The sequence below is a fragment of the Oncorhynchus clarkii genome, chromosome 14, assembly GCF_045791955.1.
Source record: "Oncorhynchus clarkii lewisi isolate Uvic-CL-2024 chromosome 14, UVic_Ocla_1.0, whole genome shotgun sequence".
NCBI lineage: Eukaryota > Metazoa > Chordata > Actinopteri > Salmoniformes > Salmonidae > Oncorhynchus > Oncorhynchus clarkii.
In genome coordinates, this window is record NC_092160.1 from 12,745,029 (window position 1) to 12,817,117 (window position 72,089).

The 72,089-nt window shown below is 42.2% G+C and overlaps 3 protein-coding genes across 8 annotated transcripts in view; 2 read left to right on the top strand and 1 right to left on the bottom strand.

The window, feature by feature from the left end:
- LOC139366295 (zinc finger protein 892-like) overlaps positions 1-4,776 on the top strand; it is a 6,532-nt gene extending 1,756 nt beyond the window's left edge. Inside the window, exon 2 of the mRNA XM_071103606.1 lies at positions 845-4,776. Within this exon, the coding sequence (XP_070959707.1) occupies positions 845-2,799 (1,955 nt within the window). The 3' untranslated portion in view covers positions 2,800-4,776. The remainder of the gene's footprint in view (positions 1-844) is intronic.
- A 12,166-nt stretch (positions 4,777-16,942) lies between these two features.
- LOC139366296 (equilibrative nucleobase transporter 1-like) lies at positions 16,943-37,837 on the bottom strand. Its single transcript, XM_071103607.1, has 13 exons — positions 37,808-37,837; positions 37,249-37,488; positions 36,844-36,973; positions 34,829-34,875; positions 34,588-34,664; positions 34,265-34,357; positions 33,965-34,104; positions 22,141-22,256; positions 21,838-21,981; positions 20,338-20,445; positions 18,879-19,065; positions 18,547-18,670; positions 16,943-18,361 (listed from the first exon to the last, which is right to left on the bottom strand). The coding sequence occupies exons 2-13, from the start codon at positions 37,433-37,435 to the stop codon at positions 18,233-18,235; spliced, it is 1,482 nt and encodes a 493-aa protein (XP_070959708.1). The 5' UTR covers positions 37,436-37,488; positions 37,808-37,837; the 3' UTR covers positions 16,943-18,232.
- A 12,865-nt stretch (positions 37,838-50,702) lies between these two features.
- On the top strand, positions 50,703-55,373 carry LOC139366297 (smoothelin-like protein 1). Of its 6 annotated transcripts, XM_071103613.1 has the most exons (7): positions 50,703-50,947; positions 51,743-51,859; positions 53,039-53,539; positions 53,816-54,093; positions 54,208-54,322; positions 54,411-54,562; positions 54,697-55,373. In XM_071103613.1, exons 2-7 carry the CDS (start codon positions 51,779-51,781, stop codon positions 55,058-55,060), a joined length of 1,491 nt encoding a protein of 496 aa, XP_070959714.1. In that variant the 5' UTR covers positions 50,703-50,947; positions 51,743-51,778; the 3' UTR covers positions 55,061-55,373. The 6 variants fall into 6 exon arrangements, with proteins under 6 accessions (XP_070959714.1, XP_070959710.1, XP_070959711.1 ...); XM_071103609.1 differs by having other exon boundaries at positions 50,713-50,947; positions 51,740-51,859; positions 53,039-54,093; XM_071103610.1 differs by lacking the exon at positions 50,703-50,947 and having other exon boundaries at positions 51,472-51,859; positions 53,039-53,659; positions 53,720-54,093.
- The last annotated feature ends 16,716 nt before the right edge of the window (positions 55,374-72,089 follow it).

The window sequence follows — 72,089 nt, forward strand, 5'->3', positions numbered from 1 at the left end:
GAATGGTGCTAGTTTGTACTAGCTAGAGTGTGTGCTAGGTAGGTAGTTTGTACTAGCTAGAGTGTCTTCTAGGTAGGTAGTTTGTATTAGCTAGCGTGTCTGCTAGGTAGGTAGTTTGTATTAGCTAGCGTGTCTACTAGGTAGGTAGTGTGTACTAGATAGTGTGTACTAGCTAGGTGCACAAGCAACAGTGGTTAACATAACATCCTGGACCAGAGTTAGTGCGCCGACTGGTATGTTCGTAGCACACTGACGCCCTGAAACAAAGCTACCGACTCACACAATACAAGAAACCAACAAATGTCAACAGGTTGCGAGCACACATACCTTTTCAGATGGAAAAATACCATCTGAGACACATGCGCTTTGAGGTTTGTAGACCACACAGACGACGTGGCGCAATTGGGCATAATCTGCAGCAGGAGGCTTCTGAGAAATAATAATTTTGATTCCCAGCACACACATCTGGGGCATATTCATTCGATTCTATTGAGAAACATTTTTACAATGTTGGACAAATTCAGGTAGGTCCATCCCCGTTTCTTTTGCTTCCGTTTAAGAAAAGTTTTGCAGCAGAATGGGCGCAATGAACACGCATCTCAGTGCAAGAGGTGTCACTGCAGTACCTGGTTCGTATCCAGGCTGCATCACATCCGGCCGTGATTGGGAGTCTCATAGGGTGGCGCGCAATTGGCCCTGCATTGTCCGGGTTTGGCTGTGGTAGGCCGTCATTGTATGTCTTGCCTAGGTGGAAAAAAAACTAATTGGGCCTTATATGGGAATTATTTTTAAAAATTGTGCTCTTTCAAAAATGTATAAAACCCCGCTCCTCTTTTTCCCGCAGAACCGGCTGCCTATCATGAAGAAGAACAGGCACCCACTCAAAGGTCAGAGAGGCAGCTGAGAACTCCCCAGAGAAACTCCAGGTGGCAAAGTCCCAGGACGCATTCTAAACACCTGACAGAAGAAGAGAGGGGCTTTTCTCCTGTGTCTGGGTCTGGGGAGGAGAGCGACAAGGAGGCCTCCCCACCAAAAAGGAGGACCACAATAAGCAGCTCAAAAAAGACAAGAACCAAGTCTCACACAAAGGATTACTGTTCTGGGACAGAATCTGGCAAGCAGCCAGAGAAGAGCACACAAAGAAAGAAAGGGCACAGCAACTCAAAAAATAATAAGACCAATACTCACTGTAAGGAGGAGGATAATGACAACTTGTCAGACAAACCAACTGGGGTGGCTTCCCCCAGAAAAAAGAGAAGGCAATGTAGTGACTTCAATGTATTTGAAGCAGAGGCTAAACCATATAATACTGTGTCTGAGCCTGAGGTGGAGGTAGTTGTGGAGGGGGAGACTGAAGTGGCGTCTGCTTCAAAGAGGTGGAAACAGAACAACCCCCCCAAAATAATTAAGCCTCATGCCGAGGACAAAGCTGAGAGTGAACATTATGAGTTGGTAGAACAGGCTGAAGAGACTCCCATTAGAAAAAAACTTAGCAAGTCTAAAAAGATAAGAACGAGGACTCCCTCTGAAGACGTGACGGAAGATGAAAGGGACCACTTTGAGACGGAAGGACTTGCTGCAGCTGAAGACACTACCCTCAGAAAAAGACAGAGGAGGTCGATGAAATCCAGAAAGAAGAGCTCCAAGAGTCCTTCAAAGAAGGCCAGCGATGCAGAGAGTGAAGGTGAATCAGGCAAACATGTTTCCAAGACTCTGCCTAAGGACTTACATGAAGAAGAGAGTGACCAAGATGCTGAGACGCAGTCTAAGAATCTCTGTGAGGAGAGTGACCAAGACTCCCAGACGGAGCCTAAAGGCTTAGGTGCAGAGAAGTGGCACCGCTCTGACCATCCAGAGGAGGAGACAGAACAGGAGGTGTTACCTGCAAAGAGAGAAAGAGGACCCAAGAGCATGAAGACCGTGAAGTTAGATTCTAACTCTGACTCTGAAAATGTCACTGTTAAAAACAAAGGCAAAAAGCAAGGTGCCACGGGTTTGAAGGCACCAAGAGTAAGATTTAGACCACCTATAGAGAAAAAGAAAAGGGTGAAAATACTTCATATTTGCAGTTTCTGTGAAAAGGTCCTGCCTAACAGGGATGCTCTGGGTAGGCACCTTCAGGGTCACACAGGGGAGAAGCCTTACCACTGTGAAGAGTGTGGCAAAGACTACGGCAGCAAAAACACCCTGAAGATTCACAACATGCAGGTTCACCACAAGGGGACAAAGGACTTCATATGCAATGATTGTGGTCAACAGTTTACCCACTTCACGTACCTCAAACGCCACCTGTACTCCCACACGGACAAGGAAAAGAGGCCACACCTGTGCAATGTGTGTGGGAAGCATTTCATCCAGAAGTCTCACTTGGACCGTCACAAGATGATTCACACCGGAGAGAAACCATTCAACTGCGAACACTGCGCCATGGCCTTCAATCGGCCGGACTCCCTGCGGATGCATCTGAAGCTACACGTGTCGGGTAGTCAGGGGCCAAATCTGGCAGAGCAAGAGAAGACTAAGTGCACAGCGTGTAAGAAGAGCTTTGTCAACCCAAATTACCTCAAAGTCCACATGAGAATACACACTGGGGAGAGGCCATACAAGTGTGAGGACTGTGCCAAGAGCTTCACCCAGATCAGTATTCTCAACGCGCACCGGCGCACGCACACTGGAGAGAAGCCACACGAGTGCAAAGCGTGCGGCAGCTGCTTCACCCGTCGCAAATACCTGGATGATCACATAGGCAGAAAGCATGGGTCTTTAGAGCAAATGAATGAACAGGAGGATGAACAATGATACCTGAGTTTTTAGGTGTTGTGACTTAATGTGTGTAACACATAATATAAATATTGAAGATCAGGCAAGGCTGGACTGTTGCCTAGTAGTTTCTCTTGTGATGTTGCAGGATGTTTTTTCCTGTCATGCCATGATAAAAATACTGTTTTGGCATTATAGTGGCGCCCATTCTGAAAATGGATATGTTGCCTTCACGATCATTCCTTTGAATCTATACTAAACTTTGATGGTCCACACAATTTACTGTAATGCTTTATTGGTTTGCAAAAGTATGTGGACGGCTGCTCGTCGAATATCTCATTCCAAAATCCTTGGCATCAGTATGGAGTTGGTCCCCCCTTTGCTGCTGTAAAAGCCTCTACTCTTTTGGGAAGGCTTTCCATTAGATGTTGGAACATTGCTGCAGGGACTTGCTTCCATTTAGCCACAAGAGCGTTAGTGAGGTCGGGCGCTGGTGTCGGGCAATTAGGCCTGGCTCACAGTCGTCTTTCCAATTCATCCCAAAGGTGTTTGATGGAGTTGAGGTCAGGGCTCTGTGCAGGCCAATCAAGTTCTTCCACGCCGATCTCGACAAACCATTTCTCTATAGACCTCACTTTGTGTACGGGGTATTGTCATGCTGAAGCAGGAAAGGGCCTTCCTCAAACTGTAGCCACAAAGTTGGAAGCACAGAATCATTGGAAGCACAGTTATTGACAGACAACATGCTAGGCGCTTCAGCACTCGGCGGTCCCGTTCTGTAAGTTTGTGTGGCCTACCACTTTGCGGCTGAGCCGTTGTTGCTCCTAGACGTTTCCACTTCACAATAACAGCACTTACAGTTGACCGTGGCAGTTCTAGCAGTGTGGAAATCTGACAAACTGACTTGTTGGAAAGGTGGAATCCTATGAAGGTCACTGAGCTCTTCAGTACTGGCCATTCTACTGCCAATATTTGTCTCTGGAGATTACATGGCTGTGTGCTCGATTTGATACACCTGACAGCAATGGGTGTGGCTACAATGGCCGAATCCACTAATTTGAAGGGGTGTCCACATAATAACATGATAGACACTATCATCAATGTACAGTAAGATCTATTAGGTTACAATTGGGGGGAGAGTAGACTGTCAGTGTGGTTTATTTGCGTCATACATTGACAAATTAACAATCAAACCGGAGAATAAATTCAAACAAAGTAACATGACTTAAATCATATTTCCATTTTCATTGACAAGTAACTGGGCTGATACTCTACCAGATTTTTGTGGTGTTTTTAAACCATTAAGCTTTATGCTTACACGCTATCATTTATTTATTCTCCATGTTGAATCAATCGTTTTTTACACTTATCATAATTTTGAATTGATTTCTTGGTGGTTTTTCTTCTTTTGGACTGAAAATACGTCTTCAGGCTTAAACCAACTGAAGTGTTTGAAACTAAGTGTATCTGATATTTTCTCCTTGCCATTACTGATATTTTATTATTATTTAAAAAAATATATTTCACCTTTATTTAACCATATAGGCTAGTTGAGAACAAGTTCTCATATACAACTGCGACCTGGCCAAGATAAAGCAAAGCAGTGCGACACATACAACAACACAGAGTTACACATGGAATAAACAAACGTACAATCAATAACACAATAGGAAAAAATCTATATACAGTGAGTGCAAATGAGGTAAGATTAGGGAGGTAAGGCAATTAAATAGGCCGCATAAGGCATGTGCTTTAACTCAGTTATACTGTATTTACCAGATACTGTTTATCTAGTGGGGTGCTGATCGTGCTGTGCAATACTGTTTGCTGATAGAATATCAGCCGTGATTACCACATCCTGTTCTACGATACATAAACCCTGTAAAGGTTCTCGCTGTTATGATATTTGTTGGTTCGACCCTTAAAATACTTCACATATAGACAGACCATCTGTCATGTTGACAGGTTTTGTTAATAAGAGGATCCTGTGGAAATGAATAAAGTCATTTGGAAACAGGCTGCATTCTCTGTTAATGCCAGTAGGTGGCAGACGTGTACTGTTTCTACTCTGTCAAGAGGTTGATTTAAGAGCAGCTCAAACTCTTTAAAACATTGCTCTCTTCCTGACAATACTTGGCCTACTGGTCAGCTGCTAGATAAGCAAAAACCACTTGGTCTGGCTAACGTCAGCTACAGTGCCTTCAGAAGGTATTCATGCCCCTTATTCAACATTTTATTGTGTTACAGCCAGAATACAAAATGTATTAAATAGATTTTTTTTCTCAACCATCTACACACAATAACCCTTAATGGCATTTTTGCAAATATATTGAAAATGACCCCTGAGTCAATACATGTTAGATTCACCTCAAAGGCAGAGATGACAGCTGTGAGTCTTTCTGGGTAAGTCTCTAAGAGCTTTGTACACCTGGATTGTAAAATGTTTGTACATAATTCCTCGAGCTCTATTGAGTTGGTTGTTTATCATTGCCAGACAGCCATTTTCAAGTGCTGCCATCGATTTTCAAGCCGATTTAAGTCAAAACTGTAACTACACCACTCAGGAACATTCAATGTCATATTGGTAAGCAAATCCAGTGTATATTTGGCCTTAGGTTATAGTGTTTTAGGTTATTGTCCTGCTGAAAGGTGAATTCATCTCCCAGTGTCTGTCTGTTGGAAAGCAAACTGAACCAGGTTTTCCTCTAGGATTTTGACTGTGCTTAGCTCTATTCTGTTTCTTTTTGTCTTTTTTACTGGTAGACCAGCTGTAATTCTGCAGATAGATTGTGGCTGCTATCAATGTAATTGTCCGTATCATGCCCAATCCCCCATATATTTTTTGGTAAATATATATTTTATTTTCCTTTATTATTTTCCCATAACCCTAACATCCCTCCCTAATTGGAGTAAACTAATGGACAACAATACAGCTTATACATAATAAATACATTTTAAGGACAAGATACCTTTTACATTACCGGAAATTATATTTTATTTTTTGTCCCACTCTTCAGCTCCCCTCAACCCCTCCCATCTAGCTCTGAAGCCGTCCAGTTTTGACTTCTACTTCCATATATTTTTTAACTGTGCTGTGATGTTTCACAGAAGTTCTGAACATTTCTATTCCCATAATTTCTACAATTGGTAGATTAAGAGTATTATTATATTATTGATCAAATTACTTTGGCTTTTCAAGTCACCCAGAAGTGCTATTTACAGAGTTTGCGTTAGGTAAATGTTGTGATTTTCCAGCCATTCCTGAACCTGCGACCAAAAACAAGCTACGTATGGGCAGTACCAAAACAAGTGATCTAATGATTCTGTCTCTTCGCAGCAAAATCTGCAGAGCCAGGATGGTTGTACCCCTCATATACATAACATTCTATTGGTTGCAAGGATTTTGTTTTCTCATTTAAATAGAAAATGTCAAAGTTTTGAATCCGGCGTTGTTTTGTATATCAGTTGTGCAATGGAATCGGCACATCGAAATCTCCCAATTACTTTGTAACCTGTATGGCTCAGGTGTCAATTTGTTGGTCCTAAAATGGAACTGGTATACTTTTTTAAATGTATTTATTTTTTAAATCAAATGTTGGTGTTTAATGCAGACACGTTCCTTTTAGCTTCTCCCACTCTCCTCCTCCAGTTTTTACGGTAATGCTGCAATCAGTTTTAGATAGAGCAGACATTTACATCTGGTGGTGGGAAAAGTACCCAATTGTCATACTTGAGTAAAAGTAAAGATACATAAATAGAAAATTCACCCAGTAAAATACTACTTAAGTAAAAGTCTAAAAGTATTTGGTTTTAAATATGTAATTGCTAAAAACATACTTAAGTATGAAAAGTAAAACTATAAATCATTTCACATTCCTTATATAAAGCAAACCAGATGGCATAATATTCTTGTTTTTTTATTTAGTGATAGTCAGGGGCACACTCCAACACTTGGACATAATTTACAAACAAATTATTTGTGTTTAGTGAGTCCGCCAGATCAAAGGCAGTAGGGATGGAAAGTATTCAGTCCCCTTGATTTATGTGAATAAAGTATTTATGTTTAAAAAATATATATATATACATTTGCAAAAATATCAAAACAACTGTTTTTGCTTTGGAATTATGGGGTAATGTGTGTAGATTGAGGATTTTATTTATTTAATACATTTTAGAATAAGGCTGTCATGTAGCACAATGTGGAAAAGGGGAAGGGGTCTGAATACTTTCCGAATGCACTGTATAAGCAGATTTCAATATAATTCCAATGCAAGAACCTTCCCAAAATGTTGTCTCCTCGCCGATTTCAACTGCCCCCTTAGTCACTTTATCCTGGCACTGGGTCTGTATTGCCCAAGAATGGTTGAAAAATCACAACATTAATTGGAAATTAACCCTACAAATAGCACTATTGGGAGATTTGGAAATACAAAGTCAATCAATCAACAATATAATACTCTTCTCAAAAATATTTTCTGATGCTGTCCTGTCAAAAATAGTATGACATTGTTGCAGCTCATAGCATAGCATTGAATGTAAGGAAAGCCAGTGAGCATTTGGCCTCCCTTGATATTTTTTAAATAATAATAGCTAATCAGCATTGAGCTAAGCTGAGTGAGGTCAGCTGTGAATGGTCCTGGGGCACCAAAAAAAAAAAAACAGTCAATAGAAGCCAGTTTGGATTTGGCTGACCAATGACTTCACATCAGAATCTAAATGTCATTGACAGAAAATTGCTGCATCTCATTTTGTTGTTGTCCTCCGGTGGCTGGCTAGTTATTAAGACTGTCCCTTCCTAAATGAGCCATGGATGGAGAGGGATTTGGACTTGTGGTTTTACCTAATTCTCCTTCCCGACCAATGATTATAACAGCGATTCTGATCCTACCATTAACTCATACATTGTTGTGCCCCTGGCCTGAGAGGATAGAAGTTCAATATGTACCTAGATGTTGTATGTTAATGTTAACTAGCTGGCCTGGCTCATCGTTGCCCATGAAAGGAAGTTTGGCTACCTAGCAAGCATTTTAGCCAGGTAGCCAAGGACAACAAACATGGTCATAGACCATTTAGACAACATGAAAGAGGAGAATGCCATTAACGTTTCTCTACATGCATGGTGAGTCGACATCTTTTTTCTACTTGCACGCACGCACACACACATACACACACACACGCACACAGTAATCTGTACAATGGACAGCCACATATTTAGTTTACATTGATTGGACTAAATAGTTTTTGGTATCTTTTAGTTGTCACTATTAGACTAAGCATAGGTGATTAGATGATGTTGAATTTGAAATGGTGCTGGAATAGTGGAGGCAGTCCCTGCTTTCTTTGCGACTTGCGGTAACTCCGTGGTTCTAAATCAATAGTTGTTAAGTAGTCCGAAATTGTCGGAAACATTAACTTGATTGACCATGCTGCAGGTCATGTAACTGCTTGTGACATGCAATATATTATGTGGACTTCACCGGACAGATGATGCTCTCCGGTTTTGTAATGAAACAAATGTGTTGTTGAATATATTCTGCCATCGAGTCTTCTTATTGTATCGGCCTTAGGCCTATATACAGTGCCTTGCGAAAGTATTCGGCCCCCTTGAACTTTGCAACCTTTTGCCACAGTTCAGGCTTCAAACGTAAAGATATAAAACTGTATTTTTTTGTGAAGAATCAACAACAAGTGGGACACAATCATGAAGTGGAACGACATTTATTGGATATTTCAAACTTTTTTAACAAATCAAAAACTGAAACATTGGGCGTGCAAAATTATTCAGACCCCTTAAGTTAATACTTTGTAGCACCACCTTTTGCTGCGATTAAAGCTGTAAGTCGCTTGGGGTATGTCTCTATCAGTTTTGCACATCAAGAGACTGAAATTTTTTCCCATTCCTCCTTGCAAAACAGCTCGAGCTCAGTGAGGTTGGATGGAGAGCATTTGTGAACAGCAGTTTTCAGTTATTTCCACAGATTCTCGATTGGATTCAGGTCTGGACTTTGACTTGGCCATTCTAACACCTGGATATGTTTATTTTTGAACCATTCCATTGTAGATTTTGCTTTATGATTTGGATCATTGTCTTGTTGGAAGACAAATCTCCGTCCCAGTCTCAGGTCTTTTGCAGACTCCATCAGGTTTTCTTCCAGAATGGTCCTGTATTTGGCTCCATCCATCTTCCCATCAATTTTAACCATCTTCCCTGTCCCCGCTGAAGAAAAGCAGGCCCAAACCATGATGCTGCCACCACCATGTTTGACAGTGGGGATGGTGTGTTCAGGGTGACGAGCTGTGTTGCTTTTACGCCAAACATAACGTTTTGCATTGTTGCCAAAAAGTTCAATTTTGGTTTCATCTGACCAGAGCACCTTCTTCCACATGTTTGGTGTGTCTCCCAGGTGGCTTGTGGCAAATTTTAAACAACACTTTTTATGGATATCTTTAAGAAATGGCTTTCTTCTTGCCACTCTTCCATAAAGGCCAGATTTGTGCAATATACGACTGATTGTTGTCCTATGGACAGAGTCTCCCACCTCAGCTGTAGATCTCTGAAGTTCATCCAGAGTGATCATGGGCCTCTTGGCTGCATCTCTGATCAGTCTTCTCCTTGTATGAGCTGAAAGTTTAGAGGGACGGCCAGGTCTTGGTAGATTTGCAGTGGTCTGATACTCCTTCCATTTCAATATTATCGCTTGCACAGTGCTCCGTGGGATGTTTAAAGGGGAAATCTTTTTGTATCCAAATACGGCTTTAAACTTCTTCACAACAGTATCTCGGACCTGCCTGGTGTGTTCCTTGTTCTTCATGATGCTCTCTGCGCTTTTGACGGACCTCTGAGACTATCACAGTGCATGTGCATTTATACGGATACTTGATTACACACAGGTGGATTGTATTTATCATCATTAGTCATTTAGGTCAACATTGGATCATTCAGAGATCCTCACTGAACTTCTGGAGAGAGTTTGCTGCACTGAAAGTAAAGGGGCTGAATAATTTTGCACACACAATTTTTCAGTTTTTGATTTGTTAAAAAAGTTTGAAATATCCAATAAATGTCGTTCCACTTCATGATTGTGTCCCACTTGTTGTTGATTCTTCACAAAAAAATACAGTTTTATATCTTTATGTTTGAAGCCTGAAATGTGGCAAAAGGTCGCAAAGTTCAAGGGGGCCGAATACTTTCGCAAGGCACTGTATCATGGTGTAAAGGAATATGAACTAACATGTTATAGAGCAAACAACGCAATAATCACAACACAGGTTGTAATATGGTTTTGGGTGGGGGCTTGGCTTCCCTGGTGATTTTACCCACACACCGCTACTGTGGTCTGCAGAGATAGGTGGGATGGACTGAGAGAAACTGAGGGTTGGGATAAAAAAAAACTGGTGATCTACTGTAGTTATGGCTGGGACTACTGTGGAAAAGATGACTATGTATGTATAGAATGGGCTCCGGTTTTGCAGTTTATTAAATGTATGATTGAATTTGCCTGTTAACTAATGCCACACACACACAGAGAGCCCCACAGTGGAGGTGTCATAATACCCATAAAACCTAGCGGTCAAACAGGAAAATGTAGAAACACTTAAAGTAAGGGTCGTGTTTTGTGCAGGCTTACTCTGTAGTAAAGTTTTGAAAACTGTCTAAATTTCTCTAGGACAAGGTGACCTTTATCAATATATTTGGCTCTATTTGCTCTCAGATTCGAAAATGCTAATTAGTATCAAAGTAGACATGCAAGACTACAAATCCCTGCAATCTCCTGCACGTCATCTCTAGCTGACACCTTTGCCAACAGATCTTGTTTCAATTTAAACCTTTCACAAGACCATTCACAGAATTGTCAATGTAATTTTTTCCCTAATGAATCCTTTACTAAATTTAGCTAAGATTAGATAGTTAATCCAGAGATTCTTACCTTTGCCTTGATTCAGCAGTCTCGTCCAGATCATCATGGTATTTGTAGTTCTTTATGATAGCCACATTAGCAGCTAATAGCATTTAATTTTGCAGGTGGGAAATACAGGCGCATATATTGATTAAAGTCACCTTGTCCTAGAGAGATTTACACGGTTATCAAAACATCATGCCAGAGTAAGGCTACACGAACACAGTCCTTATTTTAAGTGTTTCTAAAAATCTCCTAAGGGAAAAATGAATGGTAGAAAAACGATTGGAACCATTTCCCTGTTTGACCACTAGGTTTTATGGGTATTAGGACTCATACTGTGGTACTCTATACGCACACACATACACACACACACACACACATTGTACACACACACGGGCTCGGGGGACAACAGGAGGGTTTTGGGTGTTCGAAGAGTCTTCACTTCAGTGTAGAATGTATGTTTACAAATCTCAGGAAGTTGATCAGAAGTTCTGTACATTTTAGCATCTGAGGATTGCTGTTCTGCTACAGATACATTCCAACACAGATCCAAAAATGCTAACTGCTAGCTTGTTAGCCCCGGCCTACTAATTGCTAGCTTGTTAGCACCGACCTGCTAACTATCTGACTTGTCGTGTCCCCAGCCAGCCCAACCACTCAATGGACCCATATGTTCACTTGGCTACGCATGCCTCTCTCTAATATCAATATGCCTCATCCATTACTGTGCTGGTTAGTGATTACTGTCTTATTTCACTGTAGAGCCTCTAGCCCTGCTCAATATGCCTTAACCAACCAACCATGTTGTTCCACCTCATATGCGATGACATCACCAGGTTTAAACATCTCTAGAGAATATATCTCTCTCATCATTACTCAATGCCTAGGTTTACCTCCGATGTACTCACATCCTACCTTACCTTTGTCTGTACACTATGCCTTGAATCTATGCTATTGTTCCCAGAAACCTGCTCCTTTTACTCTCTGTTCCGAACGTGCTAGACGGCCAGTTCGTATAGCCTTTAGCTGTACCCTTATCCTACTTCTCCTCTGTTCCTCTAGTGTTGTAGAGGTTAATCCAGGTCCTGCAGTGCCTAGCTCCACTCCCCATTTGTTAATTCTGTAACTGTAAAAGCCTTGGTTTCATGCATGTTAACATTAGAAGCCTGTGGCCTCCCGGGTGGCGCAGTGGTTAAGGGCGCTGTACTGCAGCGCCAGCTGTGCCATCAGAGACTCTGGGTTCGCGTCCAGGCTCTGTTGTAACCAGCCGCGACCGGGAGGTCCGTGGGGCGACGCACAATTGCCCAATACTTATTTTCCACCATAATTTGCAAATAAATTCATAAAAAATCCTACAATGTGAATTCCTGGATTTTTTTTCTCATTTTGTCTGTCATAGTTGAAGTGTACGTGTATGATGAAAATTACAGGCCTCTCTCATCTTTTTAAGTGGGAGAACTTGCACAGTAGGTGGCTGACTAAATACTTTTTTGCCCCACTGTATGTAAACTTCTGACCCACTGGAATTGTGATACAGTGAATTATAAGTGAAATAATCTGTCTGTAAACAATTGTTGAAAAAATTACTTGTGTCATGCACAAAGTAGATGTCCTAACCGACTTGCCAATACTATAGTTTGTTAACAAGAAATGTGTGGAGTTGTTGAAAAACAAGTTTTAATGACTCCAACCTAAGTGTATGTAGACTTCCGGCTTCAACTGTAGCCAGAGTTAAAGTGACTATACATAGATTATAAACAGAGAGTAGCTGTTGATTAGCCCTTTGACTAGCTGTCTTATGGTTTGGGGGTAGAAGCTGTTAAGAAGCCTTTTGGACCTCGACTCGGCGTTCATGGTACCCCTTGCCGTGCAGTAGCAGCGAGAACAGTCTATGACTAGGTTGGGTGGTGTCTTTGACAATTTTTAGGGCCTTCCTCTGACACCGCCTGGTATAGAGGTCCTGGTGATATACCGTACCCACTATCCGCTGTCGTGCCTTGCGGTCGGAGACTGAGCAGTTGCCATACCAGGCAGTGATGCAACCAGTCAGAATGCTCTCGATGGTGCAGCTGTAGAACCTACTTTTGATCTACCTGTACTTTTAAAGACATGGTGTTCACACTACACTTTCCACAGTACTCACACTGTGAAAAACAACCATATTACTCTAACAGTCCTGTGGAGGACCAGCGTACCCTTAATCGACCAGAGATGTTACTCAGGCAGCATTTTGGTTTTGAGCTCTGTCGCACACCGGGTGTCTGATTGTATGGGGGCTGTCCCTGACCCATGGGCCTCATTTAACCAGAGCGTAGTTTTACAACAGGGAAGGTGAAGGACGGTAACTTCTCAATAGGAGGGGGTGCAGTGACATTAATAAAAATGCCTCTAAGATACAGTGAGCAACAGTTACAGCACATTCTAAGTGAAATAGTCTTGGATGACTAGAACATATCTTTGTCCTAAGGGTGCTATAGGGAGCTCATGTTCAGCGGACACTGATTTTCATGCTATAAACTCATGACAGTACTTTTCTATATCCTAAGTCATGAATGGACCACTGACTAGTGTCTTTTTATAACCCATTTGACCCCCTGAGGGGTGTCCATGTACATCCTGCAACACCTGAGGGAGAACAACAATCTGCAGGGACAACAATCCTGGACAACAATCTGCAGGGAGAGGCTCACCGGAGCTGTCGTATGTACGCCGGCAGACCAATCGACAGCTAACCATCAGTCATGGTTAAATATATCATGGGTGCACCTAATAAATTGTCTGGTGAGTTTATTTCAACCCTGTGCAGCTTATTACTATTTAGTCCGTTTTCTCCTCTGAGATCTCAAAGACTCTCTTGAATAGCACATAGCCTAAATAATGCTTTTCTGTGTTGACTGATGACTGGCAATTGCATTTTACTGCAGTCATATTAAATGTAAACATATAGTACATCCTTACACCCAGACAAAATTGCCCAATAAAACACATGCAATAAAAACAAGACAACTGTCCCATTGCAACATTCATTTCTGTGGAAAAATGAACCACCCTACATTACTCAAGTATAACGCAAGTGTGTAGCAAACCAAAGGTTGGGCTAATTAGCAAGTAGCTAATTAGCAACTTTTCAACTACTTACTACTTTTTAGCTACTGCAACTACTTAGCATGTTAGCTAACCCTTCCCCAAACCTTAACCTTAGCCCTTTTAGCTAACCCTTCCCCTAACCCTTTAACTTAACTCTTAACCTCAACCCTAACCTTAACCCATAGCCCGAACCCCTAGAGCTAGCTAATGTTAGCCACAACAATTTGCAACTCGTAACATATCATACAAAATGGATGATGGACATCCACACATCCACACATTAATACATACCATACGAAACATAACATAAAAGTCAACTGACATTCACTCCTGAGGTGCTGACCTGTTGCACCCTCGACAACCACTGTGATTATTGTTATTTGACCCTGCTGGTCATCTATGAACATTTGAACATCTTGGCCATGTTCTGTTATAATCTCCACCTGGCACAGCCAGAAGAGGACTGGCCAACCCTCATAGCCTGGTTCCTCTAGGTTTTGGCCTTTCTAGGGAGTTTTTCCTAGCCACCGTGCTTCTACACCTGCATTGCTTGCTGTTTGGGGTTTTAGGCTGGGTTTCTGTACAGCACTTTGAGATATCAGCTGGTTTAAGAAGGACTTTATAAATACATTTGATTTGATATGCTAAATGGAGTACCTTGGATTTACATAACGAATGATATGAAATGCTCTGAGACCATGTTGGGTACGCTGAGAAAGTGTAATGGCATTTTACTACCAGTTCTCACTTTACTTGGGGTAGGGGATAGTGTGCATGTGTGTGTGAGTAAGTGAACGAGAGTGGATGAAGTGATGAGTTTTGCGTGAGTTTCTGTTGCCACTGTGTCATATTTTGAGTGACAAATGGACAGTGGTGGAAATGTACCCAATTGTCATACTTGAGTAAAAGTAAAGATACCTTAATAAAAAATGACTGAAGTGAAAGTCAATCAGTAAAATGCAACTTCATTATAAGTCTAAAAGTATTTGGTTTTAAATATACTTAAGTATCAAAAGTGAATGTATAAATCATTTCACATTCTTTATATTAGACATAACAGATGACACAATTGTTTAAAAAAATTACATGTACGAATGGCCAGGGGCATACTCCAGCACTCAGACATCATTTACAAATGAAGCATTTGTGTTTAGTGAATCCTCCAGATCAGAGGCAGTAGGGATGACCAGGGATGTTCTCTTGATAATTATGTGAATTAGACAATTTTCCTGTCCTGTTATGCATTCAAAATGTAACGAGTACTTTTGGTTGTCAAGGAAAATGTATGGAGTAGAAAGTACATTATTTTCTTTAGGAATTTAGTGGAGTAAAAGTAAAAGTTGCCAAATGTAAATAGTAAAGTGAAGTACAGATGACTTATGTAGTTCTTTAAAGTGTTTTTACTGAAGTACTTTACACCACTGCAAATGAAGAATCAAACTGGAGAATAAATGAATGTAACATCACTTTATTTACATTGACATTTTTCATTGGCATACAGATTTTTGTACAGTTTTTTAAAATCTTCATGCCTTGTTAGGCGTGTATATGGGAGGCGAAGTCAAGTGCAGGAGAGTGGAGTATAATAAATAGGCGCACTTTAATACCGGTCAACAAACGACAGCACATAAACATACTAGTGCCAAAAAACACAGTCTAATACAAAAGTGCAGCGCCTGCCAAAATGTCCACGTAACAATAAATAATTACATACAAAGACATGGAGGGGAACAGAGGACTAAATACATGCAGTGTGACTATGGAATGAAAACCAGGTGTGTGTGAAACAAAGACAAAACAAATGGAATATGAGAAATGGAGCGGCGATGGCTAGAAAGCCGCTGACACCGAACAAGGAGAGGAGCTGACTTCGGCGGAAGTTTGACATGCCCACACTTTTGTATGATTTATTTTATTAATCATACTTACGATGTATGGTGGATTTATTGTTCTCTATGTTGAATCGATACTTTTTAATACAACTCATAATTTTGAATTGTTTGCTTGGTGGCGTTGCTTGTTTTGGCCTTTTCACTGGAAATGTGAAAGAAGGACATTCATACATCTTCAGGCTTGATATAGAGGGTTTGAAACTACTGTATGTGTACCTGATATTTTCACTTTGCCTTTAGCACACGGTCGTTCTTGAATTGCGGTGGCATATGGGCATGGCATTTTGGAAATCATTTATATAATTTTAATAGATTTAAAAAAATGTTTTCCCATTGTCACCTATAGGAGTAGTAACACCGATGACACATTTTAGGTAATTGAGTATTAGCTCATTGCGCTCTAGTGACTCATTGTGGCGGGTCGGACGCCTGCAGGCTGACTTCGATTGTCAGTTGAACTGTGTTTCCTCTGACACATTGGTGCGGCTGGCTTCCGGGTTAAGCGGGCGGGTGTTAAGGAGTTTGGTTTGGCGTGTCATGTTTCGGACATATATATATATATATACATATATATATATATATATATATTATAATAATTTACCGAAGTTATAATAATTTACCGAAGTTATATGGTTAAACATGCTGCTCACAATGTTTACTTTCTAGCATCCAAAATATTAGATATACATCTATAATTCCCCAAAACATCTCACCACAACTCTAATGGGTCACTATGAGGACAAGCCAATTTGCTTAACCTAAGTACTTTAAACAATGCCTAAACATAAAGTTTTTCAGTTTAAAGAACATGCATTGTTTTATCATCGATAAACAGTTCACTATAAACAAAAACAAGTATGATGTGTACTTATTTGTCATTTTAAAGTGTTTTACATAGTTGCTAAGGTAAAAAATGTTTATATATATATATATATATATATATATATATATATACCTACCTAATGCTATAGTCCCTGCATGTCCTGCATTGAAATAATCCCTTCACGATTAATACAGTACATTCTCAATACAAATGTAATAGTCTCTTCAATGTTGTTGACTTCCATGTATAAGGCATAAGTGGTCTATCTCTGCTATCGATACCAGACATTCAGGTTTATTCAGTGGGGGGGATGATCGTGCTGTGCAATACTGTTTGCTGATAGAAAATCAGCCGTGATTACCACATCCTGTTCTACTATAAATAAACCCTATAAAGGTTCTCGCTGTTATGATATTAGTTGATATAATACTTTAACACACTTTACAAAGCCCATCATCATGACACGGTGACACAATGCCAACAGGAAACAAGCTGTTTTCCCCAGTTTAGGTCAGTAGCTGGCAGACCTGCACTGCCTTTCCTGCCAAAATGATCTCTCAAACTCCTGAAGTAATTTAAAATTTGAGACACTGGGGACCCAGCGTGGAACCTGTGGTCAGTTCAGTTGTGTTATGTAAAAAGCCAGACAGTTGTGTATGACAGGATGAGAAAAGATCAACAACATTATCTGATCATCTTCTTGCTCCTGACTTTCTCACGTTGCTGAGCAGTTTCTTAGATCTGTAAATCCCTTACAATTCCTATACCTCAAACTGATTATCACATCAATTAATCCTTATTCTAACAGGAGTAGTAAACACTAGATTTGTTTATATGTGTTGTTGTCCTTTGGGCAGCAGTGTCAAAGTGCACAGTTAATACTGCTTAAAGTGGAATAAAAGGAGGCAGACTAGCTAGCTAGAATGCACCAGATCAAATACATTTTCAACTACAATGCATACAATAGTAGCCTATGGTCTTCAGCTGTAGCCAAGACCAACCAATGGGGCAGTCAATGCAGGGCTGAAAAATAACATTAGCACTTAGTCTGTAAACAGTTTTTGTTCCCACTCTGACAGAATTGGCTAAAATCCTGATATAAGACATGTATAAAAGTTAAAAGTTAAAGCTTGGTCGCAAATGGGTCTCCCAAATGGACGATGACCCCAAGCATACTTCCAAAGTTGTGGCAAAATGGCTTAAGGACAACAAAGTGAAGGTACTGGAGTGGCCATCACAAAGCCCTGACCTCATCCCTTTTGAACATTTTTGGGTAGAACTGAAAAAGCATGTGCGAGCAAGGAGGCCTACAAACCTGACTCAGTTACACCAGCTCTGTCAGGAGGAATGGGCCAGAATTCACCCAACTTATTGTGGGAAGCTTGTGGAAGGCTACCTGAAACGTTTGACCCAAGTTAAACAATTTAAAGGCAATGCTACCAAATACTAATTGAGTATATGTCAACTTCTGACCCACTGGGAATGTGGTGAAAGAAATAAAAGCTGAAATAAATCATTCTCTCTACTATTATTCTAACATTTCACATTCTTAAAATAAAGTTATGATCCTAACTGACCTAAGACAGGGAATCTTTACTAGGATTAAATGTCAGGAATTGTGAAAAACTGAGTTTAAATGTATTTGGCTAAGGTGTATGTAAACTTCTGACTTCAACTGTATATAATATATAAACTGGAGAAGAAACAGAGGAGCGAGGGTTGAAATGGCCTTTTTGAAGTGTGTGTTTGTTTCCCTTTTTAGAGCTGGTCTAGGAGGAGGGGGAGGGGAGAGTGTCCTTGGGTTTACCCCTCTGGGCTGCCAGGCCACAACAGTGCAGATAGACACAGACAGGATGAATGAAAGCCAGCAGGCTAAGTAACGTCAGGGCTATGTTCACCTGTAGAGGAAAAATAAAAAAGAGAGAGAGTGATGAGGGGGAAGGAAGGGGGAAGGGAGATGGGATCACCACTCTGCAATAAGTTGACATCAGAACATAATGGTACAGGTTAAAGCCTGCTGCAAAGCTCTCCCAAAGGTAAAGGTAGTCTATCTGGTCATTCTGATAACAGTAACTCCACTCACGTATAGTGGGTCTCCTCCCAGCACTCCTTTGACCAGGGTAAAGCAGGGGTACTGCAGCAGAGCCACCACTGCAGACAGAGCCATGAGCATACCGTACAGCTTCCCAAAATGACACGGAGGAAAACTACACAGAGGGAGGGAGGCAAGGGAGATAATTTAATTAATTTGTTACTACTGTACAAGAGTATGACACTAAGAATGTGTGAGCGTCTATCTGTACTCCCCTTATCCTGTTGCATAATGTTTGTTATTGCAAACAGTTGGTGTGTGTGTGTGTGTGTGTGTGTGTGTGTGTGTGTGTGTGTGTGTGTGTGTGTGTGTGTGTGACTCACGCAATGCTGATGAAGGCTGCATTGCCTCCATAGAGGAAGGATCGGTTGAGGACCTGCAGGATGAAGGTGAGGTACTGGAGGGGGAGGAAGGGAGTGGAGGCACAAATGGAGAACAGGACACACTGCAGCGCCGTCAGGGTCAGGGAGAGCACTGATGCACGCAGGTCTGCCTCCTTCTCACTCATTCCTGCACACACATACACCAAAACATACAGTATGCCCACACACATATACACACACAAACACACAGATAAGATTAGTGTTGTGTGTACAAACCCATGCATATTTTACACCCTTCCCCGCCCCCTTCACAGTTAGGTATCAGGGTCAGAAAATCAAGCAGTTCTCTGGGATCTGGTGTTGAAGTTAGTTTAGAGTATGATTTCACTGTTTTCACAAAAATACCGTCTTGTACACATATTTCGGTAGTGTGAAGATGTTAATCTCGATTTAGTTCTGTCTTCTCCATTTCTACACCACCTCATTAGGTAGCATACGACAACACCACTTCAGTCACCCCTTTCCAAGCAGTAATGTACTGAAGGTCAGAGGCTCTTCAGCCCAAATGTTCCTCCAGTAAAACTCTTAATAGCAGAGCAATTTATTTGAAAACAGCTGTAATGTATAGACATCCTTATATTTGAGACTTGTTTTATTGAGTTTTAACTGAAATTGCAGTAATAGCCTGTTACATTCTGAAATTGTTGGCATAGCAAAAAAAAATACCTGTGAAAGAACGTTCTTTGTGTGTTTGGTTTGGAGTGTGAGTGATAAAATAATGTATATGTTAAAAGATAATGATAAAATAATTCCACTCTGAAACCTTATAACTGTATGAAATTGTTTAGAATCATAAAATTCTAATCTGATGATGTGTGTAGTTTTAGTCAGAATTAGGTTAAACAATGTATTTGTATAGTGGAAAAACACAGACTGTCTGAGCAAGGCGTAGCTTAGGATTTGAACTTGTATGTGTGTGCCGAAGAAAAGAACCTGAGAACAGTTCAACTTTGTTTGGACCGACCTGGCTAGGCCTCTGAGGAATTTATGATAGCATAGGGAGTACTTCTCAAGGTTTCCCTAATCTCGGGGGAATGGAACTGTCGGCTGGGTAGTGATACACAGTGGTGAGAACTATGGAGAAGGATACAACTCATCTACTGTTCGTGTGTATGTATGTGCGTAGGATACCTACTGTTTGTGTGTGAAGGTATGTGCGTAAGGAGCCTGTATAAAATGCATGTTTCTGTACAACGGACTAGGACGTCCTCGTGAATAAACATTTTGACTATTGTTAGCTGAGAAATCTGTCTGTTTCATTTAAACCAGAATCTTACAAACTCTGGGTTGCAGACTGAGTAGAATAATTGATAACAAAATTCTCATAACAGTGAGTGTGTGAGGTTTCACATGTGTGTTGTAGAGAATTTGTATTAGTGTCTGTAGGTGAAGATTGTACCTGGGACCCTGGGCTTGCCCTTGTGTCGGTCCATGATGAGGCCGTTCCAGGGGGCACACAGCACCCCACAAAGCTGTGTCACAGCAAAAGCATTGGTGTATGTGCTCACTGCAGGGAAAAACAGAGCGGTATAAGTTTGTGCTTAGAAAGAGAGAAGAGTTACACTTTAAACAACTTTTGTTTGTAATTCTACTTTATTAAACATCAGTAAGATATTTATAAACGGTTAAGACAGTAATATACTACATGGCCAAAAGTACATCTCATTCCAAAATCGTGGGCATTAATATAGAGTTGGTCCCCCCTTTGCTGCTATAACAACCTCCACTCTTTTGGGAAGGCTTCCCACTAGATGTTGGAGCGTTGCTGCAGGGAGTTGCTTCCTTTCAGCCACAAGAGCATTAGTGAGGTTGGGCACTGATGTTGGGCGATTAGGCCTGGCTCGCAGTTGGTGATCCAATTCATCCCAAAGGTGTTCGATGGGGTTGTGGTCAGGGCTCTGTGCAGGCCAGTCAAGTTCTTCCACACCGATCTCGACAAACCATTTCTGTATTGACCTCACTTTGTGGGGCAATGTCATACTGAAGCAGGAAAGGGCCTTTCCCAAACTGTTGCCATAAAGTTGGAAGCACAGAATCATCTAGAATGTTATTGTATGCTGTAGCGTTAAGATTTCGCTTCACTAAATCTAAGGGGCCTAGCCCGAACAATGAAAAACAGCCCCGGATCATTATTTCTCCTTCACCAAACTTTACAGTTGGCACTATGCATGGGGGCAGGCAGCGTTCTCCTGGCATCTGCCAAACCCAGATTTGTCCATCGGACTGCCAGATGGTGAAGCGGGATTAATCACTCCAGAGAACGTGTTCCACTGCTCCAGAGTCCAATGACAGCAAGCTTTACACCACTCAAGCCGATGTTTGGCATGCGGCTGGTCGGAAATGGAAACTAATTTCATGGAGTCTCATTTCTTGAAGCACGAGATGAACCGTTCTTGCGCTGACGTTGCTTCAAGAGGCAGCTTGGAACTCGGTAGCGAGTGTTGCAACCTAGAACAGACCACTTATACGCGCTACACGCTTCAGCACTCGGCGGTCCCATTCTGTGCTTTTGTGTGGCCTACCACTTCACAGCTGAGCCGTTGTTACTCCTAGATGTTTCCACTACACAATAACAGCACTTACAGTTGACCGGTTCAGCTCTAGCAGGAATTTGAAGAACCGACTTGTTGGAAAGGGGGCATCATATGACGGTGCCACGTTGAAAGTCACTGAGCTCTTCAGTGTGGTCCATTCTATGACCAATGCTCGTCCATGGATATTCCATGGCTGTGTGCTCGGTTTTATACACCTGTCAGCAACGGGTGTGGCTGAAATAGCCGGAGCCACTAATTTGAAGGGGTGTCCACATAGTTTTGGCATATGTATAATGTCTGATGCATAAGTATAATGTCTGACAATAGGCATTTGTAAGTGTGTGAGTGTGTATGTGTGTGTGTACCCAGAGAGGGTTCTCCCTGGGTCAGTCTCTGCAGCATGGGGTTGAGGGTGCCGATGAACAGGTAGTGTCTCAGCTGCATGACAGATAGCCACACCAGGTGCCAGAGGAAGAACTTGGACAGGAAACACTCCCAGAAAGTAGCCACTGAGAGGGGTTGGGGAGGAGAGGAAGAGGTCAAATCAGTCACAAATACACACAGATTACATAATTGCAGTTAACAAGGTCTGTATGGTCAACCAATCATGAACATATGGGACAAGGGAATGAGAAGGGCTGATATCAACTTAACCTAAATCTCTACACCTTTCTCTGCGCTCTCCTTGTTAAAAGGCGTTTCCTCCGTGACATCTTCACTCTGCACGCTGGCAATTGCTGCTGTCTGCTCCGGGCTAAAAGTCTTGGTCTGGCCACAGTTTATTCTGTCACAGGAAGTAATAGCAACACTGGTTAGAGTCACACAGAGAACAGACAGACGGGACCCACAGGGGGTGTGCTGGGATCTCTAGTTTGTTAGAGCTTCTGCTAAGAGCAACAAACACTCAGCAGACATGTATTCCCTTCTTTCCCTGGGTCAATTTGAGGTGTAGCCCTCAGGGAGTGGGTAGGGGATGTGTTCTTACCCCTAGGTGTGTCCCTCAGGGAGTGGGTAGGGGATGTGTTCTTACCCCTAGGTGTAGCCCTCAGGGAGGGGGTAGGGGATGTGTTCTTACCCATAGGTGTAGCTCTCAGGGAGGGGGTAGGGGATGTGTTCTTACCCTTAGGTGTAGCCCTCAGGGAGGGGGTAGGGGATGTGTTCTTACCCCTAGGTGTGTCCCTCAGGGAGTAGGTAGGGGATGTGTTCTTACCCCTAGGTGTAGCCCTCAGGGAGGGGGTAGGGGATGTGTTCTTACCCCTAGGTGTAGTCCTCGGGGAGGGGGTAGGGGATGTGTTCTTACCCCTAGGTATGTCTCTCAGGGAGTGGGTAGGGGATGTGTTTTTACCCGTAGGTGTAGCCCTCAGGGAGGGGGTAGGGATGTGTTCTTACCCCTAGGTGTAGCCCTCAGGGAGTGGGTAGGGGATGTGTTCTTACCCGTAGGTGTAGCCCTCAGGGAGGGGGTAGGGGATGTGTTCTTACCCGTAGGTGTAGCCCTCAGGGAGTGGGTAGGGGATGTGTTCTTACCCGTAGGTGTAGCCCTCAGGGATGGGGTATGGGATGTGTTCTTACCCATAGGTGTATCCCTCAGGGAGGGGTAGGGGATGTGTTCTTACCCATAAGTGTAGCCCTCAGTGAGGGGCTAGGGGATGTGTTCTTACCCCTAGGTGTATCCCTCAGGGAGGGGTTATTGGATGTGTTCTTACCCATAGGTGTATCCCTCAGGGAGGGGGTAGGGGATGTGTTCTTACCCGTAGGTGTGTCCCTCAGGGAGGGGGTAGGGGATGTGTTCTTACCCATAGGTGTATCCCTCAGGGAGTGGGTAGGGGATGTTGTTGGGATTATTATGAATAAATGAATAAACAATATCCCCATTTTAAATAGAATTGTAACTAAGTAAACTTATTTTATTATATCTGATTAACAATATGAGTTCATAAGAAGGGATTGTGTGACACGGACAAGGAGTAATTAAAGTTAATGAACACCATTCCAACTAGGAAGAAACTAATGGGTTGGGGACTGTGTAAACAAATAAGGTTGTTAACCTAACGTTGAACCTACAGAAACTTAGCTCTGGGGTTTTTAGATAAGGTAATGAGTGCATTTCTAGGTTTTAAGTTAATTAGAACTGTCAGCTCAGTGGTGATCGATAATGTTGAGGGGTCAAAAGTTACCTGGGAGTGTGTTAGTAAGTTAGAATGAACTTTTCACCTCACTTTGTCCCGGTCGAGAGGAGGGGATTCTGTTAAAGCAATGAAATGACGTCATGATCTGTATATAAACTGTTGCTCGTGGTTAAGTGTCAGCGCGCTCTGAGAATAAATTCTGTTACCTATTATTGAAAGACTGGTCTGCGTCTATTTTATGCAAACACGAATCTTAGAAATTCTCCTAAAATAGATTAAGGGTTTTCAATTGATGAAAGCACATTGGCATAATTAAATTACACTAACAATTGGTCCTTCGAGTGGATTCCACAAACTTCTCTGTCATCCGAAGGGAAAAGCCGAAAACCTTGCACGGACGAGTCTGGACTCGTAATTTAAAGATCTGGCCTCAGGCTTGAGGTTTTAAAATAACAGGCCGGTATATATATCTTAGGTCGACAGAGAAGGTGACGGAATCGAACCGGCATTGCTTTTCCCAGTCTACAGGACGAAGGTAAATAGTCTTTATTCTCGAATTTGGGAGGAATTATTTAAGATATTTTTGGTTGAATGTGCTAAAGGAGTTTGGATTTAATCAATGATAGGTGCTTGAATATTCTGAACAAATACAATGGGTTTCTACTTTGTGTTTTAACCAAAATCAATAGGAAGGAAACGAGTCTGAAATGACTCGTGGTAAGGTGCACTACCGAAACTAAACTAGGACTTAATCAATCTTGGTCTTGCAAGCCAAAAGATTTTTTTAAGGGTGAGATATAGTACGTATTGTTAGATGGGACGGTCGTTCTGTACAAATAGGATAGCCATTAATTCAAAAGACATACCTAAATAAAGTTTTAACCTAGTAGTCTATCTGTATATGGGAAGTAGTCTGACTATGAAAAGTAGCAGATAGATATATTAAAACCTCTTACTTCTACCCCTTCCTTTTTCGAAAATTCTGTTAAAAATCGCGCAACTTTTCAGCGTCCTGCTACTCATGCCAGGAATATAGTATATGCATATGATTAGTATGTGTGGATAGAAAACACTCTGAAGTTTATAAAAGTGGTTAAATCACGGCTGTGACTATAACAGATCGTGTGTTTCATTGAAAAACGCAAGAAAAACTGCTCTCTGAAAGCTAAAAATAATTTCCATAAGTCACTTCCACCAGTTATTAAAAGAGAACAGAATTTAATGGCGATCTGCCTGCAATTCATACAAATTCCGCACGATGGCGCCATTGTCCTAATTTTCAATTGAATTAATTGTTGGAAAATCCTTCTGTCTGACCTGCAGTTTCCCAGTCTTCACCCGGATGCAGTTGAGGGAGATATCAGATGCCATTGTTTTTGCAAGTGAAGACCTATTGAAAAGACATCGCCCTGTAATCATTTTGATAGATTATAAACGTTTACTAATACCTAAAGTTGGATTACAAAAGGATTTCGAAGTGTTTTGTGAAAGTTTATCGTCGACTTTTTTAATTTTAAAAAATTACGCAGCGTTTAAAAACGATGATTTTTTCTGAATGACACAGATCCCATACAAAGCTATTTTGGGTATATATGGACCGATTTAAACGAAAAAAAGACCCAATAGTGATGTTTATGGGGCATATAGGAGTGCCAAGAAAGAAGCTCGTCAAAGGTAATGAATGTTTTATATTTTATTTCTGCGTTTTGGGTAGCGCCGGCTACCGCAAAATCTGTTGTTTACGTGTCGTGCTGGCATTTTGGGGGGTGCATGCTATCAGATAATAGCTTCTCATGCTTTCGCCGAAAAGCATTTTAAAAATCTGACTTGCTGGCTAGGTTCACAACGAGTGTAGCTTTAATTCAATACCCTGCTTGTGAATTTTGATCAAAGATTGAGTTGTAACGAGTACATTTAGCATTTAGCGTAGTGCATTTGCATTTCCAGGGGCATACTTGGGACGTCTGCGTGTCAAGTATGCTCAAGAAGTTAAAACAGGTGAGGATAAATTAGGCTTGGTGAGAAGGCAGGGCAATTCTAGGCGAACATAATAACTGAACCCATTCAATACTGAGAGAAATTAATATCTAAGGGCAGGAGAGGGAAGCCAATTCTAGAGTAGTGAGATATGAGATATTAACTTTGAAAGTCCCAAGGAACAATAGTTTATAATGAGCTTATAATTGTATACGGGTGAAATGTCATGTCTGATCAAAAGTAATCTATAGATGAGGTTTCCAGAAAGGAGAAATACATACTGATTATCATTAAAGAGACACACACATAGCCAGACAGAAAAGCAACTAAAGTAACTAAGTAACGGTAAATAGCAGATTCATAGAAATACACGCACATAGAAGGTAAAATTAAATATAGAAAGGCATAGATGAGTGATTAAATAGCATAGCTACTAGTAACGGTAAGGATTAAGGATGGGTAGAAATTCCTCAAAGGAGGTGCCGGAACTAACGGGAGACGAGCGTTATATGGAACAGAGAGACAAGATAAACATTGATTTCGGTCTAAAATGGAGAAAGAAATATGATTTTGATGGCCGTCTAAATGTAGAAAAGCTGGAATCATTTATAAAACAGATACATATTTTAATTGTAACGAAATTGGACATTTCGCCTGGGAGTGTAACACTCCCTGCAAACGTCACCACCAATATTGTAATTTAACTGAGGGGAAGGTCAGAGGCGACAATCGGGTAAAAAAAAAGAAGGGTCAGATACAAAGAGAGCGAGATTAATGAGAATCCTAACTGAGGGAAAACTTTGGGTTGTTAAATTAGGGCTATTTTCTGTTGTCCAGATGCCGGAGTTACAAATACAGACAACTGTAAAATGGGTCTATTTGCGGAGAATCTCAGTCAGTTCCATAGTGTTGGTGGTATAGTGGTGAGCGTAGCAGTCTTACAAACTGCAGTCCAGGGTTCGGTTCCCAGCCGAGGCATTAACTAAAAAACATTAAACAAATCTTTTTTTTTGTGGTTTTAATTCAACTAATTGTTTTGCTGAGAAAGTTATAGTCACTAGTATTGGTATAAGATATAAACTGAACGTTTTAAATAGTTTGTTTTGTTCAAATTGAAAGACTAATTCATTCAACTTAAAATAAGGACGAAGCGAATTTTGATGCAAGACGATGTCAGTTCACAAAATGATCTGTTTGAATAATGTATTGGGAATAGAGTTGTAATTAAAATGATAAATCAAAGACGAGACAGTAACTTAAATCAAATGAATTCTAAATAATAACGGGGAGACAATTACGATAGATTTGTGCCCATCGAAATATTTTTATAAAATTAGCGAATTTAGAGATGTTGGTTGATGTTGTAAATTATAATTCAAGATTGAACAGATGTGATAAATTAGGTTTGGTTTACCGAACCCGTACTACTGTTGCTGCAGACAGCCAACAATTATTTACAATTCATTGGAAGTCGTTGCGGATTGGGTCGAGGTTGAGCGCTTGTTGATGACATCACTCGCAAGGCACTTTTGTCGCCACGGAAATGATGTTGTGACTGGGGGTAACGGAGAAAATTGTTTGTGTCTTTTAGAAGGGAAATGTGTGCATTATTGTTTTGAGTCACTTTTCAGAAGTTGATAAAAATGTCCAAATACATTTTTAAAAGTAGTTTGTGAGTTGTCAGGAAAGATGCTAAAAACTAGCAGCTGATTCGCTAGGTGGGCATCATTGATTTGTGGTGTTTATGTGGGCTGTATTATGCTATGAGAAAGGGAGATTGAATGTCTGAATCGTAAAACATTGTGATAATGGATTCTGATGGTTATTGATTCCTGGTTTGATTGTTTATGTAACACCAGTGAATTTGAGCACTGTTTCCATTATGTGGAACAATGTTAGGGTATTAATGTTGAAAAGCAACCTCTATAGTAAAACATAATTGCATATGTTTCGGGAAATTAGCTAGGTTGAATTTGGTTATTTGAGCTTTTCCCCTGATACGTAGACATCTGTAACAGAGGCAAGTTGTTTTTTCTTGAGAAACATGCAGATGGTGTTTTGTTTTATTGAGATGTAAACGTGAGTCTCTGAGTAATTTTGTCATCTGAAGCATTATAGTAGTGAGTTTTTGTATAGTTTGTTTTTTGCTGATAAAAGTGGTTTGTTTATTTGGTTACTGATGATTGTTTATTCTAGGAGTTGATTTAACTTAATTAAGCATTTGTTCTGGTGTGTTTAAGTAGGATTCTTTATACCGGGACGGATGGAATTGTCTAAAATATGTGAGTTAAAGGGAATGGGAAAATACGTTCACAATTTTATTAAATATCTGGGATTAGATTAAGGATTTCTTACACTGAGAAATGTACGACATTTGCGGCAGAGGGAAAAAGTAATACATTGGATAATAATGTTATCGGGTTAATTGTATCTAAGGGTAGCATGTTCATTTAAGTAAACATATACATTAACGTTGTTTAAAACTTATGATTAATGATTTGAGTTAAAGGGGAATTATCATTAGGTTTAGTTTATGGTTCACTTTTGAGTTTCTGAATCGAAGTAGCATAGTGAATGCTAGTTAGGCGTGTTGTGTTCTTCTGGGAAAATTGATGTTTAGGTGTCTCACTTTTAGATGTTTCCTGGGATTATAATCTTGGGGAGAGTGGGTGAGATCGAGGCCATAAACGACCAAATTGAAAAAGGCCTGGAAGTTTTGATTATTCATTAAGGTTTGCAAATATATACATATAAAACATTTGTTAGGACAATTTGTTTTAGTGCAAAGGTATTTTAAAGAGGCACGCTCACATATGGAACTTTATGAGTTTTTATTTGATGAGTTTTAATTACACAAGTGAATTTTTTTATTTTAAGGATAAAGGGTTCTTTAATATGTCTAATGTAGTATGGAACATGACTATAAAAGGGTGGTATGACCTATTGACCTTATCATGGCTATCTTTTGGGGTCTGATCAGCCTCAGGGGAGAGCCATTTGTATAATGAATTTGTGGTCATTTGGGTTACTAGTTTTAAGGTAAATTAATTATAATGGAGTTTTAGTTTGGGGTTATAATTATTGTTTGAACTGCAAATGAGAAAGTGGTTCAGGATTCTGTTTTACAACATTAGCTGTGAAGTTTTTGAATAGGCTATTATTGATTTGGTATTACAACAGAAAAAAATCCTATTTATCATTGAGAATAAGTAGGGGGAGATAAGATTCATTGAGGTTTGGATAGGAGATATATTAAGCCAATAGGGCAGGGAATTACATAGAAAAATAAGTTTCAGTTCTTAGGGGTGATAAATTACTGTAGATAAGGTATTCCGCACTTTGCAACATATATTAAATTCATGTTATTGTCAGATAGAATACTGAGGGTCCCTGAAGGAAAGAGCTTGTAAGTGTAGGAAAGATTTTGATATGGTTAGCATTTGTTTTGGCTTTGTTTGACTATTAGGAGGTTTTTTAAATAGTATTACATTTAACAGGAATATAGGACATCTGTGGTGATTTAGGATTATTGTTAGGATTAAGATAGATTGATTAAGGAAATGTAAGGACTTTAGAGATTGCCACTCATAGATATGTTTTTTCTAAAATCAATGATTTTAGATAAAGTCAAACAGTGAGAAGCTTAGTGGTATTTGAGAGATAGGAGAAAAAAGGGTTACTGTTTAAATCGGTAAATATATATATTTAAGAAAATATATAAGTAGCACAGATACTTCTTAAAGTAGATAAGAAACTTGACAGAGAATTGGTTCAGGATTGACATGAATGGACGCCCAAGGGAGAATTGGACATGTGGAGAATTAAAGGGGTGATGTCAGACATAAGGATAATTTACTAATCTTACCTAAGTCATTGTTTAGAGTAGGCAAGGTTGTTACCTGGGCAGAGCCAGGTAACAAAGGGGGGATGGGTAAATTGTGTTCTAGGATAGGATGTGACCTACGGGATAATTAACTGATAAAAAAAATAGCTAACAAGTAGGTATAGAAGTTAAAGATATAATCAGATAGAACAAATGAGAAACTGTTTGTTAACCAAACCTGTATGCCAAGATTTTATGCACTACAGGTGAATTACAGGTGAAGTCACCCAATCCAGTCCCTGAGGCCTGGTGGGGGAACCATACCAAGGACTCCTGGTGACAGCTAGCTGAAAGAACTACCCGGATTCATATCACACTGTGGGAGGGTAAGACACATTGACACCGTCGAACAATAACAGTGTTCGAGAGGAGAACTGGAATTAACAGAATTCTGGGGGCCATCTCTCGAATGAAGAATACCTTACCTGTCATTTCCTCCCTGTTCTTGTTCATAGAAGTGAAAATGTGTCTGACTCTTTCTAATGATGTGTTTTCTGGAAGAGGGTGGGGCTTTATAGGTGAGCTGTCCATCCTAAGCTGTATGGTTGGGAGACCTTATTCCTAACCATATTCCTACACCATGAACCCGAGAAGGCCAGAGGGTAATATTGACATAGTTAAACAAAGAGGAATTAGTATTATCCAAGCATAAGAGATCACTTGATCTGGATAAACAGGAAGTGAGAGTAGGATAGGGAAGGATGTTTCAGTGGAGTTCTATGTAGACCAAGTGGTGTCTCTGACTCCTTGGCAATTCAGGACTAAGAGTAGCTATTATGGAAGACATCTATGCAAGTCTCTGTGTAGTTCATGGAAACAAGTTATAGCTCACATCATGTGAGAGGGCTACATAAATCTACATACCCAGCATGGAAGGAGATGGAGTGTAGTGAATGTAAACAAGAATCTTAGACATTCTCATAAAATAGATTAAGGGTTTTCAATTGATGAAAGCACATTGGCATAATTAAATTACACTAACAGATGTGTTCTTACCCATAGGTGTATCCCTCAGGGAGGGGGTAGGGGATGTGTGTTTACCCATAGGTGTATCCCTCAGTGAGGGGGTAGGGGATGTGTTCTTACCCATAAGTATAGCCCTTAGGGAGGGGGTAGGAGATGTGTTCTTACCCATAAGTATAGCCCTCAGGGAGTGGGTAGGGGATGTGTTCTTACCCATAGGTGTAGCCCTCAGGGAGTGGGTAGGGGATGTGTTCTTACCCCTAGGTGTAGCCCTCAGGGAGGGGGTAGGGGATGTGTGTTTACCCATAGGTGTAGCCCTCAGGGAGTGGGTAGGGGATGTGTGTTTACCCATAGGTGTATCCCTCAGTGAGGGGGTAGGGGACGTGTTCTTACCCATAAGTATAGCCCTTAGGGAGGGGGTAGGAGATGTGTTCTTACCCATAAGTATAGCCCTCAGGGAGGGGGTAGGGGATGTGTTCTTACCCATAGGTGTAGCCCTCAGGGAGGGGGTAGGGGATGTGTTCTTACCCATAGGTGTATCCCTCAGGGAGGGGGTAGGGGATGTGTTCTTACCCATAGGTGTATCCCTCAGGGAGGGGGTAGGGGATGTGTTCTTACCCATAGGTGTAGCCCTCATGGAGGGGGTAGGGGATGTGTTCTTACCCGTAGGTGTAGCCCTCAGGGAGGGGGTAGGGGATGTGTTCTTACCCATAGGTGTATCCCTCAGGGAGTGGGTAGGAGATGTGTGTTTACCCATAGGTGTATCCCTCAGTGAGGGGGTAGGGGATGTGTTCTTACCCATAAGTATAGCCCTCAGGGAGGGGGTAGGAGATGTGTTCTTACCCATAAGTATAGCCCTCAGGGAGGGGGTAGGGGATATGTTCTTACCCATAGGTGTAGCCCTCAGGGAGGGGGTAGGGGATGTGTTCTTACCCATAGGTGTATCCCTCAGGGAGGGGGTAGGGGATGTGTTCTTACCCATAGGTGTAGCCCTCAGGGAGGGGGTAGGGGATGTGTTCTTACCCCTAGGTGTGTCCCTCAGGGAGTGGGTAGGGGATGTGTTCTTACCCCTAGGTGTAGCCCTCAGGGAGGGGCTAGGGGATGTGTTCTTACCCCAAGGTGTAGTCCTCAGGGAGGGGGTAGGGGATGTGTTCTTACCCATAGGTGTATCCCTCAGGGAGTGGGTAGGGGATGTGTTCTTACCCATAGGTGTAGCCCTCAGGGAGTGGGTAGGGGATGTGTTCTTACCCCTAGGTGTAGCCCTCAGGGAGGGGGTAGGGGATGTGTGTTTACCCATAGGTGTAGCCCTCAGGGAGTGGGTAGGGGATGTGTGTTTACCCATAGGTGTATCCCTCAGTGAGGGGGTAGGGGACGTGTTCTTACCCATAAGTATAGCCCTTAGGGAGGGGGTAGGAGATGTGTTCTTACCCATAAGTATAGCCCTCAGGGAGGGGGTAGGGGATGTGTTCTTACCCATAGGTGTAGCCCTCAGGGAGGGGGTAGGGGATGTGTTCTTACCCATAGGTGTATCCCTCAGGGAGGGGGTAGGGGATGTGTTCTTACCCATAGGTGTATCCCTCAGGGAGGGGGTAGGGGATGTGTTCTTACCCATAGGTGTATCCCTCAGGGAGTGGGTAGGAGATGTGTGTTTACCCATAGGTGTATCCCTCAGTGAGGGGGTAGGGGATGTGTTCTTACCCATAAGTATAGCCCTCGGGGAGGGGGTAGGAGATGTGTTCTTACCCATAAGTATAGCCCTCAGGGAGGGGGTAGGGGATATGTTCTTACCCATAGGTGTAGCCCTCAGGGAGGGGGTAGGGGATGTGTTCTTACCCATAGATGTATCCCTCAGGGAGGGGGTAGGGGATGTGTTCTTACCCATAGGTGTAGCCCTCAGGGAGGGGGTAGGGGATGTGTTCTTACCCCTAGGTGTGTCCCTCAGGGAGTGGGTAGGGGATGTGTTCTTACCCCTAGGTGTAACCCTCAGGGAGGGGGTAGGGGATGTGTTCTTACCCATAGGTGTAGCCCTCATGGAGGGGGTAGGGGATGTGTTCTTACCCGTAGGTGTAGCCCTCAGGGAGGGGGTAGGGGATGTGTTCTTACCCATAGGTGTATCCCTCAGGGAGTGGGTAGGAGATGTGTGTTTACCCATAGGTGTATCCCTCAGTGAGGGGGTAGGGGATGTGTTCTTACCCATAAGTATAGCCCTCGGGGAGGGGGTAGGAGATGTGTTCTTACCCATAAGTATAGCCCTCAGGGAGGGGGTAGGGGATATGTTCTTACCCATAGGTGTAGCCCTCAGGGAGGGGGTAGGGGATGTGTTCTTACCCATAGATGTATCCCTCAGGGAGGGGGTAGGGGATGTGTTCTTACCCATAGGTGTAGCCCTCAGGGAGGGGGTAGGGGATGTGTTCTTACCCCTAGGTGTGTCCCTCAGTGAGTGGGTAGGGGATGTGTTCTTACCCCTAGGTGTAACCCTCAGGGAGGGGGTAGGAGATGTGTTCTTACCCCTAGGTGTAGTCCTCAGGGAGGGGGTAGGGGATGTGTTCTTACCCATAGGTGTATCCCTCAGGGAGGGGGTAGGGGATGTGTTCTTACCCATAGGTGTAGCCCTCAGGGAGCGGGTAGGGGATGTGTTCTTACCCGTAGGTGTAGCCCTCAGGGAGGGGGTAGGGGATGTGTTCTTACCCATAGGTGTAGCCCTCATGGAGGGGGTAGGGGATGTGTTCTTACCCGTAGGTGTAGCCCTCAGGGAGGGGGTAGGGGATGTGTTCTTACCCATAGGTGTATCCCTCAGGGAGTGGGTAGGAGATGTGTGTTTACCCATAGGTGTATCCCTCAGTGAGGGGGTAGGGGATGTGTTCTTACCCATAAGTATAGCCCTCGGGGAGGGGGTAGGAGATGTGTTCTTACCCATAAGTATAGCCCTCAGGGAGGGGGTAGGGGATATGTTCTTACCCATAGGTGTAGCCCTCAGGGAGGGGGTAGGGGATGTGTTCTTACCCATAGATGTATCCCTCAGGGAGGGGGTAGGGGATGTGTTCTTACCCATAGGTGTAGCCCTCAGGGAGGGGGTAGGGGATGTGTTCTTACCCCTAGGTGTGTCCCTCAGGGAGTGGGTAGGGGATGTGTTCTTACCCCTAGGTGTAACCCTCAGGGAGGGGGTAGGGGATGTGTTCTTACCCCTAGGTGTAGTCCTCAGGGAGGGGGTAGGGGATGTGTTCTTACCCATAGGTGTATCCCTCAGGGAGGGGGTAGGGGATGTGTTCTTACCCATAGGTGTATCCCTCAGGGAGGGTGTAGGGGATGTGTTCTTACCCATAGGTGTAGCCCTCAGGGAGCGGGTAGGGGATGTGTTCTTACCCGTAGGTGTAGCCCTCAGGGAGGGGGTAGGGGATGTGTTTTTACCCATAGGTGTATCCCTCAGGGAGTGGGTAGGGGATGTGTTCTTACCCATAGGTGTAGCCCTCAGGGAGGGGGTAGGGGATGTGTTCTTACCCGTAGGTGTAGCCCTCAGGGAGGGGGTAGGGGATGTTTTCTTACCCGTAGGTGTAGCCCTCAGGGAGGGGGTAGGGGATGTGTGTTCTGGGTAGAAGGAGGATGGTCCTGACCAGGTGGATGATGCCACACGCAGCCAGGAAGAGGAAAGAAGCACGCAGAGAGATCCCAGCCTCAAATAGCAGCTAGAGCAGAAGAGAGGCAGGAGGGATGTCATCATTATCACCATCATCATCACCATCATCTTCATCACCATCACCATCATCATCATCACCACCACCATCATCATAATCATTACCTCATTGACAGCTATCAATTTATAATCTCTGTGTGTGTGTGTTTTACCTTGATGATGAGAAAGAGTGCGGAGGAGGAGTCGAAGGCGCCATTGTAGAGGGTGATGATGGTGGAGCGAGCGGAACCAAACAGGTTGCCTATCTACAGGAGTAATAGAGAGGTGAAGCATATATCACGAGTACATACCACAGACTGACAAAAACCCAAGGCAAACAGAAGCAAAAGCATGGCCCAAGGCAAGGCTTTGCTATATCATGAGTGTGTTCCCAGTCATGGTCCTCTTTAATTACTGAGAGAACTCCTCTGCCCTGAGGACTGCTGGGTACATGACTGATGTTTATTCGGGAGGGAATGAATATGAGAGAACAGACCTGCATGTTGGTGACCAGAAACATGATGCCTCCCACAGAGATGCAGGACAGCGCCGGGAAGAGGAGAACGGACAGAGCTGAGAGAAGAAAAAAAGAACAGACTTAGTTCTCTTGCGAAATCTTGCGAACTGCTGACAAAAGGGTAACAGACGTTCCAACTGTTGATAAAAATGTATCAAACGCTTTGGGGTTTGGGTAAGCTGTGCCATAAAGCATGTTTTTGAAAAGTCAATGATTTTACCTGAACTTGAGAAGGCCACAAACAAGGCACCAAAGGTGTACATTGATCTGGAGAAGACACACACATACACACTTGCTGACAATCAGAAACACAATGTCACAATGAGACCAGTAATGTTAAAAAAGACTCAGTTTAACTTCTCGTATTCTTGCCCTCTGGTTGTTCCTCCCACTATCCTAGCCCTGTTTTAAGAGCTTAGCCCACATCAGCTGTGTTTTCCTGGTCCTTGCGACGAGATCTTGCGTCTAGATCACACCTCGACCTCTTTTATTTTTTTTATTTCACCTTTATTTAACCAGGTAGGCCAGTTGAGAACAAGTTCTCATTTACAACTGCAACCTGGCCAAGAGAAAGCGAAGCAGTGCGACAAAAACAACAACACAGAGTTACACATAAACCTCCCTCTCTAGTCTCTATCCTCTCTCAATTTGCATTCCTTCTCTTTTCAATTCCCCTCCACCTAGAGTGAAAACATGTGGATTTGCTTCTGATTGGCTTAGGAGGCGATGTATGGGGAGTTTGTTGATGCAGATTTGGAATCTTGGGCTATGGAAGGTTTTTTCAGTAACTGGGTCTGTGCCACATTAACCCTAGTTGGCCCAGCCTAACCCCATCAACCCCAGGCTCAACCACACCCCGAACACTCACAGTCAACAACATAACCCCCAGCCTTTAACTATATCTGTAAATGTCTCCCACCCTGTCCAACTTCATTCCTCTTTCTCATTCCCTCTCTGCTTGGCATGTCCACTCACCCTCCATTCCTTACCTCTGGCAGTGCTCGCCCTCTGGCGCTGTCTTGCACCGTCTCTTGAATAACTAGGCACTGAGTCCAATCTACTCCAACAGGAAACTAGAAGCCCAGACAACTCAACTCACACCTTCCCCAGCACTTTCCATTGGCCTATCCTTGGCTTCTCTCTCTCTCTCTCTCTCTCTCTCTCTCTCTCTCTCTCTCTCTCTCTCTCTCTCTCGCTCTCTCTCTCTCTCTCGCTCTCTCTCTTTCACTCACACAAACACACACAATTCCCCTCTCCCTTGCTTCTCCCAGAGCTTTCTACACATCTGTTATTGTGAACAGACATGGGAACCCCTCCAAAAGGAAATAACAGGATGTGACAGCCAGAAAAATAGTGACTTAGCACTAGAGGGTACACATCCTCATGCTTTCCACCATCACTTAAATACCACAAACAGAGAGACAGATGGGCAGGGACAGAGTGAAACTGTTGGAGAGAGTGGTAAAGAGAGAGACTGAAAGAGGTTCTCTGTTATGGCTGAGGCAATGGCAGACTGTGTTTAGTTTAGTATTATAAACTGAGTAGTTTGGGTCCTGGATGCTGATTGGCTGAAATATCAGACAATATACCACAGGTATGACAGAAAATTACTGCTCTAATTACGTTCGTAACCAGTTTATAATAGCAATAAGGCACCTGGGTGGTTTGTATGATCAATATACCACGGCTAATGGCTGTATCCCGGCACTACCCGTTGCGTCGTGCGTAAGAACAACCCTTAGCCGTGATATATTGGTTATAAAACACACCCCCTAAGGGCCTTATTGCCAGCTGTCTGGCTGCTTCATAGCACTGTGCTTTTTGAAGGTCTCTCAGTCTAACAGCCATAGAATGATCCGTTAGTGCAGCATCGACCAGAGACAACGAAATCTCAACCCATGAGATTAGGCATGTATTAAAGCCTCATTAACTCTGAACAGATTCTTAAACGTTTAACAAGACTCTATAATATACTGTCTTCACGTAAGGCCAAACCATTGCGTGTAACTCAAGACTAAACGCAAATCAATGGTTGATGTCAACGGGAGATTTGCGGGAAAGGTCAAGATACAGTCACAAGATAAGATAAGACAAGGCTCATATAGTTGTGCTCAGTATCTTGTTTTAGTGACACTACTGCATTAGGTTGTTTACATTATGGATATGGTTGAATGTAGGTTATCAACCCTGTGCCGCTTAATGATGCGTTATAACATGCTTACAAAAAAGACTCACATTCCCAGCAGCCTGGCCACCATGGTGCCAAAACGGTCAAACAGGAAGCCATTGGGCAGCAGCAAGAAGTTGTTCATGAAGGAAGCGATGGTGAAGACGAGGGAGAACTGTTCATCCTGAGCACTGCAGTCTGACACACACACACACACACACACACACACACACACACACACACACACACACACACACACACACACACACACACACACACACACACACACACACACACACAGGCAGAGTGCTGTCAGTATGGGCAGGTGTGTGTGTGTGCATGAGTGTGCCCAGGCCTCTGAATGCCCTTAAACATATTTATTTGTATTGTAAGATATACTGTGAATCCAAACAAATGATACATTATGTGAGAATGTGTTTGAAACGGGATGGTGAGGTGTCTCAGTCACTGACCTAGAAATTGTGTTCCATTGACCCCGGTAGTGTTGACACACAGGTAGCTGAAGTAGCCTTCCGTCTTCAGGACGAACACCAGGGAGGCCCAGCCAAAAACGGCCCCCGCAAAACACAGGCACTCCAGCAGTCCTGTGACCAGGGTCAGCCACCGCCGCACCACCGCCTCACCCTCACAACCCAGCATGGTCTTGTCCCGCACTTTCACTCTTTTTAGGTTCCCTGGTGGAGTCACTTCACCTAAGAGAGAAAACAAGAAAAAGAGAAAATCAGAAAACAAAACCCAACAAAGATTTTTAAAAGCCCATCTCTTCTCTGAAAGTGATTTCAAATCTCAATGACTCTCTTGAATGCCCTCTTGAATAGCATATACCCTAAAATAAGGCTTTTCTGTGTCATTTTGATCGACTGGCCATTGCATTTTGCAGCAGTCGCATTGAAGGCAAATATACATATCTAACATTCCAAACATATTGCCAAAGAAACTAGATGTAATAAAAAAGAGACAACTGCCCTGTCGCAACATTCAGTTTTGTGGACAAATGAACCACTTACTCACAGTTCAGAAGAAGCTCTCCAGCTACTCTTAGAAAACTACTCCCCTTTCTTCCCTCAACTCTCTTTTACAGTTTATATAGCCTTCCTTCCACCCAGTCTTCCCTCCCCTTCATTTGACCCCTCCTCTCCCCTAAATCCCTCTCTCTCTCACCAAATGAAGTCCTATTTTCAGTCCTATTTTTTGTCTGATGGCGAACACATGAATGTGAAGGAAAAGATACAACGAAAGAAAGCCAATACACACCATGAAAGCAAATTAAATGACGTATGGGAGAGATACTTCCACTATTGCCCATCTGTAAAAAGGACTGTTCATTTGTCTGTACTCTTTTGCTTGTCTAAACTGTTGCTATTTACATTGCTAGTGAATGACCAGTGTCTTTCAATGCGTATCAAGGGCATTAGCACTTAGCCTTTAACATTCATGTGGTCCCTCTCTCACTCATTCACTCCCTACTAGTAAAGTGAAAAGGGCTGGAAGACTCAATGGGTGATGCAAGTAAACTATGAATAACGACCACAAGGTCTGATAATGTCATAATTCAGTTTTTACACCTCGGATCACAAGACCCTCTTTGCCAGAACACAGCGTAACTTCCTCAAATCCATGACCGCATACGTCAAAAGAGACAGAGAGAGAGAGAAAGAGAGAAATAGAGACAGAGAGAGATATAGAAATATAGACACAGCAACAGAGAGAGAGAGTGGATGATTACTTTACAACACACTCAGACACAGCTTGGTACTCTGCTGTGTTGAAGGCCAGGGTGAAGTTCTTCTCTCTTTCAGATGCGTTCATTGTTGAGAAGTCAAAGGCTTCTGGGAAGAAGCGATGGATGAGTGCACAGAACACCAGCCCATCACACCATGAAGATGAGAAGTTCTCTACGGAAATGCCCTGGGAAAGAGGTGGCAGGCAGAGAGAAATTGTGACAGAGAGAGAGAATGAGAGAGGGAGAGAGCGAGAGAGCGAAATAGAGACAGAGACAGAGAAATAGAGACAGAGAAAGAGAGAGTTGAGATAAAAACAAACACACAGGCTATCACACATAAAGAAACAGTTATCAAACATACAGTCAGAGAGATCCTACATTCCCATCCTATTCAGATCCATGACTGGTCATGTGTGATAGGATTTATCTTATGCATAATAAACTCAGCAAAAAAAGAAACGTCCTCTCACTGTCTCATTATTTTCAGCAAACTTAAGATGTGTAAATATTTGTATGAACATAACAAGATTCAACAACTGAGACATAAACTGAACAAGTTCCACAGACATGTGACTATCAGAAATTGAATAATGTGTCCCTGAACAAAAGGGGGGGTCAAAATCAAAAGTAACAGTCAGTATCTGGTGTGGCCACCAGCTGCATTAAGTACTGCAGTGCATCTCCTCCTCATGGACTGCACCAGATTTGCCAGTTCTTTATGTGAGCTGTTACCCCACTCTTCCACCAAGGCACCTGCAAGTTCCCAGACATTTCTGGGGGGAATGGCCCTAGCCCTCACCGGGAGAGATCCAGGCTCTTTGCTGGCCATGGCAGAACACTGACATTCCTGTCTTGCAGGAAATCACGCACAGAATGAGCAGTATGTCTGGTGGCATTGTCATGCTGGAGGGTCATGTCAGGATCAGCCTGCAGGAAGAGTACCACATGAGGGAGGAGGATGTCTTCCCTGTAACTTACAGCGTTGAGATTGCCTGCAATGACAACCAGCTCAGTCCGATGATGCTGTGACACACCGCCCCAGACCATGACGGACCCTCCACTTCCAAATCGATCCCGCTCCAGAGTACAGGCCTCGGTGTAACGCTCGTTACTTCGACGATAAACGCGAATCCGACCATCACCCCTGGTGAGACAAAACCGCGACTCGTTACTGAAGAGCACTTTTTGCCAGTCCTGTCTGGTCCAGGACGGTGGGTTTGTGCCCATAGGCGACATTGCTGCCGGTGATGTCTGGTGAGGACCTGCCTTACAACAGGCCTACAAGCCCTCAGTCCAGCCTCTCTCAGCCTATTGTGGACAGTCTGAGCACTGATGGAGGGATTGTGCGTTCCTGGTGTAACTTGGGCAGTTGTTGTTGCCATCCTGTACCTGTCCTGCAGGTGTGATGTTCGGATGTACCAATCCTGTGCAGGTGTTGTTACACGTGGTCTGCCACTGCGAGGATGGTCAGCTGTCCATCCTGTCTCTCTGTAGCGCTGTCTTAGGCGTCTCACAGTACGGACATTGCAATTTATTGCCCTGGCCACGTCTGCAGTCCTCATGCCTCCTTGCAGCATGCCTAAGGCACTTTCACGCAGATGGGCAGGGCATCTTTCTTTTGGTGTTATTCAGAGTCAGTAGAAAGGTCTCTTTAGTGTCCAAAGTTTTCATAACTGTGACCTTAATTGCCTACCATCTGTAATCTGTTAGTGTCTTTACGACCGTTCCACAGATGCATGTTCATTAATTGTCAATGGTTCATTGAACCAGCATGGGAAACATTGTTTAAACCCTTTACCTTGAAGATCTGGGAAGTTATTTGGATTTTTACTAATTATCTTTGAAAGACAGAGTTCATATGCCAGATAGACTTATGTATTGGAACTCTTCCTCTCCTGCACTTTAGTCTGGGGTAACTAACGGTCAATGTGCCAGATGTAAATAGACTCTGAATTCAAGTTACTGGCCCCAAACTGCACTGATCAGCAGATTTTCCGGCAATATTTGTCACAACCATCTTTATAAAAACCAGCAACCACGAGACTCTCTTTCTCCATGACCATCACACTTCTCCTGCCACTGCCAGGAAGCACTGCCACTTCCTCTTTTAGGGGGCCAGGGACAGAGAGAGAATCAAGGTATCAACCACATGTCTAAAGGGATCATCTTAGAGCAAGGGAATACCATAGAAATATAATGGATGCATGCAATGTTCATCAAATCAACATTGTAGATGGAGGAAGGTTCAAGGGCTATTGGGAAGAGAATATAACCCTTTATGTCCTTATCTATTTCTATGGATACCATCCCTCTACATCCTAGCACGTATCTACAGTTGAAGTCGGAAGTTTACATACACTTACGTTGGAGTTATTAAAACTTGTTTTTCAACCACTTCACAATTTTTTTGTTATCAAACTATAGTTTTGGCAAGTCGGTTAGGACATCTACTTTGTGCATGACACAAGTAATTCTTCCAACAATTGTTTACAGACAAAAAGTATTACAATTCCAGTGGGTCAGAAGTTTACATACACTAAATTGATTGTGCATTTAAACAGGTTGGAAAATTCCAGAAAATGATGTCATGGCTTTAGAAGCTTCTGATAGGCTAATTGACATCGCTTGAGTCAATTGGAGGTGTACCTGTGGATGTATTTCAAGGCCTACCTTCAAACTCAGTGCCTCTTTGCTTGACATCATGGGAAAATCAAAAGAAATCAGCCAAGACCTCAGAAAAACAATTGTAGACCTCCACAAGTCTGGTTCATCTTTGGGAGCATTTGAAAAACAGCGGAAGGTACCACGTTCATCTGTACAAACAACATAACGCCAGTATAAACACCATGGGACCACGCAGCCGTCATACCGCTCTCTCCTAGAGATGAACGTACTTTGGTGCGAAAAGTGCAAATCAATCCCAGAACAACAGCAAAGGACCTTGTGAAGATGCTGGAGGAAACAGTTACAAAAATATCTTTATCCACAGTAAAACGAGTCCTATATCGACATAACCTGAAAGGTCGCTCAGCAAGGAAGAAGCCACTGCTCCAAAACCGCCATAAAAAAAGCCAGACTATGGTTTGCAACTGCACATGGGGACAAAGATTGTACATTTTGACCATCGTTATGTTTGGAGGAAAAAGGGGGAGGCTTGCAAGCCGAAGAACACCATCCCAACCATGAAGCACGGGGGTGGCAGCATCATGTTGTGGTGGTGCTTTGCTGCAGGAGGGACTGGTGCACTTCCAAATGGTCTTCCAAATGGACAATGACCCCAAGCATACTTCCAAAGTTGTGGCAAAATGGCTTAAGAACAACAAAGTCAAGGTATTGGAGTGGCAATCACAAAGCCTGACCTCAACCCTATAGAAAATTTGTGGGCAGAACTGAAAAAGCGTGTGCGAACAAGGAGGCCTACAAACCTGACTCAGTTACGCCAGCTCTGTCAGGAGGAATGAGCCAAAATGCACCCAACTTATTGTGGGAAGCTTGTGGAAGGCTACCTGAAACGTTTGACCCAAGTTAAACAATTTAAAGGCAATGCTACCAAATACTAATTGAGTGTATGTAAACTTCTGACCCACTGGGAATATGATACAATAAATAAAAGCTGAAATAAATCATTATCTCAACCATTATTCTTACATTTTACCTTCTTAAAATAAAGTTGTGATCCTAACGGACCTAAGACAGGGCATTTTTACTTGGATTAACTGTCAGGAATTGTGAAAAACTGAGTTTAAATGTATTTGGCTAAGGTGTATGTAAACTTCCGACTTCAACTGTATTATAACACCATGATTGTCACCACAACACACCAGTACAACTCACAACCCTGCAAACAACAGCTGTCACTCAAACAGCCATTATAATAGAATTAACAGTAGTGACAGCAGTTTTAGAACTGATTACTGTCAACAAGCTAACAACCAAAACAATATCGATGTAACCGAGTAATAATACACAGCTTATTTTATACAGACGAGACTGAGCAAAAGCTATCATTGGAGTGACTGCCATGAAACAGAGAATAGAAGCAGATTCTGAATCTTTGGCTGCAGCTAGTTCAGACTGAATAGAATAAGAGTCATCATGACATTGACATGTGAGGAAGCATGAACAGAGATCATTAGCTATTTTACACTGAGTGTCCAAAACATTAAGAACACCTTCCTAATATTGAGTTGCCCTTAGAACAGCCTCAATTCATCCCGGGCATGGACCAGGTGTCCAAAGCGTTCCACAAGGATGCTGGCCCATGTTGACTCCAATGCCTCCCACAGTTGTGTCAAGTTGGCTGGATGTGCTTCAGGTGATGGACCATTCTTGATACACACGGGAAAAAACTCAGCAGCATTGCAGTTCTTAACACAAACCAGTGCACCTGGCATCTACTACCGTACTCTGTTCAAAGGCACTTAAATATTTTGTCCTTCTTGCCTATTCACCCTCTGAATGGCACACATACACAATTCATGTCTCAACTGTCTCAAGGCTTAAAAAATATTATTTAATCTGTCTCCTAGCTGAGTGCCTCCTGTGATGGAGGGGCAGTCAGCAGAAAATACAGAGCATAGGCGTTGGTAATCTTCTCTAGTTGCACCGTGATTGGCTCAGTGTTCTGTCACTCATGGGGACAATACATCACCACATAATCTACAGGGAGAGCTAGGCCGCTGCCATAGACTTGCATTAGAAGTGCCCATCCAAGAAGGCTCAAGATCATTGGCCACATATAAAATGATGTCAAATCACGTTATATCTACTGTAGTTTGATTGGACTGATCATGTCAACATCGTACTTTCAAAATATTAGCTAGCAAGCTAGACAAGCAGTCATCGTCATAATTCACGTCGACAATCTACTGGCAAATCCTTTTCAATCCTTGTCATATGAAGAGAAATTATAGATCAAATGTATCGGTGCTCATCGGCCATTGGACTTAAACATTACACAAGAAGTTGGAAATCGCAAATTCATCAATTAGTGGTTTGGAAGGAATCAGTGGCTAACTGCAAAAGTTGCAAAGCAATCACTATTTTGCTTCCCCTGCCTTCTATTTAGTGGAGAGGGTGTGTGGCCCAAGTCTCAGTTTAAGGGTCTCTTTTCCAAGCTTAAAAGGATAAACATACACACGCAACACCATGGGAAAGGAAAAGGTTGACTACATTGGCCATGCTGTCAATCCAGCATGACTTCATACTTTTTCAAAACAACTAGAAACTCAAGACTGGGAAATTTCAGACTTCAGTGAGTTCAAGACAACTGGGAACTTGGAAAAAAATAGCTCCGACTGGGAAAATACGTTTTGAACGGTCATCCAACACGGAATTCCAAGTCAGGAACTCGGGCCTCTTTCTAAGGCTCCGACCTGAAGATCACTGACGTCACGATTTAACCTTGTTTTTTTCCTGAGTTCCCAGTTGTCTTGAAAGCACCATAAATCCAGAGAATGCCAGACTTTGATGACAAAGTTTCATGACAAGATTTGCCCACAAGAAAGACCACTGCGCCACCTTCCTGTTCAAGTGATCACAGCACAACAAGGTGAGTTCAAAAATGTCTTGTATGCTGCTGCATAAGTTAAATAATATACCAGGGAGATATGTATACTGTAGCTAAGAAAGTAATACTAAGTGTATGTTGTGTAGTAAGCTGTTATTAGCCCATGTGCCTCACCCTAGTAATTTGGTCCCTTTCACCCTCATAACTTAGCCTACTGTTTTGACTTGGTGGTGCACATGTAGCCATTTTAGATAAATCCAATCACCGAATATTGTAAGAACTTTCATTGTCTGCTTATATTCCCCCTATATTTATCCTACAGTTCTGACTTGGTGTACAGGGAGAATACTGTAAGAACGGATCATGTTCTGAATTCATTTCAAAATTGCTGAACAAATAGTTATATTGACTACATCCGTCTTAGCTCGCTCATTAATGTCATAATCGAAGTTACAGATTGCCTCTTATCCACTCATCGTTCCCTTACGCCATAGTTTGTACATCTCAATTGTCAGTAGAAACTACATTTGTTTAAGCAGGTCAGCCATATCAGTTACAGTGCATTCAGAAAGTATTCAGACCCCTTTACTTTTCCCACACTTTGTTACGTTACAGCCTTATTCTAAAATTGATTAAATAAAACAATCTACGCACAATACCCCATAATGACAATGTGAAAACACTTTTTTAGAAATTCTTGCCAATGTATTCAAAAGAAAAAACAGAAATACCTTATTTACATAATATTCAGACCGTTTGCTATAAGACTGAGCTCAGGTGCATCCTGTTTCCATTGATCATCCTTGAGATGTTTCTAAAACTTGATTGGAGTCCACCTGTGTTAATTTAAATTGATTGGACATGATTTGGAAATACCTGTTGTATGTGCATCATTCTTAAATGGAAGAAGTTTGGAACCACCAAGACACTTCCTAGAGCTGGCTGTCCCGGCCAAACTGAGCAATCAGGGGAGAAGGAATCTGACAGAGCTCCAGAGTTCCTCTGTGGAGATGGGAGAACCTTCCAGAAGGACAACCATCTCTGCAGCACTCCACCAATCAGGCCTTTATGGTAGAGTGGCCAGACGGAAGACACTCCTCAGTAAAAGGCACATGACAGCCCGCTTTGAGAATGCCAAAAGGCACCTGAAGGACTCAGACTCTGGTCTGACGAAACCAAGACTGAACTCTCTGGCCTGAATGCCATGCGTCACGTCTGGAGGAAGCCTGACACCATCCCTACGGTGAAGCATGGTGGTGGCAGCATCATGCTGCTTGGATGTTTTTGAAGCGATATGGTCTGGGAGACTAGTCAGGATTGAGGGAAAGATGAACAGAGCAAAGTACAGAGAGATCCTTGATGAAAACCTGTTCCAGAGCGCTCAGTACCTCAGACTGGGGCGAAGGTTCACCTTCCAACAGGACAATGACCCTAAGCACACAGCCAGACAACGCAGAATTGGCTTCGGGATAAGTCTCTGAATGTCCTTGAGTGGCCCAGCCAGAGCCCAAACTTGAACCTGATCAAACATCTCTGGAGGGACTTGAAAATGGCTTTGCAGTGAAGCTCCCCATCCAACCTGACAGAGCTTGAGAGGATCTGGAGAGAAGAATGAGAGAAACTCCATATATACAGGTGCACCAGCCTTTTAGCTTCATACACAAGAAGACTCAAGGCTTTAAACGCTGCCAATGGTGCTTCAACAAAGTAGTGAGTAAAGGGTCTGAATACTTACGTAAATGTCATATTTCAGTCTTTTTTTTAAATATAAATTTGCAAACATTTAAAAAAAATCTGTGTTTGCTTTGTCATAATGGGGTAATGTGTGCAGATTGACGAGGGGAAAAATGATTTAATGCATTTTAGAATAAGGCTGTGACGTAACAAAATATGGAAAACGTTAGGGGCTCTGAACACTTCCCGAATGCACTGTATGTTTTTTTAAAAAGGCAGTTAACGAGGCTGAATGAACTGTTTCGCTGCCAGACAAGGTTCAGCTGATTGCCAAGTGTAGCAGTGTTAAGGATTGACTCCATAGTGCTGAAAAGAAATCTCTGCTGTTGGGACAGCTTTATGTAGACCCTAATAGTTTGTGGGCACCGTTTGTCACTGTTATAGTGCAATTCATTCGTTATTTAGTGTTGTGTTGTGTAGTGGCTTTGCTGGCATGCATACCACATCATCCAAATCCAGACAGCTGATGTTCTGATAGAGCTGCAAAATCTGTATCCTACAAATCAGCAAGGCTAGATAATCTGGACCCTCTCTTCCTAAAATTATCTGCTGCCATTGTTGAAACCCCTATCACTAGTCTGTTCAACCTTTCTTTTGTATCGTCTGAGATTCCTAAAGATTGGAAAGCAGCCACGGTCATTCCCCTCTTCAAAGAGGGAAACACGCTAGACCCAAACTGTTACAGACCTATATCCATCCTGCCCTGCCTTTCTAAAGTCTTTGTAAGCCAAGTGAACAAACAGATCACCGACCATTTCAAATCCCACCGTACCTTCTCCCCTATGCAATCCGGTTTCAGAGCTGGTCACGGGTGCACCTCAGCCACGCTCAAAGTCCTAAACGGTATCATAACCGCCATCGATAAAAGACAGTACTGTGCAGCCGTCTTCATCGACTTGGCCACGGCTTTCAACTCTGTCAATCACCGTATTCTTATCGGCAGACTCAAAGGCTTTAGGTTCTCAAATGACTGCCTCGCCTGGTTCACTAACTACTTCTCAGATAGAGTTCAGTGTGTCAAATCAGAGGGCCTGTTGTCCGGACCTCTGGCAGTCTCTATGGTGGTGCCACAGGGTTCAATTCTCGGGCTGACTCTTTTCTCTGTTTTAACTAATGATGTCGCTCTTGCTGCTGGTGATTCTTTGATCCACCTCTACGTAGACGACACCATTCTGTATACATCTGGCCCCTCTTTGGACACTGTGGTAACAAACCTCCAAACGAGCTTCAATGCCATACAACACTCCTTCCGTGGCCACCAACTGCTCTTAAATGCTAGTAAAATGAAATGCATGCTCTTCAACCGATCGCTGCCTGTACCCACCCGCCCGACTACCATCACTACTCTGGACGGTTCTGACTTAGAATATGTGGACAACTAGAAATACCTAGGTGTCTGGCTAGACTGTAAACTCTCCTTCCAGACTCATATTAAGCATCTCCAATCCAAAATTACATCTAGAATCGACTTCCTATTTCGTAAGAAAGCTCCTTCACTCATGGTGCCAAACATACCCTCGTAAAACTGACTATCCTACCGATCCTTGACTTTGGTGATGTCATTTACAAAATAGCCTCCAACACTCTACTCAGCAAATTGGATGCCGTCTATCGCCATTTTGTCACCAACGCCCCATACACTACCCACCACTGCAACCTGTATGCTCTTGTTGGCTTGCAGCTTACCGATCGCTGCAGCTGTACACAGCCCATCTGTAAATAGCCCATCCAACTACATACCTCATCCCCATATTTGTTTTAGTTTTTCTGCTCTTTTGCACACCAGTATTTCTACCAGTATTTCTGCACATCCTCATCTGCACAGTGTTAATTTGCTAAATTGTAATTACTTCACGACTATGGCCTATTTATTGCCTCACCTCCTTACTTCATTTGCACACACTGTATACAGATTTTTCTATTGTGTTATTGACTGCACGTTTATTTATCCCATGTGTAACTCTGTTGTTGTTTTTGCCACACTGCTTTGCATTATCTTTGCCAGGTCGAAGTTGTAAATGAGAACAACTTGTTCTCAACTGGCCTACCTGGTTAAATAAAGGTGAAATAAAAAAATACATGTTTTTTGTGTTTGCCCCACCATGATTTACATGCTAACATTGCCACTGAATAAGACTAGATAATAATACTGACTAGAGAGTGGAAGCATACCTCAATAAAACTTTTAGAGCTTTTTATGTCTCTATTTTGGTCAGGGTGTGATTTGGGTGGGCATTCTATGTTCTTATACATGTTTTTGTATTTCTTTGTTTTGGCCGGGTATGGTTCTCAATCAGGGACAGCTGTCTATCGTTGTTTCTGATTGGGAACCATACTTAGGTAGCGTTATTTTCTGTTTAGTGTTTTGCACCTTACAGGACTGTTTCGGTTTCGGTTATTCTCTTTGTTATTTTTGTTTAGTGTTCAGTGTAAATAAAAAGTAATGAATACTTACCACGCTGCTCTTTGGTGCGATTCCTCTTCAGACGCCGAAAACCGTTACAACTTTAATAACTTTAATTATGAAGTTCATATGAATGCAACAGGATTTACGTGTTGCTTGCTCATCCCCCTTTGCTTTGGCAAGCTTCTTTTTTAAGCCCATGACGTAACGTTAGCTAGCTAGTTAGATAACTATGGATATTTAGCTTGCTAGCTTGTGGACTTTTAGCGGGTTAATGTCTTTTCGCTATCTAGCTAACGCTAGCTAAGTTAAAGCTGCTATATGTAACTTTTTGGGTGACCCGACCAAATTCACATAAAAATGTGTGTTATGGATCTGTCATTCTCATTTAAAGCAAGTCTAAGAGCGGTGGATAATTTCTATGTGCACAAATCAGGTCCAGAGTCAGTGATGATCCCACAACGGTGACAGAGATAATACACTGTAAAATTAAGTAACTGCTTCCACAGGCTTATTTTGTTTACTCAACTTTTCGGACAAAGTGTTACCTGAATTTAACAATTTTAGTTTGGCCAACTTACCTCCAACATGGGAAAATGGAGGCAAAAATTCAGTCAATTTGAAATTATTTGTTTGCTCAATTTGTCTCATATGTTCATTCAACTACAAATTATGATTTTGACAATTTACTGCCAAAAAAGGCTGTGGAACTAGTTACATGCGTGCACACACACACACACACACACACACACAGTGCTTTTCACCTACAATGTTTTCAAAGTACATATTTGATACACGTTGACATACATGATTACATTGTGAATGTTCATTTATACAGTAATTAGTATTCAACATGTCCTCACCTGGGATTTAAACTCACAACCTCTTGGTTCACAGCATTCCAATCTTGATGAGATCTGTATTTAAAACATTTACACAGTGGTGAAAAGTAACAAAGTATAAATATTTAAAAGTATTACTTAAGTAAATCATTTTTGGGGGTATCTGTAGCCTACTTTCATTTATATATTTTTGTCAATTTTTACTTTTATAAGAAAATATGTACTTTGTACTCCCATACATTTTCCCTGACACCCAAAAGTACTAGTTACATTTCGAAGGCTCAGGCAGGACAGCAATATGGTACAATTCACAGACCTATCAATATAAAGCGTTGTCATCCTTACTGCCTCTGATCTGGCAGACTCACTAAACACAAATGCTGCGTTTATAAATAATGCCTGAGTGTTGGAGTGTGCCCCTGGCTGTCTGTAAATTAAAAAACAAGAAAATTGTGCCATCTGGCACACTTACTTTTACTTCCTACTTTTACTCAAGTATGACAATTGAGAACCTTTTCCTCCACTGTACTTAAGTACATTTAAAACCAGATACTTCTAGACTTTTACTCAAGTAGTATTTTACTGGGTGACTTTTACTTGAGTCATTTTCTATTAAGGTATCTTTACTTTTACTCTACTTTTTCCAACACTGCGTTTACATTTGACACTTTAGTCATTTAGCAGGTACTCTTATCCAGAGCAACTTACAGTTAGTGCCTAGTGGTTAGAGCATTGAGCCAGTTACCGAAAGGTTGCTGGATCGAATCCCTGAGCTGACAAGGTAAAAATCTGTCTTTCTGCCCCTGAACAAGGCAGTTAACCCATTGTTCCCTGGTAGGTTGTCATTGTAAATAAGAATTTGTTCTTAACTGACTTGCCTAGTTAAATGAAAGTTAAATAAATAAAAACATCTGATGATAGCTAGGTGAGACAACCACATATTAAATATACAGGAAACGAACATTCCATTTAGGCCAAACAATGAATATATATAATTTTGCCCCCAAAACTATTTTACTTCACTAAAATGTACCTACAATCTATAAATTAAAACATCTGAGAAAAGTAATATTTTACACACACATGAAGGTACCTATATATATATATATATTTTTCACCTTTATTTAACCAGGTAGGCATGATGAGAACAAGTTCTCATTTACAACTGCGACCTATAAGCAATCATTTCTGATGAAAAACAAAAAAATCATCAGGAAGTGGATCTTCCAGCAAGACAATAACCCCAATCGCTAATCAAAATCCACAAAGAAATGGTTAACCATAAAATCAACATTTTGCAATGGCCATCTTAGTCTCCGGACTGGAACCCCATTGAAAACCTGTGGATGGAATTGAAAAGGCCAGTCCATGAGCGCAGATGAAGAATATCAAAGATCTGGAAAGATTCTGCATGGGGGAATGGTCTAAGATCCCTCCCAACGTGTTCTCCAATCTCATAATTTGTTGGGGTGTGTTGTTACCCTCGCAAGAATAGAGTGCTGAAGTAATACTTTTGACACTTATCTTTTTTTAGATTTTTCTCTGAGCAATTGTATTAGTATAAAATAATATAACTTTCTATTTGATTATGGACCCCACTGTATATCGGTACGAATCTGGTTGGACATTACAGGACATTAGCATTCTGCTGCGAGAGAGAGAGAGAGAGAGAGACGGAGAGAGAGACAGAGAGAGAGCGAGAGAGAGAGAGAGAGAGAGAGAGAGAGAGAGAGAGAGAGAGAGAGAGAATATTCACATCTTACTGATTCACTGGTCGCTGCAGTTTATTAACACTGTATTGAGAGCCAGAAAAACAGAAAGAGAGAGAGGTGTTAAGACAAACAGGACAGACAGAAGTGGACACTGACTTAATAGAGAGAGAGAGAAAGCAGGACACAGTGACCACAGCGAACTCAGAGGGCTATAGGTACCACACAAGGTAAGGGATGCACCTCTCCTACCACTCAACTCACACGCTTTTATCAACATCAAAGATTCACTGCATGTGTACGTGGAAGTGTTGGTCTCTGTATGTCTTGGTCTCCATGTATGTGTGTTGAACTGTGAACTGTATTGATTGTTACTATTTCTGTTAACTCTTATATCTGAATGACTGCATTTACTTTGAGATTAAATAGGCCATTAGGGTCCTTGGGATCAGGGTAAGAATTCAATTTAATTTGAGTAGAGTCCCAACTATGCAAATCTGTTTGCTAGGGCTTGACTTGAGAATATAATATGAGTTTGTCTGTGTGTGTGTGTCTGTCTGTCTATGTATGTGTGTATTTGCACACACGTATACATGTGTGTACTTATGCATGTTTGTGTGTGTATGTGTCTGTGTACCCATGGTTTCCAGAGCAGATGCAGCTGTCCTGGCTGTTGGACTGTGCCGATGTCACTAGCTCTATTTCTGGAACCTGTGTTGTTCTGCAGGTCAGATAAAGTGACTTGGAATCCTAGCGAAGGAAGGAGGGGGGCAGGGGGCACTCACTAACCACACACGTGAGAGCACTGACAGAGAGATATAGACAGACAGAGACAGAGCGGTAAAAGAGAGAGAGAGAGAAAGAGAGAAAAAGAGAGGGAGAGAGAGAGCAAGAGAGATTTCTGCCTAGAACTTTGAGGCTACACTGATTGATGGAATAGATGTTGAATGAACATAGATATTGAATGATCAGGAGCAATTCAATAAAGGAAAGGAAGAGTCTGATTTGACTTGATGTTTCAGAAGAAGTTGGACAAACAGACAAAGGAAGTCCATCAAACCATGGACGATGTATCACTCCACCAGGAGGATTCTGGGAACGATGCAACAGCCAACCAGATAGAGGACAACAACAACAATCAGGTGTGTGTGTTGATGAAGGAAACACACCCAAAAACAGATACAGACAACCCCAAGACAATATGCATACAGAGACAAACCTCAACCACCTAAAGACAAACAAATACACACTTTTTTCAAGAAACAAAAACACATACAACATCAGCCATGTAGCTTTACCATGAGGTGGCAGAGTTGTATTTGCGATGTGGTCCAATGTAGTATTTGGAGCGAAGATAGTGGGAGGGGTTGGTGGTGGTCATGGCTGGGCAACACCTGTTCCTGTGCCAAATTCTGGCACAGGAATGTTGCTGCCTTTCTCTCTCTCAACACACACATACACTCTCACACACACACACACACACACACACACACACACACACACACACACACACACACACACACACACACACACACACACACACACACACACACACACACACACACACACACACACACTCACACACGTGTCCATCCTATTTTCACTGATGAGTCACTACCCTGAAACATGACCAGGAGTGACACCTGGGACAGTCCCTCAAGTGCACTGACCTAACATAAATCCAACATACTATATTATCTGCAACGTTATATATCTTAAAAGTAGGTTGAATATTTGCATTACATAAAAACAATATAAACATGTAATATGTTTCAGTTGTGACTTATTAAAGTCATGGAACATTATTATAGACCTGTGTAATATTACAGCCATAAACAACTCTGTACAACTCTGTACATGTGTTCTGAGTGTAACAGTATAGACTTTACGTCCGTCCCCTCGCCCGACCTGGGCGCGAACCAGGAACGCTCTGCACACAGGCAACAGTCACCCTCGAAGCATCGTTACCCATCGCTCCAAAAGCCGCGGCCCTTGCAGAGCAAGGGGAACCACCACTTCAAGGTCTCAGAGCGAGTGACGTCACCGACTGAAACGCCACTAGCGAGCACCACCGCTAACTAGCTAGCCATTTCGCATCGGCTACATGAGCACCAAAGTAACTATGGGGATTCCCTAGAGTGAAACAGACTCATTTCCTAGTTTAGTACTTAACTATGTATAATGTCACTTTACATAGTCTCTCCCCTCAACAACTGATATAAAATCAGGTCTCTGACAACAATTCTGTCCTATAACCCTAACCAAAACTACCTCAAGTGCTCAGAATTGCCCATTGTAATCTTATCTGGTTTGTCTCTCAGACAGAGAGAGAAGCTCCAGTCCAGGAGTGTGACCCCCCGAAGAGAGAGCACCTGGCGGAGGACACAGTGGAAGGTCATAGGGTCAAGTCAGGGGCTAATAGGGCGAAAACTCCAGAACAGGCAACAGGGGCTAGCATTGAAAACATAGAGGAGTCTCAGCCTGTAACCGACGCCAATGAGGTTAATGGTGAAGAGGCTTGTAAGGGTGAGGAAGGGCTGTGTCATGGTGCAGACACCGGAGAAACAGAAGACCCCAAATTGGTGAAAGGAGAGGGGGAAAGTGAGATGGAGGAGCACAAGAATGGAAAGGGGCAAGAGGTGGTCAAGAATGGAGAGATTGAGAAAAAGAAAGAGGAGCTGAAAGAGGACAAAGAGAAGGGGGGAGAAAATAATGCCAAGAAAGAGGGGAAGGGAGGGGAAATAGAAAAGAGAAAAGGAGATGAAGAGAAGAGGAAAGACAGAAAAATAAAGGCAGGGAAGGGAGAGGCAGGGAAGGGAGAGGCAGGGAAGGGAGTGGCAGGGAAGGGAGTGGCAGGGAAGGGAGAGGCAGGGAAGGGAGTGGCAGGGAAGGGAGAGGCAGGGAAGGGAGAGGCAGGGAAGGGAGAGGCAGGGAAGGGAGAAGCAGGGAAGGGAGAAGCAGGGAAGGGAGAGGCAGGGAAGGGAGAAGCAGGGAAGGGAGAGGCAGGGAAGGGAGAGGCAGGGAAGGGAGTGGCAGGGAAGGGAGAGGCAGGGAAGGGAGTGGCAGGGAAAGGAGACGGAGAGGCAGTGAAGGGAGAGGAAGGGAAGGGAGAGGGAGGGGAGGCAGAGGCAGAGGAAGGGAAGGCACCAGAGAACAAGAGCAAACCAGTAAAAGAAAAGGAAGGGGCGGGAGGAGGAAAGGTTAAAGAGAAAAGCAAGGAGGTGGAGAAGCAAGGGAAGACCAAAAGAAAGAGTGTCTTGAATCCCACCGCCTCTACCCCATCCTCTGCAGCCCCCTCTGTGATCCGACCCCGGAACTCTGCCCGGATGTCCAGAAAAAATGACATCATAGCAAAGTTCCAGCAAAATGCACCTGAGTAAGTTATGACATGTATAATGTGTTCCAATGTGTATAATTAAATATATAATCTGTATTAATATAACAACATTCTAATGGGGAGAGTTGTATTTGTCTTTTGACTTATTTTAAGGACACCGGTTGTCCGCAACTTCAAACTTCAGAGATCATCTATGGCTGTGGCAAGTGGGGCATCAATCAAACAGAAAGTGCTTTCATGGTGTGCCAACAAAACACGCAACTATGAGGTGAGGGGATGGTCATGGTCATGCACAAGAGACATAAGAAGTGACATCTGGGGAACCATAACCCTGCTTGCCACCCTCTCTTTCCCAGGGCGTTTCCATAGAGAACTTCTCATCTTCATGGTGTGATGGGCTGGCGTTCTGTGCACTCATCCATCGCTTCTTCCCAGATGCTTTTGACTTCTCAGCCCTGAACGCATCTGAGAAAGAGAAGAACTTCACCCTGGCCTTCAACACTGCAGAGTACGAAGCTGTATGTGTGTGTGTGTTTGTGTCTGAGTGTGTGTGTTGTAAAGTAATCATCCTCTCTCTCTCTGTCTCTCTCTCTCTCTCTCTCTCTCTCTCTCTCTCTCTCTCTCTCTCTCTCTCTCTCTCAGGACCATGGCTGACTGCTACCCCCTGTTGGAGGTTGGTGATATGCTCCTGATGGGGAACAGACCAGATCCTATGTGTGTGTTCACCTATGTCCAGGCTCTTTGTCACCACCTCTCCAAAATAGAGAAGGAGAAGAAGGACAAGGAAGAAATGGAGAAGAAGGACACAGCAGAGGAAAAGAAGAGTGAAAAGATGACCGACGGAGAGGTAGAAACCACTACAGAGAAGAAAGAGGAGGAGAGTGTGGGAGGGGAGAACAAAGGAAAAGATGGGAAAGAGAAAGAAAGCGAGGAGAGCTCAGCGGTGGAGGGAGAGAAAGAGAGAGAGGAAAGAGAAGTTGTAGTGTTAGTTGAAGGGCAGGCTTAAGCTAACGCTAAAGATACATTGAAAAGACCAAAGGAGAGAGATTCAGAGAGATTAAGAAAGACTTAAGCTACATCATGAAGTAGAGTCTTACAGTGTTCAACGCGATTGTGTGTGTAGCGTATATGAGCATCATTTCTTAAAGAGTGACACATTACTACTGCGTATTCAAAAGCTGGCTTTGTGAAGGTTTGGAATTATGCTCAGATTCCAACAATGTGTGTCAATTGTAACCTGTTGTGAGATTTTAAACATGATTTAACATGCTGTGTTTTGGAACTTTGCGCAGAGGAACATTAAACGTCAACGTGTATTATAATGTATTCTTTAGATTTATTCTTCAGACAGACCACCCATGTATACTACCGTTCAAAAGTTTGGGCTCACTTAGAAATGTCCTTGTTTTTGAAAGGAAAGCACATTTTTTGTCCGTTAAAATAACATCAAATTGATCAGAAATACAGTGTGGACATTGTTAACGTTGTAAATGACTATTGTAGCTGGAAACGGCAGATTTATTTATGGAATATCTACATAGGCGTACAGAGGCCCATTGTCAGCAACCATCCCTCCTGTGTTCCAATGGCACGTTGTGTTAGCTAATCCAAGTTTATCATTTTAAAAGGCTAATTGATCATTAGAAAACCCTTTTGCAATTATGTTAGCACAGCTGAAAACTGTTGTTTTTATTAAATAAGCAATTAAACTGGCCTTCTTTAGACTAGTTGAGTATCTGGAGCATTAGCATTTGTGGGTTCGATTACAGGCTCAAAATGGCCAGAAACAAAGTCCTTTCTTCTGAAACTCAGTCTATTTTTGTTCTGAGAAATGAAGGCTATTCCATGCGAAAAATTGCCAAGAAACTGAAGATCTCGTACAACGCTGTTTACTACTCCCTTCACAGAACAACGCACACTGGCTCTAACCAGAATAGAAAGAGGAGTGGGAAGCCCTGGTGCACAACTGAGCAAGAGGACAAGTAGATTAGAGTGTGTAGTTTGAGAAACAGATGCCTCACAAGTCCTCAACTGGCAGCTTCATTAAATAGTACCCGCAAAACACCAGTGTCAATGTCAACAGTGAAGAGGCAACTCTGGGATGCTGGCCTTCTAGGCAGAGTTCCTCTGTCCAGTGTCTATGTTCTTTTGCCCATCTTAATCTTTTCTTTTAATTGGCTAGTTTGAGATATGGCTTTTTCTTTGCAACTCTTTGCAAGCTATGGATCTTTTCATTGAGATCACACTAAATAGCCAATAGGCACACTTGGTATTCCCAGCAGAGAATCAGAGATGAGGGGCGGCATCGGGCACACATCAATATATAGCCTAATAAGTAACTTACATAAACAACTAAGAAATATAGAAATTCAATCAATTATAAATTACATGAATTCTATTGTGTAGTTTCTGTGTCTTTATGTTTTATGTACCGTCTTTTTAAGCACCTGACCAAATTCATTTCCCCCTGGTGGGATAATAAAGTTGATCTGAATCTGAATCTACTCCGCTGGACTAGATAAAAATTTTTTAAAAACTCTCCTTGACTGAAATTGAACAAGCATGTCCTTCCCCCATTTTCCTCCAGGTAGCAATCCTGTAAAGTTCGATCCTTCCCTAATATGATGACAACGATGTAGACTGTGTAGAGGTTAGCAGTTATGGTATGGCTTGGATATTTTTTTTAGAAAGGGTCACAGACAGTTGTTGTGTTGTGCACTGAAGTCCACAAGCAAAGTGAAAAGGTGAGGGGGAGAGCACGTAAATGCGAGAAGGATGCGAGAAGGAATCGATTCTGCTGCAAACATTTCTTAAAACAGAAGCAAATGTAACGACATGTGGATGGACCTACCTCAATTTGTCCAATAGAAACTCTCATTCCTTTTTGCAACTGTGTGGACAAATGATTACACCACAGATAAGCTAGGTGCAGGCAAGACTCTGCAAGGCTCCAATTTGTCTCTCGACCTGTAGGCTTTGTAGGCTAGGTTGTAGCAACCTCATGATGCATATAGAGTAACTTCGATTATCATGTAATTGCCTAAACCTATCGATGTTACATTGAGATAGGTGAATGGAATATGAATGACAGTCATCTAATATGCTAGGGTGGGAAAACGTTGGCTCAAGCTCCCGTTTGGTGTCTCCGTGGTGCCCGGGGTTGACCAACGGAAGCAGCACGAGGGGATCAAGGGGATTGAACCCATCGTTGATGATATCCTGATTGTAGGCTGCGGTGACACTGACGAAGAACCAGAACACGACCACGATGTGAAGCTCCTGGCACCCCAGTCACATTGGAGGTGAAGTATGCTCCCGCCAAGCACGCAAAACATTATACTGGCCAAACATGCAGGCAGAAATGAAAGACTTTGTCAGCAGCTGTACCACATGCGACGAGCATGCGCATGAACAGCAAAATGAAACCATGATGTTGCAAGAATTACCCACAAGGCCCTAGCAGATCGTCAGCATGGTTATTCAGCCACAGACAAAAGTACGATCATCTCATCGTTGATCACTACTCTGACTTTTGGGAGATTGAACTGCTCCCTGACTTGTCTGCAGAGACAGTCATAAAGCGCTGCAAGGCACAGTTCGCAAGGCAAGGTCAGCCTGGCTAGGACATCACGGACAATGGCACACAACTCATTGCACAGTTCAAGCGTTTCGCCTCAGAATGGGAGTTTGACCACATTACCTCCTTTCCAAAGCTCCCATTGGCAAATGGCAAGGCAGAGTCAGCTGTCAAGGTTGTAAAAAAAACTGTTACGCAAGGCCTTGCTTAACGGACACGGCCCCTGGAAAGCCATCTTACAGTGGAGGAACACACCCCGAAAACATGGACAGCAGCGCAACGCCTTCTGTCTAGGAGCAGTCCGGTCGAGACGTCTTCGACCCGGACTGCTTGAGACCTAACAGAGCTGGAGGTGGGTGAGACAATAAGGATGAAATTTCTCGTACTGTTACACAAAATCAAGATAAACCTTTACCATCATAGTAGACACTGAACGTCTGTCTATAAGGGTCTTTCTATAAATAATTGAGCCAATGCTTGTCATTGGGATCAAAATTCCAAAATGGTTTGAAAGCAAAATAAAAAAGATTTTTATGCAGTTCCACATGTGTACTAGACTAGAGGAATGAAAGGGAATATATGCAAATTGGCCCATAACTCCACCTATACAACAACATATTCTTAGGAATATACATCCTTTAAGCAGGGTTCATAAAGACATTGGCAAGTCAAATTCAAGGACTTTCAGGGACTTTTTCAAACACTTCATTGTCATTTTGAAGGAACACAATATAATACAATTGTATAATTTCTATAATTGTACATATAAGGATCTACTATAGAACCACTCTCCACCCAAAAAGTGTAAAAGAAAAAGTGGGCCATTATCATTTTAAGAATAATGCATTTTTTAGGCCATGATATAAAAATTGTTATTACATTCTAAAATATGTGAGAATAATGTGGACATTGCCTGACTAAATACATTGGATGCATGCAATTGTTCTGTAGCCTTTGTGGCCAATGCAGGCACAGATAATTAATCCATGAATAGCGGTAGCATTAATCTCACCATCGTTGTTTTTACAATGAGAAAGTGACTAAAAACCAGGTTCCTTTTTTAATGGAAGGATTTGTATGGAAAGCCAAGTGAAGCCAACATTAAATGGATACTTATAAATAAGGTATTTTACATTATTTTAAATACATTTGCAAACATTTCTAAAAACCTGTTTTCGCTTTGTCATTATGGGGTATTGTGTGTAGATTGCTGAGGATTATTTTTTAGTTAACCCATTTTAGAATAAGGCTAGAACGTAACAAAATGTGGAAAAAGTCAAGTGGTCTGAATACGTTCCAAAGGCACTGTAGTATATGTTTGTGTGTCAGATATTCCCTACGCTACCATCGACGACTGTCGGTGAGCAGACAAGAGGTGAGGCTGGATGTGAGGTCTTTGCCAGATCCCATGGACATTAGTAAATGCATCTAAGAAGCAGAAAATAAGCAGCAAATAATGTCAGTTTACATACATTATGTTTCACAATTGGGTTCTCAAATGTATCAAAGTAATGAAGTGGGTTACCTTCTGTATTTGTACCAATGATGAGCCTGTGAAAGCTGTTGCCACTGACAGGTGAAGGTTGCTGGCCGGATACTCGCCAATATGTGGCTGACTAATCCATTCATAGGAATGCTCACAGTGAGGGCATGTCTGCACGAAGCTGATGACGGCCCCCTTCCTGGTCTTCTCTATGCTGCATGTTCGGCTGCAAACTGGACATCTCTTGAACAACTGCAGCAGGCAATCTTATGAAGTGGTGTTGACTGGGAGGGCCTGTGACGGGGTGATATAATAGACAGCCAAGTGGTAAATTGCATTTTGTTCTAAAGAAAGGACCAAGCTTTTTGCTAACGCACTTCACAACCAAAATACATCTACTAGCTGTATCTGGTTGGCTGAGGAATTAGCCTACTATTTTATCAAGCCGGATATATTTTTATAAAACTTTTCACATTTCACAGAACACAATGTGCTTGTTGTTGTTGATGAAGCCATCTGTGTCATCAGGGCCTTAACTAGGGTCACTATCAGAGACCTCATGTTCTTTTCATAAGAATCGATCTTGACTCTGGCAACAATAGAGATGACACAAGGGTACTTGTGTTTTTTTTAACCTTTATTTAACTTGGCAAGTCAGTTAAAAACAAATTCTTATTTTCAATGACAGCCTAGGAACAGTGGGTTAACTGCCTGTTCAGGGGCAGAATGACAGATTTGTACCTTGTCAGCTTGTGGGTTTGAACTGCAACCTTCCGGTTACTAGTCCAACGCTCTAACCACTAAGCTACCCTGCCACCCCTTGGTGTGCCAGTGTTGCATGGCACACTTTTATTCTGAGGTCTTGCCTTACAAGCTGTGAAAATATTGAACAGTGAATGACATTTTTTTGGGAGGTTGCTAAAACCATTGCAATCACATTGCTGGACATGTTATGATACCCACCTTTGCTCCTTCTGGTAGGTCCCGGCATCCGTTCAACACCAGAGCATCAGTCTGGCACCTAACTGTGCAGTTTGTTTAACAGAAAAACAGGGTCAACGATTGTCATCATCCCTCAATTATAAACATACTGTAGCTGTAGTTATTACTGTAGAAATAACATAATCTCGTTTGTAAACTAATTCTATGCTTTACAGACTGACTACCTCCAGATTTGATTAGATTCAGGCCGGTGACGCCGTTACACTATGCAACTAACTGTGACGTGTTTTGATATGGCCCTGGGTTGGTTTGAGTTTGTTGCTGCTAGTTAGTACACTGTTTTAGTCAGACATGAGTTAGCTTGTACCACCATAGCTGCATCCAATATTTATTTGTGCCCTGGACATGGGTGGCACCTTGGAGTCTAATGTGACTGTTTTGTCTAAATTACACAAATGTAGTGGCATGGAAATACTATGACAATTCTAAAGTAGGCCAATAATTTGTAGGAAACAATTTTGCAATATTATGATGTCGTCAACATTTACTTAAGAGAGATGGCAATGTTGCCATGACTGTTACTAGCAAAGTTGGTCAAAAATAGATATTGTTACTTCCTCAGATCTCTAGTAACACATTATACTCAATATTATGTTACTTTATCTCTAGTAGCCCATTATACATTTGTGTTACATCACAAATTACTCCTCTACATCAGTGTTCTATTCATACAGGGGTTTGAAGATTCACTCTAGTGTTCTATTGAAAATAATAATCAGGAATAGTCATTTCTCCTTTCATATATCCACATATCAAATGTATTTATATAGCCCTTCTTACATCAGCTGATATCTCAAAGTGCTGTACAGAAACCCAGCCTAAAACCCCAAACAGCAAGCAATGCAGGTGTAGAAGCACGGTGGCTAGGAAAAACTCCCTAGAAAGGCCAGAACCAAGGAAGAAACCTAGAGAGGAACCAGGCTATGAGGGGTAGTCAGTCCTCTTCTGGCTGTGCCGGGTGGAGATTATAACAGAACATGGCCAAGATGTTAAAATGTTCATAAATGACCAGCATGGTCAAATAATAATAATCACAGTAGTTGTCAAGGGTGCAACAGGTCAGCACCTCAGAAGTAAATGTCAGTTGGCTTTTCATAACCGATCATTGAGAGTATCTCTACCGCTCCTGCTGTCTCTAGAGAGTTGAAAACAGCAGGTCTGGGACAGGTAGCACATCCGGTGAACATGTCAGTGTTCCATACCGCAGGCAGATGGACTGGGGACAGCAAGGAGTCATCACGCCAGGTAGTCATGAGGCATGGTCCTAGGGCTCAGAATTAGAGAGAGCATACTTAAATTCACACAGGACACCGGATAAGACAGGAGAAATACTCCAGATATAACAGACTGACCGTATCCCCCCGACACATAAACTACTGCAGCATAAATACCGGAGGCTGACTCAGGACAACTGAGCTTTGGAGGAATATGCAGATTTAAAGAGGAGTCTGTAATTTGCTTTCTAATGATTATGATCTTTTCCTCAAAGAAGTTAATGAATTTATCACTGCTGAAGTGAAAGCCGTCCTCTCTTGGGGAATTCTGCTTTTTAGTTAGCTTTGCGACAATATCAAAAAGAAACTTTGGATTGTTCTTATTTTCCTCAATTAAGTTGGAAAAATAGGATGATCGAGCAGCAGTGAGGGCTCTTCGATACTGCACGGTACAGTCTTTCCAAGCTAGTTGGAAGACTTCCAGTTTGGTGTGGCGCCATTTCCGTTCCAATTTTTTGGAAGCTTGCTTCAGAGCTCGGGTATTTTCTTTATACCAGGGAGCTAGTTTCTTATGACAAATGTTTTTAGTTTTTAGGGGTGCGACTGCATCTAGGGTATTGCGCAAGGTTAAATTGAGTTCCTCAGTTAGGTGGTTAACTGATATTTGTCCTCTGGCGTCCTTGGGTAGGCAGAGGGAGTCTGGAAGGGCATCAAGGAATCTTTGGGTTGTCTGAGAATTTATAGCATGACTTTTGATGATCCTTGGTTGGGGTCTGAGCAGATCATTTGTTGCGATTGCAAACGTAATAAAATGGTAGTCCGATAATCCAGGATTATGAGGAAAAACATTAAGATCCACAACATTTATTCCATGGGACAAAACTAGGTCCAGAGTATGACTGTGGCAGTGAGTAGGTCCGGAGACATGTTGGACAAAACCCACTGAGTCGATGATGGCTCCGAAAGCCTTTTGGAGTTGGTCTGTGGACTTTTCCATATGAATATTAAAGTCACCAAAAATTAGAATATTATCTGCCATGACTACAAGGTCCGATAGGAATTCAGGGAACTCAGTGAGGAACGCTGTATATGGCCCAGGAGGCCTGTAAACAGTAGCTATAAAAAGTAATTGAGTAGGCTGCATAGATTTCATGACTAGAAGCTCAAAAGAGGAAAACGTCAATTTTTTCGTAAATGTTAGCAACACCTCCGCCTTTATGGGATGGGTGGGGGATATGGTCACTAGTGTAACCAGGAGGAGAGTCCTCATTTAACACAGTAAATTAATCAGGCTTAAACCATGTTTCATTCAGGTCAATCACATCAAGATTATGATCAGTGATTAGTTAATTATGATTAGTTAATTGACTATAACTGCCTTGGAAGTGAGGGATCTAATGTTAAGTAGCCCTATTTTGAGATCTCTTTCAATAATTGCAGGAATGGAGGAGGTCTTTATTCCAGTGAGATTGCTAAGGCGAACACCGCCATGTTTAGTTTTGCCCAACCTAGGTCGAGGCACAGACACAGTCTCAATGGGGATGGCTGAGCTGACTACACTGACTGTGCTATTAGCAGACTCCACTAAGCTGGCAGGCTGGCTAACAGCCTGCTGCCTGGCCTGCACCATTTCATTGTGGAGCTAGGGGAGTTAGAGCCCTGTCTATGTCCATAGATAAGATGAGAGCACCCCTCCAGCTAGGACGGAATCCGTCACTCCTCAACAGGCCAGGCTTGGTCCTGTTTGTGGGTGAGTCCCAGAAAGAGGGACAATTATCTACAAATTCTATCTTTTGGGATGGGCAGAAAACAGTTTTCAACCAGCGATTGAGTTGTGAGACTGCTGTAGAGCTCATCACTCCCCCTAACTGGGAGGGGCCAGAGACAGTTACTCGATGGCGACACATCTTTCTAGCTGATTTACACGCTGAAGCTATGTTGCGCTTGGTGACCTCTGACTGTTTCATCCTAACATCGTTGGTGCCGACGTGGATAACAATATCCATATACTCTCTACACTTGCCAGGTTTAGCTTTAGCCAGCACCATCTTCAGATTAACCTTAACGTTGGTAGCCCTGCCCCCTTGGTAAACAGTGTATGATCACTGGATGATTCGTTTTAAGTTTAATACTACGAGTAATGGAGTCGCCAATGACTCGGGTTTTCAATTTGTCAATGCTAATGGTGGGAGGCTTCGGCGTCTCAGACCCCGTAACGGGAGGAGTAGAAACCAGAGAAGGCTCGGCCTCTGACTCGCTGCTTAATGGGGAGAACCGGTTGAAAGTTTCTGTCGGCTGAATGAGCGACACCGGTTGAGCATTCCTACAGCATTTCCCTCCAGAAGCCATGAGAAAGTTGTCCGGCTGCGGGGACCATGCGAGGGGATTTATATTATTATCTGTACTTACTGGTGGCACAGACGCTGTTTCATCCTTTCCTACACTGAAGTTACCCTTGCCTAACGATTGCATCTGAAGCTGGACTTGCAGCACAGCTATCCTCGCTGTCAGGCGATCGTTCTCCTGTATATTATGAGTACAGCGACTGCAATTAGAAGGCATCATGTTAATGTTACTACTTAGCTTCGGCTGGTGGAGGTCCTGACGAACCACGTCCAGATAAAGCGTCCGGAGTGAAAAAATTGAATGAAAAAGAAAAAAAAAGCTGAGTGAGGGAAAAACAAAAAATATAAACGATAATTAAAAAGTAAAAACCGTAAAGTTGTCAGGTAGCAAAGTAAGGTTAGCAACAAAACGCACAGCAGCACGTAAACAAGTCTGCAATAACAACGTTATACCATCAAACTCTACTGATGAGTCATGCTATCCTCATGTAATCTAAGGTCATGTTACCCTCGTTACTAATGAGACGTGTAATCATGTTATCTCCAATGAGACATGTAATCATGTTATCCTCGTTACTAATCGAGACATGTTATCCTCTGAGGCATGATATGTATGAGATTTCTGAGACGTCATCCTCTACCTCATTCACTCAGAATTGTTTTGTTAAATTTCAATATTTTATTATGCAATTTTCAATCAGATTATTATCCATATTGCAATCTTGTTATCCAAATTTCTATCAGTTTAGTATACAAATTTCAATCAATCTTATTATCCAAATTTCAATCAGCTTAATATAAAAATGTCAATCTTATTATCCAAATTCCAATGTTAATAGTAATAATTTCAATCCATTTAGTATCAAAATTTAAATCAGCCAAATTTCAATCAGCTTAATATGCCATATCTCACAATCACACAACTTTCACATCCACATTTGCTTAGTACTATTCCCAAACACACTCGGTAATCTCCCTTATTACCCATGTACATCTTCAACGATTCTCTTGTTGTTACTTTCTATGCACCATATGTATCTCCTGTACATATTTAATAACACCACGTATTCAAAAATACCTTGTGTTATTTGTAGGGGCTGCAGACCACATAAATGTTTCTTATAAATGCCTACAGTCTCACGCCCGAATCTGTTTCACCTGTCCTTGTGATTGTCTCCACCCCCTCCAGGTGTCGCTTATTTTCGCCGGTGTATTTATCCCTGTGTTTCCTGTCTCTCTGTGCCAGTTCATCTTGTCAAGTCAACCAGCATGTTTTTCCCGTGCTCCTGCTTTTTCTTATCTTTCTTTTGCTAGTCCTCCCGGGTTATGACCCTTGCCTGCCCAGACTCTGACCTTGTTATGATCTTCTTGCCTGTCCATGACCATTCTCTTGCCTGCCCCTTGGATACTAATAAATATCAGAGACTCAAACCATCTGCCTCCTTTGTCTGCATCTGGGTCTCGCCCTGTGCCCTTATATAAAGACAGCTGTCAGCGGGGCTTTCCATGGTACAGTTACTTCCTCGCTCTAGTCTTCTCATAAAACTAGTGAATATCCTTCTCTCTATAAGACTATGGGTACATTTTAATGCGTTGCTCACCTGAATTACATTAATTGACTTACTGGAATTCAGAAGACATGTCCCTCAGAAGTTCGCGGATCTGGTATCTTCCCCCAGGCAGCTCTCAGTAAAAGTCTGGTCTGGGCGGGTCCACGTCGTCTTTGGTCAGACGGGAAATTCCTTTATTCTTTCCCACTAGGGAATGCGGCACCGGTGTCTCCCTCGCAGACTTTTCCTGGGATGCTCCACAGGTGGAATCACTGATCCAGTTCATGACAACAAATTGTTGTGGAAATTCTTACACAGGACACTCAAAGTCAATATTAAATGAATCACTCTTTATTGTCAGCAAGCCGGAGAGGTCACAGTCAAACTTAGATGCATAAAGTACCGGTCGGAAGTCTCTCACGGGGCAGTCCCACTAGTTCTCTTATATACTGCAGAAAAGTTATATTTGCATGATTTAGCTTAATCAAAATGAATGAATCATTAACAATTGCTTCATTCATGTGACCGACCAATACTGGGTCATGCATGTGACAGACCAATACCTCACGAGGCTTCTTCTCTCTAAGTTGAGACCTTGAAACTGAGATATTTTGTTCTCAAAACAAGGGTCTGGGCGTACTGCCAAATTGCAGATACTGATAGTGAGAATTCTTTCAATCAGTCACCGGAAGAAAAAAAAATCAGTCACCTGAAATCAGTCACCTGAAAAGCACAAACATAGAACACATAAATGTATAAATAGAAAAGCACCAACATAAAATGTTCCATCACACTAACAAAGTTAATCAAAAATAGCTAGCAATGCTAATGTTAGCTTGCTAAAATATGGTGGTCCCCTCAATCTTAGTTAGCTGGCTAAAGTTATACTGCATCTGAAGTCAATCTGGCAAAATCATAATCATGACAAACGGTTTTCCTACTAATTATTTGCCTTCTTTTTTTAATGTTATCGTGCTGCCAAGCCAAATCCGAGTTGTATTGAGGTAGGCTAACGTTAGTTGCCACTAGCTAGCTAACGTCAGATATGCTAGCAATACTAGTGATAATGATTTTCAAAATATGACATGACTAGATACATAAACAGCAATCTATGGTCGCTAGGCAAAGAGCATTGGGCCAGTAACCGAAAGGTTGCTGTTCTGAATCCCCGAGCCGGTAAGGCGAAAAAGTCTGCTAACAACAACTAATTCACAGGTGCAGATGACATGGATTTCGATTAAGGCAGCTCACCTCTCTGATTCAGAGAGGTTGGGTTAATTACAGAAGACACATTTCGGTTCAATGCATTCGGTTGGACAACTGACTAAGTTTCCCCTTGTTGGCATATGAGTTTTTGATAAATCTAATTCAAATTGCAAAAATAGAAGTGTATAAGTTGTTTCAGAAACTTTTGTATAAAGATGGAATAGCATCAATCTGCATTAGATTTGTGACAATATATCATACAACCTGACATTTAAGAATTTAAAGTTGTGTCATATTTGCACTTTCTACTGAAAAGGATGATGGTCTGGTTAATAAGAGATGCTGGAAGATGGAGCTTGAATTGGATGGCATTGCAAATGTTGAATGGTAAAATAAGCTAAATTCATATTAAAAAGAAAACAAAGTGTTGATGATTCCCCATCGTATCTGGTAGGAGTGCGTTTTCTGGGATTATGTACACACGACTTGGTGAATCCAATGAAAATATCCAAAGTGGTGGAGAAAGCAAAGTAAAAGTAAAATCTGTGAAGATCACAAGAAGTATCAACTGGAATTACATGGATCTCTCTCAATTTGGAGATTATTGTGTGTTCAAATCAAATCAAAATCAAATCAAATGTATTTGTCACATACACATGGTTAGCAGATGTTAATGCGAGTGTAGCGAAATGCTTGTGCTTCTAGTTCCGACAATGCAGTAATAACCAACGAGTAATCTAACTAACAGTTCCAAAACTACTACCTTATACACACAAGTGTAAAGGGATAAAGAATATGTACATAAAGATATATGAATGAGTGATGGTACAGAGCGGCATAGGCAAGATGCAGTAGATGGTATCGAGTACAGTATATACATATGAGATGAGTATGTAAACAAAGTGGCATAGTTTAAAGTGGCTAGTGATACATGTATTACATAAAGATGCAGTAGATGATATAGAGTACAGTATATACAGTGCCTTGCGAAAGTATTCGGCCCCCTTGAACTTTGCGACCTTTTGCCACATTTCAGGCTTCAAACATAAAGATATAAAACTGTATTTTTTTGTGAAGAATCAACAACAAGTGGGACACAATCATGAAGTGGAACGACATTTATTGGATATTTCAAACTTTTTTAACAAATCAAAAACTGAAAAATTGGGCGTGCAAAATTATTCAGCCCCTTTACTTTCAGTGCAGCAAACTCTCTCCAGAAGTTCAGTGAGGATCTCTGAATGATCCAATGTTGACCTAAATGACTAATGATGATAAATACAATCCACCTGTGTGTAATCAAGTCTCCGTATAAATGCACCTGCACTGTGATAGTCTCAGAGGTCCGTTAAAAGCGCATGGAGAGCATCATGAAGAACAAGGAACACACCAGGCAGGTCCGAGGTACTGTTGTGAAGAAGTTTAAAGCCGGATTTGGATACAAAAAGATTTCCCAAGCTTTAAACATCCCAAGGAGCACTGTGCAAGCGATAATATTGAAATGGAAGGAGTATTAGACCACTGAAAATCTACCAAGACCTGGCCGTCCCTCTAAACTTTCAGCTCATACAAGGAGAAGACTGATCAGAGATGCAGCCAAGAGGCCCATGATCACTCTGGATGAACTGCAGAGATCTACAGCTGAGGTGGGAGACTCTGTCCATAGGACAACAATCAGTCGTATATTGCACAAATCTGGCCTTTATGGAAGAGTGGCCATTTCCTAAAGATATCCATAAAAAGTGTCGTTTAAAGTTTGCCACAAGCCACCTGGGAGACACACCGAACATGTGGAAGAAGGTGCTCTGGTCAGATGAAACCAAAATTGAACTTTTTGGCAACAATGCAAAACGTTATGTTTGGCGTAAAAGCAACACAGCTGAACACACCATCCCCACTGTCAAACATGGTGGTGGCAGCATCATGGTTTGGGCCTGCTTTTCTTCAGAAGGGACAGGGAAGATGGTTAAAATTGATGGGAAGATGGATGGAGCCAAATACAGGACCATTCTGGAAGAAAACCTGATGGAGTCTGCAAAAGACCTGAGACTGGGACGGAGATTTGTCTTCCAACAAGACAATGATCCAAAACATAAAGCAAAATCTACAATGGAATGGTTCAAAAATAAACATATCCAGGTGTTAGAATGGCCAAGTCAAAGTCCAGACCTGAATCCAATCGAGAATCTGTGGAAAGAACTGAAAACTGCTGTTCACAAATGCTCTCCATCCAACCTCACTGAGCTCGAGCTGTTTTGCAAGGAGGAATGGGAAAAAATGTCAGTCTCTCGATGTGCAAAACTGATAGAGACATACCCCAAGCGACTTACAGCTGTAATCGCAGCAAAAGGTGGCGCTACAAAGTATTAACTTAAGGGGGCTGAATAATTTTGCACGCCCAATTTTTCAGTTTTTGATTGTTAAAAAAGTTTGAAATATCCAATAAATGTCGTTCCACTTCATGATTGTGTCCCACTTGTTGTTGATTCTTCACAAAAAAATGCAGTTTTATATCTTTATGTTTGAAGCCTGAAATGTGGCAAAAGGTCGCAAAGTTCAAGGGGGCCGAATACTTTTGCAAGGCACTGTACGTATACATATGAGATGAATAATGTAGGGTATGTAAACATTATATTAAGTAGCATTGTTTAAAGTGGCTAGTGATATATTTTACATCAATTCCCATCAATTCCCATTATTAAAGTGGCTGGAGTTGAGTCAGTGTGTTGGCAGCAGCCACTCAATGTTAGTGGTGGCTGTTTAACAGTCTGATGGCCTGTTGTGCTTTGAGCTACGGCACAGGGCACCTATTAAATTAGTAATTTCTTGAGTTTTGGAAGAAGTTGACATTGAAATGTTAAATAAAATTCCTGGAGTGGTCAATGTATGCTTGATGAATCGTGTGGTTAATGGCAGGAAGGAGAAGAGTCGTCTGTCCTTGTCAGTGGCGATTTTAGCATGTAAATCTTGATGGGGCAACTCAACCAAGTTTTTTAGGTGCATGCCAGCAAAACCACTACACAACATTTTATTATTTTATTAGGCCTATGTGGTCTAAAAAGTAAGGAAAATACAATCACGAGGATCCACTTTAATAGACAATATACCGACACACATTGCGCTAACATTACAACCCTTGAAATATCAACTATAATAACAGGGTCTATTACGTAACTTGTTGTTTAACAAAAATATATATGAATGGGAAGAGATTGTCACTGGCAAACATGGTTACAGGCCAAACAACATTATATAGTATCTCCTCCTCGTGAAGAAAAGAACATGAGCTAATTATAATACACAAAGTAAGCAAAACAATGAAATAATTCCAACATTAACAAAAATTCTAAGATATGAATGAGATATACCTATATAAGCAATATAATAATTGTACAAACTATGGTTTAAGGGAACGATGTGCGGATACGAGGCAAGCCGTAATTTCGATTAAGACATTAATGAGCGAGTAGTTGATATAAGCATTTTTTCAGCACTTTTGGGCTGGTCTTTTGGGCTGAACATGGGCTGTTCTTACAGTATTCTGTACATCAAATCAGAAACATAGGACAAATAACGTGGGCATATAAGCAGACAATGAAGGAGCTTACAATATTCGATGATTACATTTCTGTGCACCACCAAGTCAGAACAGTAGGCTAAATTCTGAGGGGGACAGGTTCCAAATTCTTAAGGTGAGGCACATGGGCTATTAACAGCTTACTACACAACATACACTTAGTATTACATTCTTAGCTACAGGATACATATCTCCCTAGCATATGACACAATTTATGCAGCAGCATACAGTACATTTTTGGACTGTTGTTATGGCGGCAGGTAGCCTAGTGGTTAGAGCGTTAGGCCGGTAATTGATAGGTTGCTGGATCGAATCCCCAAGCTGACAAGGTAAAAAACTGTTGTTCTACCTGTGGGGCCAGACAAGGCAGTTAAACCACTGAGAAAATAATTGTAGACAGACAAGGCAATTAACCCACTAGCCTGTCATTGTAAATAAGAGTTTGTTTATAACTGACTTGCCTACTTAAATAAAAAAGTTATGCTGTGCTAACTTGAACGTTGAGCCGTGGTCCTTGTGTGCAAACTTAGTCATTCTCTGGATTTATGGTGCTTTCAAGACAACTGAGAATTATGAAAAAACAAGGTTGAATCATGACGTCAGTAATCTTCAGGTCGGAGCTCTAGAAAGAGGCCCGAGTTCCCGAGTTGGATGACCGTTCAAAACGTATTTTCCCAGTCGGAGCTAGTTTTTTTTGTGAGTTCCCAGTTGTCTTGAACGCAGCAGAAATCATGCCAGATTGACAGCATGGCCATTGTATTCAACCTTTTCTGGTCCATGGTGTTGCATGTGAATGTTTATCCTTTTAAACGTGGAAAATAGACCCTTTCAGACAGATGTTTTAAATCCTTAAACCCAGACTTGGACCACACTCCCTCTCCACCTAATAGCAGGCAAGGGAAGCAAAATAGTGATTGCTTTGTGACGCTTGCAGTTAGCCATTGATTCCTTCAAAACCACTCATTGTTACATTTGCGACTTTCAGCTTGTTGTGTAATGTTTATGTCCAATGGCCGATGAGCGCTGATAAGTTTTATCTATAATTTATCTTCATATGAAAAGGATTTGCCAGGAGATTGTTGATGTGATTCATGATAATGACTGCTTGTCTAACTTGCTAGCTAAGATTGTGAAAGTATGACGTTGACATGAACAGTCCAATCAAAGCTACTTTAGAAAAACATGATTTGACGTCATTTTATGTGTGGCCAATGGCATTGAGCCTTCATGGACCGCCACTTCTAATGTAAATCTGTGGCAGCACCCAAAGGGGCTTGAATTGCCTAGCTCTCCCTGTAGATTCTGCGGAGACATAGTGTCCCCATGAGTGACTGAGCCAATCACGGCGCAACTAGAGAAGATTACTAATGCTTAAACTCTGTATTTTCGCTGGCTGCCCCTCCACCACAGAAAGAACTGAGCTAGGCTGAAACACCCGCCTTACTCAAGAAAGAGACCATGTTTGTATGCGGATGTATTATTTTTATTGAACCTTTATTTAACTAGGCAAGTCAGTTAAGAACATATTCTTATTTACAATGATGGCCTACCAAAAGGCTAATGGCCTCCTGCAGGGACGGGGGCTGGGATTAAAAATAAAATATATAAATATAGGACAAAACACACTTAACAAACGGCACTTAACAAGTTGAAAAGAAGTCAAGAAGGATTGACATCATCTGACCTTGCTATATTGTTGTTTTAGGTCGCTCTTCAAGAAGAGCGGTTCAATTGTTGTGAAGAAGGCTTCAGGGTGCCCAAGAATGTCCAGCAAGCACCAGGACCGTCTCCTAAAGTTGATTCAGCTGCGCGATCGGGGCACCATCAGTACAGAGCTTGATCAGGAATGGCAGCAGGCAGGTGTGAGTGCATCTGCACGCACAGTGAGGCAAAGACTTTTGGAGGATGGCCTGGTGTCTAGAAGGGCAGCAAAGAAGCCACTTCTCTCCAGGAAAAACATCAGGGACAGACTGATATTCTGCAAAAGGTACAGGGATTGGACTGCTGATGACGGGGGTAAAGTCATTGTCTCTGATGAATCCCCTTTCCGATTGTTTGGGTCATCCGGAAAAAAGCTTGTC

Bases quoted from the DNA above. Each gene is read 5' to 3' on its own strand.
- LOC139366296 (XM_071103607.1), bottom strand. From the start codon at position 37,435: ATGCTGGGTTGTGAGGGTGAGGCGGTGGTGCGGCGGTGGCTGACCCTG. The intron at 20,446-21,837 runs GTACACACACAC...TTTTCCCTGCAG, and splicing joins CCAGGGAGAACCCTCTCTGG to TGAGCACATACACCAATGCT. The intron at 18,362-18,546 runs GTGAGTGGAGTT...TTTCCTCTACAG, and splicing joins TGGGAGGAGACCCACTATAC to GTGAACATAGCCCTGACGTT.
- LOC139366297 (XM_071103608.1), top strand. From the start codon at position 51,731: ATGTTTCAGAAGAAGTTGGACAAACAGACAAAGGAAGTCCATCAAACC. The intron at 54,094-54,207 runs GTAAGTTATGAC...ACTTATTTTAAG, and splicing joins TTCCAGCAAAATGCACCTGA to GACACCGGTTGTCCGCAACT. The intron at 54,323-54,410 runs GTGAGGGGATGG...TCTCTTTCCCAG, and splicing joins ACAAAACACGCAACTATGAG to GGCGTTTCCATAGAGAACTT.